General features: G+C 43.3%; 2 protein-coding genes across 4 annotated transcripts in view; both read right to left on the bottom strand.

Annotated features, from left to right (window-relative positions):
• Positions 1–680: 680 nt before the first annotated feature.
• Positions 681–55,797, bottom strand: ZNF652 (zinc finger protein 652). Of its 3 annotated transcripts, none has more exons than XM_083147328.1 (7): positions 55,451–55,797; positions 33,490–34,567; positions 32,320–32,346; positions 14,951–15,098; positions 6,044–6,159; positions 4,690–4,834; positions 681–3,625 (listed from the first exon to the last, which is right to left on the bottom strand). In XM_083147328.1, exons 2-7 carry the CDS (start codon positions 34,444–34,446, stop codon positions 3,105–3,107), a joined length of 1,914 nt encoding a protein of 637 aa, XP_083003454.1. In that variant the 5' UTR covers positions 34,447–34,567; positions 55,451–55,797; the 3' UTR covers positions 681–3,104. The 3 variants fall into 3 exon arrangements, with proteins under 3 accessions (XP_083003454.1, XP_083003453.1, XP_083003455.1); XM_083147327.1 differs by lacking the exon at positions 55,451–55,797 and adding an exon at positions 55,240–55,434; XM_083147329.1 differs by lacking the exons at positions 32,320–32,346; positions 55,451–55,797 and adding an exon at positions 55,240–55,433.
• A 6,718-nt stretch (positions 55,798–62,515) lies between these two features.
• Positions 62,516–72,089, bottom strand: part of PHB1 (prohibitin 1) — a 15,539-nt gene continuing 5,965 nt past the window's right edge. The window contains exons 5-7 of the mRNA XM_083147330.1: positions 70,617–70,733; positions 64,389–64,484; positions 62,516–63,291 (exon numbers count right to left, since the gene is read on the bottom strand). Of these exons, the coding sequence (XP_083003456.1) occupies positions 63,076–63,291; positions 64,389–64,484; positions 70,617–70,733 (429 nt within the window). The 3' untranslated portion in view covers positions 62,516–63,075. The remainder of the gene's footprint in view (positions 63,292–64,388; positions 64,485–70,616; positions 70,734–72,089) is intronic.

A 72,089-nucleotide genomic window follows, 5' to 3' on the forward strand; every position in this document is an offset into this window, starting at 1 on the left:
AAAATTTAACATTTCGATGGACAGAATGAACATTTTTATTAAGTGTTGATTTTTATGCTTTGTTAATATAATGGGTGGTATTCAATGCTGCCGACAAAGGGGTGTCTGCAGCGAGGGTGGCTTGTTTTTGGTGAGGATCGCCGAAAACAACCCACTCTCGCCGTTTAACCCAGACACCGGTCGCTCGGCCTATTCAATGATCCAGGGGACTCCTTGCTAGCAGAGGACGGCGAGGATTCCTCCAAACGGCGACGTTCGCCACTAATGCAGAGAGCCTTGCTGTTTTGACAGCCGCACTAACAGTTTCCACCTCGCTGGAAAAAAACAGCAAGGTGGAAATGGCGAGTGCAGGGGGTCAGTTGAATACTGGCCGACCAGCTGTGACACCGAGCTATCGGCACTGCTTGCCAGAGAGCATTGAATACCGCCCATAGCATTAATACATTGCATTGTACATGGATGCATATCTGTATAATTTGGTCTACCATCAGGTAGGTTACTTTACGAGAAAGCAAACCAAATTTGTATAGGACCATGACAATGACTGATATAGCAACACCAGCAATGAAGCTCATGAGAAGGATTTTCTTTAGCCGTTTCATTAATGGGAACAGTTTACCATTATATGAATCAATCCCATCAACACCTATAAAATAAGAAAATGAATCTATACCAGAGGCTGAATTTCAGAATTTGATCACTTTATAACATATTGTATAAAGAAATGTACTATTATATGGTTTGAAAAGATGCACATTATAAAGGTTCATAATATTATACCAGTACCCCATTTTAAGAAACACAGTAAATGTTAGGCACAGATCTGTACTTTATAAAGAACTAAGTATTTTGAAATTGCCCCTATGCCCCATTATTTATGGTTATATATAGCACCTTTAAAAGGAAATAATGTAGTGTTCCTAGGGACTGAAATTGTCCCTTTTAGTTTGACCACACGTTTAGCCAAGATACCAATAGTGCTTGAACCCCTCACATACAGTGCTAATGTACACATATAATGAAAAAAAAAGGGGGAGTATTTGAATTAAATACAGCAGTTGAGTAAATTGGAAAACACAAATCACAATAAATAACATTGTTTATTCCCTTCAGAAAACTAAATTTATTGGCTTGCATATGAACACCTGCACCTTTTACTAATGGCATGGCTTTTTTCAGTCAAGCCTTCTTTTGTGCTTTTCATCCTGATCTTATCATCATCCTAGTTAATTATTTTCATCGGCCCTGGGATTCACACAAAGCTGGCAGACACAGCTGAATCTCAGGGGATGAAACATGGCTGGAAAACACAGGTAAAAGCATCGCATTTAGTGTTAATACAAAAAAAATAAAAAAAAAAATCTGAAGGTGGTAGACCAAATTTATTCCAACGGATTTGGAGTTAGTTGGTCTTTAATTACCCATTGCTTTAAATGGAAATGTGAGCATTAGTGAATAATTATGGATTCTAACAAACAGTTGAATGTTTATATGAGTAACGTACTACCTGAAACCCTGCAGCCAAGCAACACGCCTATCATTTTTCTGGGGTAGTTTATTGTCAATAAAATGACTAAACAGGGCTAGTCGTAGACTATGCACATTTTTTTTTTACAAGCAAATTATTAAAAATTAAGCTCAGCTCCACTATTAAGCCCTTTATTAGCAATGTTGCAATATCGTCTGAAATCTAATATATTAGGATATAAATTCACATAATTCAGTTAATATCACCTCAAAAATGATCACACCTTGGATTTCTCGTCCTGCGTGACTCCATGTCAATTGCTCCACACCACTCATTCGTCACATGAAGTTCATATTATCTGGTGACCTATCAATTGTCCATTTATGTAATAGAAAGGGGACAGTCGATTCTCCTTTAAAGTGCTTGGTACTTTATAGTTTATAATTGTTTTTATTATTTAAAACACATTTTCTGAGTGGTCATTGAGACAGGTGGAAAGGAAGGCGTTTATTAGAAAATTGTTGAATTCAACATGGACTAAAAGGGAATAAACTTTAAATGTGCAGTTCCATTTTGCTCACCCAGCTGCAGTGTTAAATTTTTACCAATGCATGTGTTGGTAAATACTAGGGCATAATAATTTAAACACGAAGGCAAAACGTTCTGAAAACGTTGGAAGTGGACCACAGCTTTCTGGGTGTCAAATATCTTGTGGGTTTGGAAATGGAGTAAAGAAATAGCAACTGGGGACTGCACTTTTAAAGGCAAAAAAAAAGTCCTAAATGCACACCACTTTTACAAATCCGGGGCATAAGTTTTACCAAAGGACAGGAAAAAAAAAAAAATTAGGGAGCATTGTGAATAATTTTTTTCTGGATAGTTGTTTTGAAAATTAAAAAAAATGGGCACAAAGGGAAAAGCTAGACAAAATAAAATAAAAATTACACATCTTTGTTGAAGTACATCAGACTAGGTTCAACCTATACAAAAAAAAAATCCTCTAAAAATATTTTGGTAGTAAAATAATACGCATGGGAGCCGTCTAAACATTTTCTCAGACATAACGGCATACCTTCTTGGGGTTGTAACATGAAGAGTAAAGGGAGCAAAAAAAATAATTTTTTTAATGCTTTAAAGGACATTTTCAGTCTTAGACAATAGTATACAATAGGGACAGGAAATACCCTAAAGTTCCTTCTCTGCCTTTCCAGAGTAGTTTGGGATCCATCTGGGGCCATTCACCTTGCCCAGTTTTAAGTTATTTCTTAACTCGTTTTATGCCTGGTATGAAGACTGGGTCAGGCAACCTGCAGACTCTGGGTTAGCGCCGGTAAACCCCCTGCCATTCTGCAGTGCCACTTGTAGGCTGTTGGTATGGTCAGGACAACTTATGGGTGAACATAATGCTTGAGTAGTGATCATGAGTCAGCCACCCCATTGGGGCAACACTGCTCTACGCTACAGTCATTTCCCAAATCTGGGTCTTGATGCACTCCACTTTTGTGAACTTTTAATGCACTCTGCCAGTAACAAGGGCCTGTTGTGTAGTTCTTGCTTAGCCATATGCTGTTCAGTCCGATCTAAGTTGGGGCACCAACCCCATTAGGCTGGCACTTCCTGTAGTTTGCCATTGCCATTAATGATGCTGGCTAGCGCTGGTCTTCTCTGCCAGGTGTCGTAGGAAACTATCATCGGCCTGTCCACGGTGGTTCAATGCCTCGCTCTTAAACAGAGCTGGAGGTGGAGGCAGGTGTGGTACTGGCGGTACTGCCAAGTGATGCGGATGGGAGTGCGGATGTGGGTGCAGATGTAGGTGGGAGAATGGGTGTGGGATGGGCCGAGGTGGCAGAGCACTCAGGGCATTAAGGTTCAGGGGTGGCGTGGGACTGCTTGGTTGCACATGGGCTGTTTGGAGGTTAGTGACACCTTGTGATGGATTGTTAAGAGCAATCTGCAAGGCCGGGGGAACACCCACTGGACTGGTGACTCTAAAACACTTCTCCTTGTGTGCCTTCAACATGTTGGAGAAACGGAAGCGCATACCACAAACATCACATGGGTAAGGCTTCTCGCCCGTGTGGGTCCTGCGGTGACGTTTCATGTTTGGGCGACTGGTGAAGCTCTTGCCACAGATTTCACAGATAAAGGGTTTCTCTCCTATGAAGAGCAGAAAAGAAAAAACAGTTTATAAAATCGGTTTCAAAACATCTGTAAGTGCATAATACAGCAACCATTCCACTGAAACCAAACATTGACTGTGTATTTACTTTTGTAATTGATTGGGTGATAATTTAAGCAGAGGATTACGGATTAGGACAAAAGCTATTTTGTATATACAGATTGTTTACATCCATTAACTGGTTTACTGAAGACATACAGATGTGTCCATATGAATCCATCTTCCATGCGATACAAGTCGTGTGATACCCAACGCATAAACGCCATGGGCATCTTGTGACTGTCTCCACTGAATAGCATCTTATTTGCAAAACGGAGCGAGTACTACACACAAGCAGTGTCTGCTGATTAAAATATATGTGTCAGAGTCTCAGTGTGTGATTGCCACTGTATCTGAATAAGATATGGAACTTTGAAAAAAACGTAGCATTTTGTATGCAGATACAGCAGCAGACACACTGAATATAGGCATGTTGAATACCATTTTATTAGCAGAAACTCAGTTTCGCAAATAAGTTGCACCACTAGAAGGGCTGTTTAGCACAAAATGAGGCTAGATGTACATTGACACATCTGCACTACTACTCTAAACGTAAAACAATTAAGGTAAAACAGTAAAAATGCCAGATCATGACAACCTCAGCACAATCAATTTGCTTTTTAGCTAAAACCCCCAAACTTCTCCTGCGACATATACTAATGGTTTAGAGCAGGGCTGGCCAAACCAGTCCTCAAAATCTACCAACAGTTCATGTTTTCCATACCACCTGGCTGGTATACAGGTGTAGTAATTATGAACTTTCACATTTTTATACATTTTCAAACACGTGCTGCAATCATCTCTAACCAACACATTCTACAGTTCCCAAAGTGATATAGAAAACACGAACTGTTGGTAGATCTCGAGGCCCGGTTTGGCCACCCCTGGTTTACAGAATATTGTGACTGGTATCAAACAATGACAAAACCCTTGCTATCCTCTTCTTCACCACCTAACCTAAGCATACATTAGCAAACTCAGGTGATTGAGGGAACAATCTTACCAGTGTGTGTTTTCATGTGCTCATCAAAATACTGCTTCATGTTGAAGTCTTTTCCACACCACTGGCACATGAACTGCTTGTGTCCGATGTGGATGCTCATGTGTGAACGCAGCTGATACTTGTACTGAAACCGCTCATCACAGTTCTGCAGACAAAAAAAATATTTTAACCATGACAAATCAACAAGTCAAGATATCTAATAGCATATAGTCAAGATGGCATATAGCAAAGGCTGTATATTATTTTTTATTACTGAACTAAATAACTGGTGTCTTTTGGCTCCCACTAACGGTGCACAGCATTCTCTCACTATCTGCTTACCATGTAAGGAGGAGAAGGAAGCCAAAAATAAGCAGACCATATGACACTGTAGCCTGCTGTGCAGGAACACACTCCAGTGGAATATCAGGATAACAATGAATGATGTATATAACCCTCATGGGCCATAGCTAAATAATTCAATTTTGGAAATATATGACTGGAAAAAGCTATATCTAATATCTAATATTCTGTATATAATAGCAAGTTACAATACCAAGCACAATGTATTTAAACTGTTCGTGGTGGAACAACTATGTGTTTCTTTTGAAAACCATTAGATTACAAGATGTGACATCAGATACCCATACAGAGAATGGCATGGTCACACAGTAGTTAATGTTAATGCCTCAGAGTGCAGGGGTTGTGCATTGAGTTGGGGTCATCTTGGTGGAATTTGTAGGTACTCGCTTTGCTTGCTCTTCTGGGTATTCCTGTATACTATCACAGTATAAAGACATTACAGTAGTTGGCTTCTAACAAAAGTGGATATTCGCTTCCATCTGCTAATTAGTTATTTGAGACTAAACGCCAATGAGACCGGGTCAGAGTTGACTAAATCAATATTCTCTGGAAAGCGACGGTTAATATTTAATTATACACCTAAATAACATTGCTGCATTTATTATTTTATGTATCTGCATGAATATAGTTCGATGTAACCATAAATGGAAACATGCTTGTAAGTGACTGAAGCTGCCCACACACTAGAAAGATCTGCGATCTTAAGATGTGCGCATAAATTAACCTTTTGGACAAAAGATTTCAGGCAAGCGAGTATCTTTACCAAAGCTTTCTCTTAAGATCCCATGTGTGTTCCTATGGATCTTTTGATAAATCTTCTGATCTGTTATGCAGCATGTTAGATCAGAAGATTTAGCAAAAGATCCGCGGGAGTGCGCATCTGACCGATATCGGTCGATTTTTGGCCGATTATCGGTAAAAACCGACCGGTATATTGGTCGATTTGTCAGATATCGGCAAAAAAATTGTTCTAGCGTGTGGGCACCTTAAGGCTCACAAAGTCACACCTCACCTCACATCTGAAAGGCTTTTCTCCCGAATGTTGCAGAGAGTGAACCTTCAAGGACATACTTCTCTTGAATGATTTCCCACATGTCTCACAGGTGAATGGCATGTCTTTTGTGTGAGCTGTACAAAGAGAAAGGGGAAAAAAAAAAAAAAGTGTTGTAGAAAAAACCCACATGCACAAAAAAAGAAAAAAAAGAAACCATGTCATCTAAATATCTGGCTAGTGCTCCCGCTAGGCTGTTTTAGCCGGGCGCTGCACCCTGCCCGATTTTTAAAGGGCTAAATGCGCCTTGCCCCTCTAGCAGCGCCCCGCTAAAAGAGCCTGGTGCCTGCCCCGACTGTGTGCCCAGGCGCTTCCCCAGCAGCACAGCAACTTCGGCGGGCCTGCCCCCTTTAGTGACGGCAGCGGCCCGGGCGCACAGCTTTTGTGATGTCGACGGCCCGGAACCGTCCACAACTGTGACGTTGGCTGGCCCAGTCTTCCCCCCTTGCACTGCCCCCGTGCAGCAGCGCCCTGCCCGCACAAAATCCTAGAGTGAATACTACCTGGCCATGCAAGATGACCAAAAGGAAATCTGTTTGTTCAATGAAAGTATTTTTCATAATCAGCTTAACTGATTTACACTAATGACTAAAAATAGGTGGGCAAATTATTGCAACAATAATGGTCATCTTGTACCAAGGTGGAGTACTCACCAGTGAAATAAGGGTACTTTAGAAGTTATGTACTTTGCAACTTCAAATAAATATAACATGTACAAACATTAACTTGACATTTCATGTTGTAAAAACGATCAAGCGTTAACTCTACATTAAAGTCTACATCACCAAAAAAATAATAAATCCTTTATTAATTTACTCTAAAAAAAAAAATTAAAGTAATGGGTTAAAGCAAGCACTTAACACTGTAGGATACAATGTACTACTGAATAATTAATCCTCACACGAGTTAGAGCTCCGAAGAACTTTGAGTGATATATTTTACTTTCTCGTCTAGTGTGTACATAACATCGTTAACGAACCGAACCGCACTTCCACACATCATTAACATTCAATACTGACAAGGGAGGACCTTGTTAAAGAGGGCCTTGCTGCAGCATGGATACAGTTAACCCCTCGCCATCATCGGCAATTGTGTATGCACTTGCCGATGCCACAAGTCTCTCTGAAACTTAATTCAAAATGTAAACTTTTTGGTTCATCAAAGTGGTTTTTTAGCATGTCATTGAGTAGGCAAAATAAATTAACGATTTATTCTTGTGCCCACAAATGATCCTTAAATTAGAAAATGTAAGCTGTACTTTATATCAGTATATCAGTGGTTCTCAACCTTGGTCCTCAGGACCCCCCAACAGTGCATGCTTTCCAGGTCTGCACACAGAATCACAGGTGAAATAATTAGCTCCACCTGTGATCTTTTAAAATGAATCCGTGAATATTGAGTGCACCTGCCAGGTGACCTGGAAAACATGTACTTTTGGGGGGGTCCTGAGGACCAAGATTGAGAACCACTGCTTTATATAATTAAGAGATTTCACTCTGTGCTGAACATGAACCAAGCTCATTTCCTAAATAAGGTAAGTTAGATTATTAGAATGTTTTGGATGTCGGTGGGTATTTTAGAAGGTGTATTTTAAAAAAGCCTAATACTATTACAGCAAATATTATGTAACCTGATGTTTTGCATATACATTCAGAAAGCGAAAAATGCAGCTAAATTTATAGTCTAATTCAATGTTGGCAAGCCCTTAATCACGACTTTAAAAGCATGCATTTAGTATGTGTGTGTGTGCTATAAGAAATATCACCAGAAAATGTAATGTTCTAAGGCTTGCCTATACATGTACCGAGCAACTAACTGAAATATTACCATTCTAAGGAGGACATAAAAGTAACCATGCAGATAGCAATTTTAATTTCCTATCATGTAATCCCTACTATGTGGCACAAGCTGGCAAGGAATATATTAAAACTATGCTATGTCAGAAGATAACATCAATCCCAATATACTGAAGTTCTCCATCTAGTGGCTGAAACATATAATGCGAGCTGGAAAACCAGCGTTTTTTAGAATTAATACATGTTACATAATACCCAAAGTATGAAAAACTACTATACGAAAAAAAAGTGTATTCATACATAATTTACAAATGTATTTTAATATGAACATGCAAGAATTAGCTTAATAATTACTCTGCATACAACATTTCTAAACTATAATGTGATTAACTGTTCCAAATGGCCATTATGAAACTTAAAATCTGCTAATGCAAATAGTATTGAGCAAGATGGCATTCTATAGGATGGTGGATCCGTACTAGTTCTTGACCTCCATGTTTTTGGAACCCATCTAATAAATGAAGCACATCACAAACACAGCTACAACCAGGGACGTGCGGTGAGGTAAACGGCTAAGGAGTCCCTGGCAAGTACCAGAGCCAGATTTGCACACAATATATGAGCCATGGGGTACATGCCGGCAATATACACATGTGCAGCAGAATACACTGCTGGAGATTCGATGAGTTTTGCTATGAGATGTGCCGAAAAGGTAGCCAGGTAAGGCACTGCCTCACCTGCCATAGACTTTTTACTCCAGAGTTTTGACTATAAAAATTATTAGAATAATAAAAATAAGGAATTTGGTACTCACCGATAATTCCCTTTCTCCAAGGCAGCAGGGGACACTGCAGTCATAACGTGTGGGATAGCATGGTGTACTGGAGGAGTCGGCACTTTAAGAAAATTTGAATGTGGCTGGCTCCTCCCCCCTTCTATCCCCCCCCAGACCTCAGTCTTAAAAAACTGTGTCCGCGAGAGGAGATGATAGGGCAAGCAACCGACAGGAGGAGGATACTGTCACTCAGAGAAAACAGAGATTAGGCCAACACACATTGAAAAAACAGCAAATATGTATCAACAGACACACTTGTACATATAGAAACATAGAAAAGAAGAACTTTTAACAAACATACAATTGCATGTTCACCTTTTATGTTAAAGGTAAGTACAATTTCTGTATGGCAGGAAGACTAGCGCTGGGTGGGCGTGCAGTGTCCCCTGCTGCCTTGGAGAAAGGGAATTATCGGTGAGTACCAAATTCCTTATTTCTCCCTCGGCCAGCAGGGGACACTGCAGTCATAACGTGTGGGAATAATACCCAAGCACTACTCCCGGGTGGGAGAGCCCTGGGATTCCTGCAACACCGCCCTTCCAAAAGATGCCTCAGAAGTGGCAAAGGTGTCGAACCTGTAAAACCGAGCGAAGGTATTTGTACCAGCCCAAGTGGCCGCCCTACACACTTGTGCAAGGGAAACCCCCCTAGCCAGGGCCCAGGACGTACTTACCGACCTGGTGGAGTGGGCTGATATGGTAGCCGGTGCCTGTCTTTGAGCCTGCACATAGGCTTCCTTTATGGTCAGGCAAAGCCAGCGGGCCAGCGTTTGTTTCGAGGCTGGCCATCCTCTCTTTTCGGCTCCATACAGAATGAAAAGATTATCAGATTTTCGTACATCTGCCGTACGTTTCAGATAAATTCGTAAGGCCCGAACTACATCCAGCAACTTAGATTCTCCAGATAAGACTGGAATCACGATGGGTTCATTTACATGAAATGCCGAAACTACCTTTGGCAAAAAATCCTTTCGGGTCCTTAGCTCTGCTCTGTCTTTGTGGAGGATTAAGAAAGGAGCTCGGCAAGAAAGAGCCCCAAGCTCTGATACTCGGCGCGCCGAAGCTAAAGCCAGTAACATGACCGTCTTCCATGTGAGATATTTAATGTCTACCGAGGAAAGAGGTTCAAACAGGTCTGACTTAAGGAAGTTCAGTACCAGTGGGAGTTCCCATGGCTCTGTAGGTGATACAAACGGTGGTTGTATTCTCAGTACTCCTTTTAGGAATGTTTGCACCTCCGGGATGAGGGCTAACCTTCGATGGAAAAAGATAGAAAGGGCAGAGACCTGTACCTTTAACGAGCCCAACCGGAGACCGGAGTTTAAACCCACCTGTAAGAATTGTAGTAGTCTGGACAAATGAAATACAGCCCTTGGAAACTTCATGGACTCACACCAACGGATATAGGCCCGCCATATCCTATGATAGTGGGCCGATGTGACCCCCTTCCTGGCCTTTAACATGGTGGGAATAACCGAAGATGGGATTCCCCTCCTTTTTAGCAGATTGGCCTCAATAGCCAGGCCGTTAAATGCAGATGACCTAAGTTTTGGTAACCGAATGGTCCTTGTTGAAGTAGGTCTGGACGCATTGGGAGGCGCCAAGCGTCTACTGACAGGAGCTTGAGGTCGGAGTACCACGATCTCCTCGGCCAATCCGGTGCCACTAAGATGACGGTTGTGTCCTCCCTCTTTATCTTTTTGAGGACTCTTGGCAGAAGAGGAAACGGAGGGAAAATGTAGACAAGTCTGTATGGCCACCGAATGGACAAGGCGTCTACTGCCACCGCCGCTGGATCCAGTGACCTGGCGCAATAGAGAGGCAGCTGATGGTTCAGTCTGGAGGCCATCAGATCTATCTGCGGAGTCCCCCACCGGAGGGTGATCTGATGAAACACCTCCGGATGGAGGGCCCACTCCCCTGGGTGGAAATCTTGTCGACTGAGATAGTCCGCCTGCCAATTTTCCACCCCTGGGATGAAAACTGCCGAGAAATCTGTGGAATGAGCCTCTGCCCATTCTAAAATGGGTCGAACCTCTCTCATGGCGGCACGGCTCCTTGTGCCCCCTTGCCGATTTACATAGGCCACTGCTGTCATGTTGTCGGACTGAATCCTTATTGAACGTCCCCTGAGCAGGTCGTGTCCCTGCAACAGGGTGAGTCTGATGGCTCGCAACTCCAGGATGTTTATGGGGAGTTTGGATTCTTGGAGTGACCATCTTCCCTGAAACCTGTGGTTCAGGGCCACTGCTCCCCAGCCTCGGAGGCTGGCATCCGTCGTCACTATGGTCCACGTACAGGGTCTGAAACTGCGGCCCTGCAACAGATTCGGGGTATGGAGCCACCACCGAAGAGAGGTGCGGGCTTTTTGTGACAGGGTGATTCTCTTGTGGATCTGAAGGTGTGATCCCGACCACTGGGATAACAAATTCCCTTGGAACTCCCGTGAGTGGAAGCGGCCGTATGGTAGAGCCTCGAAGGAGGCCACCATCAACCCCAACAGGCGAGTACAAAGATGTGCAGAGACTCTGCGTAGAAGCAGGATCTGACGTACTCTCGACTGAAGGGTCCTGATTTTGTCCCTTGGAAGGAATACCCTTTCCTGGACTGTGTCCAGTATCAGACCTAGGAACTGAAGTCTTTGAGACGGGTTTAGTTGTGACTTTCTGAAGTTTACTATCCACCCGTTTTGTGTTAGGAAATTGCAGGTCAGAAGGGCATCTGCCTCTAACTTCTGTTGACATGGCGACTTTAAGAGGAGATCGTCTAAGTAAGGTATGATGGTCACTCCCTGTAGACGAAGAGCGGTGACCATACAGGCCAGCACCTTTGTAAAAACCCGCGGGGCGGATGAGAGGCCAAAGGGTAAACCTCTGAACTGGTAGTGACTGTCTTGGATGGCGAACCTGAGGAATCTCTGATGTGGTTCCCAAATGGGGATATGTAAGTATGCGTCTTTTATATCCAGGGAAAGAAGATATTCCCCTTTTTCCAAAGATGTCACTACTGAACGAATTGACTCCATTTTGAACTTGTGATAAAACACAAATTCGTTTAGGTTCTTTAAGTTGAGAATAGGACGGACGGAGCCGTCTGGTTTTGGCACGACGAAGATGCTTGAGTAATACCCGGTTCCCCGTTGATGAGGTGGAACTGGGATGATTACTTTTGAGAGAATGAGAGACTGGATGGAGCCGCAGAGAGCTGAGGCTGTTTCCACACAAGATGGAAGGCTTATTGGAAAGAATAAGGTTGGAGGTGGGGCCGTGAACTCCAGTTTGTAACCCTGAGTCACTATCTGGAGTACCCAGGCGTCTTTGCAGTGGGACTTCCAAGTGTCTGCAAACAACAACAGCCTGGCGCCCACCTCGGGATCCCCCAGGTGAGCAGGGAGACCGTCATGCCACCGGTTTTTCAGTGGCCTTCTGGTCTCTAAGGGAGGAAGTGGCTGAGGGTTGTGCTGTTCTAGCACCACGTCCTCGGCGGCCTCTGTAGGATGAGAAACCTCCCCTGGACCTACCTCTAAACCCTGCGTTACCTCGAAAGGACCGAAAAGTAGGAGACACAAATGGCCTTTTTGCAGCCGGAGCAGAAGAAGGAAGGAAAGGCGATTTTCCCCCCGTTGCCTGTGAGATCAGCCTATCTAGATCTGGACCAAAAAGCATGTCACCCGTGAAAGGAAGGCCTTCCACAGCCTTTTTGATCTCTGGTTCGGCCTGCCATGAACGCAGCCAAACAGAGCGTCTGGCCACCACTGCGGAGGCCGAGGCCTTAGCTCCTAAAACTGAAATATCAGAAGCCGCTTCGCCTATGTATGAAGAGGCGTCCCTGATGCACTCTGCCAAGGGAAGTAGTTCATCCCGCGGAGTGTTTTGTTCTAAACCAGTGACAAGGTCAGAGGCCCATTTTTCCATTGCTCTGGCTACCCAAGCAGATGCCAGAGCAGGGCGGAGCAGAACTCCTACATTCGAATAAATGTTCTTAAGGGAACTATCCAAGCGTCTATCCTGAGATTCTTTTAGGGACACTGCCCCAGGTATAGGGAGTGTGGTTTTCTTGGATAGGCGGGATAGAGACACATCCGGAGTGGGAGGGGTCTCCCATTTTTCTCTTGAGCTATCTGAGAAGGGGTAAAGGACCTTTAATCTCCTTGACATTTGAAATTTTCTGTCAGGAGATTTCCAGACTTTTAAAAGAGGGTCATCTAACTCCTCTGAGTCTGGGAAGGTTAGGGGGTGTTTTTGAACCCTACCAAAAATAGATACCTGAGGTGGTGCTGAGGTATCAGCAATCTGAAAAGTGTCCCGGATTTCTCTGATCAGGCCTTCCACTCCCTGCACCTCATCTTCTGGAAGGTCATCCCCAATAGGATCCTGAGCCAGATCTGGAGGAAATTCCCCCTCCTCTAAGGGGATACAGTTATCAGTGTCGTCTGCTAGGACTATAGCCGGCACTGCTCTTCTCTTCACTGGAGGTGAAGAGGGTCTAGTTTGGGAGTAGGAAGATACAGACTGTTTTAGGGAGTCAACCGACTGAATAAGGGATGAAGCCCATAGTGGCTCAGTAGTAGCAAGCTGCGACAGGTGAGAGTGAAAAACTTCCCTGTCCTTTCTGGAAGCCTCCATTTCAGCTGTGAAGTTAGAAAGGAGGGTCTGTAACACATCCCCAGAGTTCTGGGTGGTATCCTGAGGCCCAGGGGAACTAGGAGTAACAGCAACCTGCACCCTTGCAGCGGTCTGTATACGTGTATAGCAAGGGCCACAAAGGGAGACACCCTTAATGTGCTGCGTGTACTACTGCTTGCAGTCCTTGCAAGTGTACACTTTTTGTGCAGCCTTAGAGGAGGTAGCCCTTCCTGCCATATTTGTAGTACAGAAGACCCCCAGAGCAACTACCCCTGTTAATCAACACACACACACACACAGTCACAGGCGCTCTAAGCACAGGTAAGGCAGAGGCCTGAGAGAGAACAGGGAGAGAGGAGCCAAGCCTTCCCCCCGATTGTGTTGAACTGGGGATATTCCCCTGACTCACAGTACTGCTGAGGTCCCTGGGGATGCGCTGAAGCCCAAACAGGAGCCGGTACACCGGGACTGCAGGGTTGATGCTGCTTTACAGTAGCGGAGAGATGCTGCGCTCCGTGTAATGGCGTCGTCTGTTCAGGAGAAGCACGAGGGAAGCACCGCCCTCCTGACGCGTACGCTTCCCGCGCCCATCTGCTGGGCGGGAACCTGAAGCCAGCCGCGTCAGCGCTGCCGGCAACCATCAATGGCTGCGGCCGACTGACACTCTCCCCAGCCAGTGCGCTTCTGGCTGGCCCCCTTTCTTTGTGTCCTGGAAGCCGGGGGAACGTAGCCTTGGACCCGGACGCACGCCGCATGCAGCTGCGGCGGGTCCCCGGAGCGAAGCTCCGGTGGCTTGGGAAGCAGAGGAAACACTGCGTGCAGTGTCGACTGCTCCCTTCCAGGATTCTTCGTTGCAGGCAGACCGTCCTGTCTGCCTGTCTCTATTAATAAAAATAGTAGAAAATAAACAAAATTAAATAAAAAACCTAATCTCCCAAAGGAGACTACTGCCCAGGAGACCGACTCCTCCGGGCACTTTTTTAAGACTGAGGTCTGGGGGGGGATAGAAGGGGGGAGGAGCCAGCCACATTCAAATTTTCTTAAAGTGCCGACTCCTCCAGTACACCATGCTATCCCACACGTTATGACTGCAGTGTCCCCTGCTGGCCGAGGGAGAAATAAGATTTTCTTAATATTTTATTTGCATTTTTGACATATTATAAAAAGTCAAAACTCTGGCATATACGTTAGTATGACAGGAAAGTCTGTGCCTCACCCCACCTCACACCACTGGCTACAACACATGATGAGATACATCATAACTAGCATCATGGAGAACAGTAGATGTTGAGTCAGTAAGTACAGGGCTGGGCAACACCAGCCCTCCAGATGTTAATGAACTACACATCCCAGCATGCCTTGCATCAGTTTCAGCATGGCCACATAGCAAAACTAATGCAAAGCATCCTGGGATGTGTAGTTCACTAACATCTGGAGGGCCGGTGTTGCCCAGCTCTAATTAAGTAGGAGAGTTTCAAAAAAAGTGGGAATTTACAGTAAGAACAGAGTAGTGTTTCCGGTCTAACATCTGGAGGGCCGGTGTTGCCCAGCCCTGCACTAGGGGGTGCCAACGAGACAAGTCAACAAATGTAATGAACCTCTGTGTGACTTACCAACCAGATGCTTGCGGACATGCGCCATGGTGTAGAACTTCTTCTCACAGATCTCACATGAGAACTTCTTCTCAGCATATCCATGGACGATCTTAATGTGCTCATGGAGGGACCAGAGCTTTTTAAAGGTTTTGTTGCATGTGATACACTGTGAAGAAAAGCAGACAGGTCAGGTCAGCTCCTTTAGGTCCAGAAACTGAATAAAAGCAACAACAATTTTAAACCCTAGGATGAATTTGGATTAAGGGCAAGGCATTATACAAGGAACTTGGCAATTAATAAACACATTGATATGGAATGAATTGTTATGACACAGTTAGCCCTGTGTTATTTACATAGGTGACTGCAAGTTTACCATCAGGGCAAGCATACTGCTAGTCACTTAAATAGCTAAAATGACAACAGGACTGCAACCTACTAGAAAACAACATAATTCCTGTCTGGCAAATTAACTGCATCTCAGGTGTGTGGAGAATCCATTGGTTTCTTCAGCAAAAAATACAGATAAATGAAATATCCTGTGATATTCAATATACTGTACTGCGGTTGTACTATTCTGTAGAAAAATTCAGGTAGCAAAGCTATTAAGCTGGAAACCAAATAAAGCTGACAAAATAAATTGTGCACATAACTGAACACATGATGTCTTTCATTCAGAAATGTTTGATAGAGCACAAACCATCAAGTCTGAGTGTCAAACAGGGAGTATTTTGTAACTCCCTGGTCAGCTGCGCACCACCTCCCCATCACGTGACACTTACCACCAATAAAAAGGGTAAGATTGGATTTATTGGACAACTCATATTTATACCTTTTATGCTTTTTAATTGTTTCTTATGTTAATATTGGAGGTTTCATTTGCCATTAGATTTACTTGACTAATCTTACAATAACGGTTTATTTGATGCCATCACAGTGCGCAAGATTATTGGGGTAGATTCTATCAAATGCAATGTGCCTGCGTCTGATAATCCTGCACCTGGTACACCTTACCATTCCCATTAGGAGTCCACGTGGGTTGGGAAAGCATGAAAAAATCCCCAGAATGTAACCCCCCCAGTGTAGGGCCCATATCGATGCGCTGCCCGTGTGTCGCTAGCACCATGAGATGTAGTTCATGCCTGCAATAGTCAGATCGCTTAGCTAGACACCGCACATCACCTGTGTTTTGTGAAACGAGTGATCGCAAACAGCAATCTATGTAAACAGAACACTTTTTAGTACTCCCCTTGGGAAGTTTTGCACCAATCCCAGTGCATAGCCCTCCCTTCAAAATTATTTTGAAACTGATTTTGTGGAATGGTCTTCAAAAAATCTTCTTTCATATTCAGCCACAGAAAAAAAACAATTGAAGGCTAGATTTGGTGAATAAGGAGGTATTTCCACAAAGGACATTTGTTTACTGGCTAAAAACTCAGTGCTGTATGAGAAGATGCATTGGCCTGATGCAAGATCCATGGCAAAAAAGATTTTTCAGTACTTTCCTTTTTCTTTGTTGATGTCGCTCTGCTTCACTCTTGGCAGTCCACACTTTTGCGGATCATTTTTATGAATTGAACACGTTTTGTTTTTCAGTTCTGCAGGTTACTGACCATCCTGGTCTCTTCCTAGTGACACTTTCTCTTAACCAAGAAAGTCTTTCACCCACTTGTAAACTGTTGTATCATTTATCATTATCCCTGAAAACACCAAATATTATCACAGCTCCTTAACAAGTTACGCAAGTTGCGTAACTTACGTATTTTACGTAGCACAGCTCCTGAACAAGTTAGTTTACATAGCCAGCATAGTTGTGTATTGGTATTCTCAATACACCACTACGCAAACTACCGAATGGGCACCGTGATAATACACAAGTACCAATCTTACATATAAAGTAGTGTTCCCGCTAGGCTGTTTTAACAGCCTGCTGCCTGTCCCGCCAGGGTGCACCGGTGAAGCCCTTTCTCTCAAGCCTGTCAGTGATGTGTGGCCGGGTGGGGGAGCAGGGCGGGGCATTTTGGGACGTACTGCTGAGCCCGTCACTGCTGTGTGAACGGGCAGGGGAGCGGGCGGCGCAGCGTGGTCAGCATCAGAGGGAGTATGCTCCATGTGGAGCAGGGGAGGGAGCGGGGTGGTCTGCCGGACTGAAAGTCTGTCATCTTTCACACTTACCGATGATGGCTGAAAAAACAGCCATCAGCGGTAGATGTGCTGGTAAAACCAGCAGACAGCAGAGTTTGCTAGCGATGATGCGGGAGCACTCATCATCGCTAGCAGTTCATCACTGAGGCATACACACTGGTCGACTTTCAGAGCAAAATTGCTCAAAAAGCATGTGTGTATAGGCCTTAAGACTGATGAGTGACTCCACTTTCCAAACTATTTATGAATATTGGACTGAATATCAGTCTTATATTTGGTTTGTCATCCCAGAACCTTTTCTCCTCCACCCAGATGAGAGTGCCAGCCAAATGAAGTATATGTATGTGTGTGTGTGTGTGAGAGTGTGGATATATACACATACATACAGTATATATATATATATATATATATTCCAGTAGAGAGACCGCACTCGCACTATATAGCACAACAGTGGGGTGCCCAACAAAGGGTAAATCTACCCACAATATAGTCCTTCTCCAAATCTCATGACCCAAGGTGTGGGGCACTCGCCAGTACAACACCAGTTCATATGCGTGTTCTCAGTCAAATAGTTTTCATTTACTTCAAGTAGTCAAATGGGTCAATTCATGTACAGTGATTAAATCCAACCATGCCCCAACGTTTTGGTCCTCAAGCAATGGACCTTTATCAAGGAGCCTAGATTGCAAAACATGCAAACAACAACTTAATAGATGCGCTTGAATATACACAAATAAACATGCATCAGAGCAAATAAAACTTACTTCGTGTTTGGTGGAAAATTGATTGAGTCAGCTGTGTGATGCAGTAAACCTCATCCTGGAGGAGATTAGCCTGCACAAGGGTCTGCCCAGGTCTGGCTTAAATACCCCCTCACTGTATCTGGTGCCTCCACGTTTGGCGCCGTTTACCCGGCGTCAGCGTGGTCCTGACATGCTGTGTCAGTGTGGAACGCAATTTGGAACGCACAGCAGCCGGATCCTCCGGAGCAGTGTGTCCCTAACAGTGGTGTGTCGTATGGCAACCTGCATGGATCATATGCGCAATATAGCATGTGTTTATATGGACTAATGGGTGAAACATGAGTAGGTTTAGCTGGACCTGATCGATTCATTAGAGATTTGCCATAGTCAAATTTGGGGAATGGTATGAATGTATAGAGCTGATTAGCCAATGAGGTATGCTAAATAAAAAAAAATAAAAAAAAAACAGGCAGATCTGATAAATCAATCTATCATTACACTCAGACAATGATTGTGTATTACTTGTCTAAGAAGATGGTGTCAGTGTCTATATTAATCGGAACAGATCGCTAGATTCTGTGCTGTTACACTGGGTATATATACACTGTGTATATTTATATATATTTTTTTAAATTATATTTCATTTTTATATATTTTTTTTGAATTTTATTTATACTTAGTAATTATATTACTGGAAAAAAACCCGACTGGGGATATTTACATTACTATTATATGGAAGATATATATTTAATATATTTCCATTTCTAATGCGGTCTACTTCCTTCGATTTTACTGGGTTATTCTCTCTGTGTTTCGTGCCACTTTAAGGTGTAAATTAATGTGGTAAATGAATATCGGAGCCCTTAGACTGAATGAAAAAGAGCTTGTGTGTCTGTGACTTCGTCAGGGGGTGTGACTAAGTCCGTAGCTGTGACGAAACTCATTGGGCGTGGTTACTGGTTCCCGACGTGGTGACGTCCTGGTCTGGTCCATGCAAAAGTCTGTGGAAGCTCCCCGCTGGCTGCTGTGTACCCTCTGCGCTCCGCCTGCAACTGATCACTGCCTGTGGTTATCATCGGCGCCTGGTCCTGCTATACCGCCTGGTCCACACGGCAAGCTTTCAACTTTTAACCCTATGTATGTCAGCATATATTCAAGTAAAATTGTATTATTTATTGCTGACTGGTGCGCTTCATTTCCTTTTTTCTTTACACACACACACAATCAATTTATCATCATTGGCATGAAAACGTCCTTAAGAATTGACATTCTCTTTGAGGAACCGCATGAATGAAGTCTCTTACTTTAGGAATATTGTCAGAGGATTGTTCTCATTTCCTTTTTCTTGTTCTCATTAAGGCCCCTGGGGGCCAATGTACCCAATTGGTATATCCAACGGCTCTCCAGTTTTTTAAAAAGGAGTCCACGGTCACCTCCTCTCGGTGGAGGGGGGACCCAATCAATTAAGCGACATCTCAGGCTGGAAATCTGATGGCCTGTTGCCAAGAAATGGCGAGGGATAGGGAGGTCGGCCTTGCCCGTCTGTGTTGCTGCTCTAATTGAATTTCGATGATTGGCCATGCGTTCACGAAATTTTTGCGTGGTCATGCCCACGTAGGCTAAGCCGCAAGGGCAATTTAATAGATAAATCACATGATCCATTAAACAATTGAGGCGGTGTCATATCCTAATGGCCTTGCCAGAATGAGGGTGTGGATAGGTAGTGCCCGAGGTGCACTTGAAGCTTCCTGGTCGTTTAGAATGTAGCCAAGTTGAGTTTTTGTCAACATTAGGGTTGGCTGTAGGCCTCATTAATAGCAGTTTCAAATTGGGTCCCTTTTTATACGCCATTTATTGTGCGATCATGTAGTTGTAAATTCAACGAGGGATCAGGTGTCACAATTGGCCAGTTTTTCTTTAGACTCCTTTGAATCTTAGTGGAGGCATGATTAAAAATGTTGACGTAGATCATCCTAGGAGTTTCTCTTGGTGTTAGAGTAGGCAAAGTCGTGTTCCTTGCCACCATATTGGTTCTGGCCTTATGTAAGCACCTCTTCAACGTTGTTGGGGGATAATCCCTTCTGAGTGAATCGCTCTATCATTTCAATGATTTGCTGTTCCATCTTAGTTGTATCAGTATTGTTTCTTAGTACTTGCATATATTGGGAAATGGGCAAATGTTCATTCAATGTGGGAGGATGTTGGCTAATTGTTGATAAGAGTATTGCGGTCGGTGGGTTTCCGGAATAGGCATGTGTGGAGAGTACCCTCCGAGATTGAAACATTGATGTCCAGAAAAAGTCAATAGAATTTTTGGAAATAAGATGGGTAAATTTGATAGGGCCGTCCAATTGGTTCAATGAGGTCACATCTCATTGAATTCATCAGATGTACCCGACTTTGGTCAGGTACATCTGATGAATTCAACGAGAGGGTATTATTATAATAATAATAATAATAATAATAATAATAATAATAATAATAATAGAGGTTGGTTTCTCCTAGTAGTAATAGAACTAGTAGATAAACTTCTTCTTAGCGAAGACTTAGATTCCTAAGAAAAACTTTTCTGGTAGCAATGGGAATATGCATATTTTACATAACCATCAAATAAGCAATTAAACCAATATAGGACAAAGACGAAGACATGGGTAAAGACACAGTGGTTAAAACATGTAGGGTAGAAGGTGGGGGAACAACTGTATTTCTTATGTTACATGGTAATGGTCTTATCTCATGAGCTGGAGAATCTAAAGCTAAATAGCGGTAGATAAATTGAATACGTTAGAACTTGGGGGTGTGGCTTCTGAGGTTGAAGATGTGCATTCTGTATACAAAGTCGTCTCAATCTTGTTGAAAGTTCATAGAATTGAGTCTTGTATCGAAGTGTCAAGATCAGCTATAAAGGGGGCCCAAGTTTTGTAAAAGGAGGCGAGACTAGTGTGAGGTGAAGATAAGGCTGTCTTCCTATCGAAGTATATTAGTTGAAGAAGTTTCTGTTGAAACCCCGAGAGAGATGGGGAGGTATGGGATAGCCAATGCATTAGTATTCTCTTTTTCGCTACTGTTACTATAATAGTTGCGAGTTTAAAAATGTGATACTTGTTAGGACCAAGATTCCAATTTGTGAAATCAGCCAATATGCATGCTGCCGGATCAGTGATGATGCTGATGTGAAATAGACGTTTAAGGTAGTTTATGATTTTACACCAGAAACGGCATACATGTGGGCATTCCTATAGGCAATGGATCAGAGAGGCAGATGCAGAGTGGCATTTTGGGCATTCAGCTGAGAGAGAGGGGTTGAAGTGCGCATATTGCGCAGGAGACACATAGGTTTGGTAAAGTGTTTTCATATGCACTTCTTGAAGGTAGGATGATTAAAGTGCTTTCATAGTGGATATGAATTGGGATTGCATTTGGGTCTGCGTGGAGGGAGAAGGGAACTCTTTGCTCCACTGATCTTTCATAGTCATCGATCGTCTCTCAGAGGTTCCATCTAGTAATAACGAGTATAGCATAGACAAACGATAGGTCTTTGTTTCACATAGATTTAACATTTGCTGTAAAGGATATCTTAATTGGGTGGAGGGGTGTGAGAGGACTGTCAGCCAGAGAAGAAAGGTAGTGTCTAACCTGAAGGTACATGAAAAAATTGCGACTTGGAATGTTGAATCTTTCTTGTAAGGTAGCAAATTGTAATAATTTTCCTCCGGGATCAAAGACTTTCGATGAGCTAGTTAGTCCCTTGTCTCTCCAGTGTCGAAATGTGGTATTAGAGAAGGGGAAATGCTGGGTTACCCCACAGTGGCATCCGGGCTGAGTAAAGTGGGTTTCTGCCTAACTTACGGTTTATTGATCGCCAAGTAAGATCTAAACCTCTAAATAATAAATTGTGTTTTATCGAGGTGGGTATGAGTCTAGGGGGGTGTGTGTAGTAAGGCTGCGGGGTAATATGGGTGAAATTGACTGTGGTATCAGTGTAATTGGATGTATGTTGCATCCAGTCAGCCACATATCTAAACATAATTGAGGCAGAGTACAAGGCAAAATCTGGAAGCCCTGCCCCACCTAAAAGTCGGGGGGCTGTTCATTTAGAAAAAGCAATTTTGGTCTTTTTACCATTCCACAGAAATTATGTAATAGCTTTTTGTAACTTCCCTAGATCACGTGGAGTAAATTTGAGTGGTAGTTTTTGCATAATGTAAAATATTTTTAGAAAAATACTTTGAATAATTGCTATTCGGCCTAGAAGAGAGAGATCGGTAGAGGATGTCCAGCCTTCCATTAGATCAACAATCTTTGGTGAGGAATTTATAATCAAGATTGAGTAAGGAGATCGAGCGGTAAGAACCAGGTAAGGTCAGGTCTCTCCCTGGTTTGGGAAGGACTTTGAGCGTGGCAGTGTTAAAGTGAGGGGGAATGGATAATGAGGTCAGTATAGAGCTTAGAGCTTTAACTAGGGTCGGGCCTACTTGGGGGAGTAAAATTTTGAAGAAATCTGGGCCTGGAGCTTTGTCCGATTTATCCGAGTGTTGTATGGTGCGTTCTATTTCGTCAAGTGTAATAGGTGTTTTAAGCGAAGCGGCAGCAGTGGGGGTTAGCTTAGGGTATTGAAGAGTATCCCAAAAATTGTCTAATAGGAAGGCTGGAAATTGGGGGCAGTTGGAATAGAGGGGGATCAGAGTACAAGGCACCATAAAATGGTCGGAGGACATGGCTATTTCAGCATCTGAAGTGGTAATAGAATCTGTGGATGTGCGGAGTGGGTGAACTATCGCTGGAGGGTTGGTACAGATGGAGCTCATCACATCTTTGCAGGGGCTGGCGTATCAAACGCCAGCCCCCGCCATCCCGCCAGGGTGCTCGCGCGCCCATGGCAACGGAGCCTGCCTCCGGTCCCCGCCACCTCCCCCGCCGCAAGTACCCCTTGCTGACTCCCTAACCCTGCCCGTGCCCCTGAAGCGGAGGCGGGCTGGGACATGCAGCATCCCCGCCGAGAGACTGGGACGCACGCACGTCCCAGTTCAGTGTAGCCCCAGTCTGCCGGCGCTCGCCAGCGGGGAGGGTCTGGCGAGCCCCAGCCAAGGATGGCAGGGGCCACATCTGTACCTTTGAAAGAAGTTGTCTGGTTTTGTTACCAAATTTATGAAAATGGTAGTTCACTGAAAACACATGTACTCTTCAAATTGTGTTTTTGCCTGAATGAAAGGAGTTTTTGTGGCATACCTGGGAGCCGATTTATATTGTTGGAAGATAGTAGTTAAAGTAGATTGAAGTGATAAGTAGTGGGATGCAAATTTATGTTTGGAGTAGGCCAGTGGTTCCCAACCCTGGTCCTCAAGTACCCCCAACAGTGCATGTTTTCCAGGTCTCCCAGCAGGTGCACTCATTATTCAGTCACATTTTAAAGATCCACAGGTAGAGCTGATTATTTTGCCTGTGATTCTGTATGGAGACCTGGAAAACGTGCCCTGTTGGGGGTACTTGAGGACTAGGGTTGGGAACCACTGGAGTAGGCAACGAAGACAATGGCTCCTCTAAGGACTGTTTTTGCAGTCATCCAGTACAACATCGGATCATCATCCAGATCAGCTTCATCATGGAGTGCAAAGTCTTACCATGCCGACTAACTGTTTTCTGAAATCACGTGATTTGGCTAGATATGAAGGAAATCTCCACAGTTTGTGGGCAGGGGGTGTCACCTAAAGTGAGCGATATTGTAATGAGGGCATGGTCGGAAATGGCAATAGGTTCAATTGTGGTGTCTGAAATAGAGAGGAAAAGTGAGCAGGAGGTAGTCTATTCTGGATAGTGTGGACTGAGCTGCTGACAGGCACGTGTATTCTTTTTCCGTGGGATGATGGGAACGCCAGATGTCTAGGAGTTGGGAGTTGTTCAGCAAATAAGGGTACACCCAGTCTGGGCAGGGAAATAGGTGTGGGTGTAATGGAGGAACGGTCTAATGTAACAGACTAAATTAAATTAAAGTCCACACCTATAATAATAGGGATATCTAGATAAGGGGTGAATAGTGCTATTAATGTCTGAAATAATTTTTTGGAGTAAATATTGGGTGCGTAGATCTTTCCCAGCAGAATGGATTTCCCTTTCATTTTTTTTTTATATATGATGCTACATATCAGCCTTCTGGGTCCGTAAGTGGGGTTATCACTTCATGGGGAATGGATCGTTTAATGAGAATAACTCCAAAGCCTGAGGTGTGGTCAAAGGGACTAGACCCAGCATTACTAGATTTGCAACCTCATCAGCAATTAGGTGGGTTTCTTGGAGAAGAGCTTTGTCCAAGTTGTGTCTGTTTAAATATAGAAGTACCTTTCTTCTCTAGGATGGAGAGTTGAAGCCTCCCAATTATTACCTAAGACATCGCTAATATAAGAAGATCAGGTATATTCTAACCTCTCTATAAGCAAAATAAGAATACAGGGGTTAGGGTGAGGAAAAGGGGGGGGGGGGGGAAAGAGACAAAAACAAGACTAGGACACAACAGATATACAACAAAACAATACTTATATCTAGGCATTTGTGAAATATAAGTAGATCTGTAGCTAATGCCTACATCCGGGGAAGAAATCACTGGGATGTAACCAGAGTTAAAATCTACTACAGGAACATGGGGGAGGGAGGTCCACCGTCCTCCGTGAAGTTAACGGTTGTATATGAGGAAAGGGCAAAAACAGAGGATTTGGTATATAAAAAAAAAAAAACATATCCTAACATGGTAATTACTTATACATATATAATTCTAGTTTAGAAGGACATTTGTGTGGCGGGTATGCAGAAAAATAATGCTAGATTTGAGAGGGGGTGATGAGAGGATAAGGCAGGAGAAATGTTCTGGCAGTTCTCTGTATTTGAGGTAAAATTGTCACAAAAGAAGGATGACGTAGAGTCAGCTAAAGTGAGTATCCAGCTTTAGTGAGCACAGGAGCTGTATCAAATGGCGATTTTATAGATCCAAGGAGGGCAGGATTGGGAGTGCTCTGGGATAAAACGAAAAACAGGAAGGGTATCCAGTACAGGAATGGTGTGAAGGAATTAGCTACTTGAGGCATTAACGACTGCCCTGGTGTGATGAGTTATGGAGCAGTAGAGCGGCTGGGATCGCTGATGTCATCTGGAGGTGCCCGTGTCATATCTCAGAGGTAGGCTTCAGCGTCTGTTGGGGAAAGGAAGTCCTTATAAGAAGAACCATCGTAAATTCAAAGACGGGCTAGGTAAAGCAAGCAAAACTTGCGGCCCTCTGAGACCAACATTGAGCAAATAGGGGAAAACGCTTTCCGGGCCCTAGTCAGTTCCACAGAGTAGTCCTGGAAAATAAATAATTTAGTGCCTTCCCAGTTAAGGTCTTTAACACGTCTGGACGCCGATCAAAACGCCATCTTGTGTAAATAATTCAGGCACCTAAATAACGTGACACAGGGCCTAGGTTTATTTGGGGTGAGTACAGGACTCACTCCAGGACTTACTCATTTGGTGTAGTACAGGACTCACACCAGGTCTCGGCATTCTTGGGTAATTTCCAATAGATCTGTGTTCCTGACAAAATGTGCCAATGCTGGTCCTTTAATGGATTCAGGTAACCCCACCAGCCTGATATTGTTCCTCCTCGAATTATTTTCTATTTCGTCCAACTTATTCTAAATCTGATAATTGTCTGAAGTAAGCTCTTTAACACTGTGCTTCAAGTCAGAAACATAATGCTGCACGGTACCAAGCTGAATTTCTGCCACTGACACCCTGTGTGTTAGGGATTTCAGCTGCGCTGTTATATCAGACACTGCCTGCGTGAGGAGGGGAGCCATGGTGGATTTTATGGCTTCCATCACCTCTCCATACGTGACTGGGGCGTCCGGGGACCGGCATACCTGGTGATGTGTGTCTGGGTGTTCTGCATCCACCTTCGTGTGCCGTGGAATCTGCACTGGCCCCATGATCCGGCACCATGTTTTCAGCTGAGCAACGTTTCTCCTAGCGGAGGGCTGGCGGTCCTTGTGTCCCGGTCGGAGGTAACTAATCTGTCCATCAGGTGCTGGGGAGTGCAGGGGGTCTGCCCTTTTGTAATTAGAGCCTAATTGTAGCCTTTAGAAGGTTCCGTTCACGGAGGGTTTGGCGGAGCTCCGGGCTCAGTGTGCTAGCCCATGTAACCCGGAACTGAAAGTCAGGTGAATGGAATAAGTCATGTATGTAAGGATAAATATTGCACATCAGCTGCCCTGATCATAAAGAGAGTACAAAAAAAAAAATATATATATATATATAATATATATATATATATATACATATATATACATATACATACACATATATACATATACATACACATATACATACACACATACATACACACACCAATTAACCTATTTTCTCAGCGCAAACTTAAAGATAAATTGTTTTTAAACGCAATCATGAGGTTTTATGCAAGAGGCAATACAGCACTGTTAACAGTGGAACATTATATTATGAGTTTATAGCTAAACAGGTGTTTTAGCATACTATAAAAAAAAAAAAAAAAGGGTACTTGTTTCCTAGCAGGGCACACACTAAGCAAATTGCTTACTGTGCTATTCTGCGTAGGAAAATCGCATCGCATGGGTCATTTTAGTGCCGTGCGATGCTATTTTTAAATGTAATTTATTCACTGCTCTGTATGCCCCAGGGGATCGCATCGCACCTCCCGCTATCCACGCCACCACCTTTTCATACCCCCATTATCCACGTCGGCGTGGAGTTGATTTTATATAGTGTGGTGAGCGCAGAAAGCCACGAGCCCGAAGCGCGGCGAGCCCCGTGAGGGGACGCGGAATACATGTAAATGCTTCGGGCTCGGTGGCTCGCTGCGGTCACCACACTATATAAAATCACCTCCACGCCGACGTGGATATGAAAATGTCGGAGGAAGCATTACCGCCGCCGCTCGCCACGCTTCGGGGTGGCGTGGATAGTGGGGCGGTGCATAAAACATCATTGTATGCCATACAATGATATTATTGTATAGCTAATGTAATGGCATCACACACCCTATAAAATCGCATGCGATTTTGCGGGAGGTGCGATGCGATCCGATCCCCTGGGGCATACAGAGCAGTGAATAAATAACATAACATAAAAAAAAAAAATATATATCGAATCGCATGGCACTAAAATGGCCCGACGCAATTTCACTAATTTAAAGAACGTAGGAAATCTGGGCACCCTGCTAGGAAACAAGTACCAACAAAAGTTCCTTGGGGCTAGATGCAGGCTCTGGAGAGAGATTCCAGTGAGTCTGGACAGTATTTATAAAGCAGCTATCATTTAAAAGGCAAACCCAGTTTGGTTTTGTACATTAGGCACACAAGTCCACAGTGCTTCCATTATACACAAAATACACCACCACAGTATAAATCAATGCAGGAAAGGTATTAATACCTTTAACTTTTTGTTGACAATTTAAATACATTGCATCATAAATGCTGTATAAAAGCCAGTAAATATCCAGGGCGACCACAAACCAGATCCCAAAACCCAGATATTTTTGACCTAAATTAGTGACCTGGTCTGTAAATACTGCACTGGCAGTTTCAGATCATCCTCATCTGACCTGCTCGGCCCATTTCTGGATGACCGACACTGCTACATCACCTGCTAGGAGGGGAAGTGTCATCATTATGTGCCCTCCTCCTGAGCCGCCTGACTGTTTCCCACTGGCAGCCCACCCGGCACGCACACCGTGCCCAGGATCAGCTCGGCTGCCTGTCTGCTGGAATTGTAAGGTGTCCAACCGATCTGACGGCTCCTGCCGCAGCCCAGTTTCCCCCAAATGCCGGCGTTAATAAAAAGACTAGGCATTCACCCAGGCCATCACCACTCCCATTGTTATCGCAGAGCCGCACCAACCTGACGAAGAGTCGAACTAAAGAAGCCTGGCAGAAGAAGGCAGGCATCAAGGCCACACTGCCACACTGAGTGAGAGACCCTGGCAAAGTCTGACACTGTCTAGTGAGTGACTGTTCAGAGCTTTGCTGAATCATAATTTAAAGTAATCAGTAATGTAAACTAGTAGTAATACAATTATAGTTAGCCAAGGAGATTATGTGGGCAGTGGGTGACATTATGTAATTCACCCACATTATCTCCTTGGCTAATTATAATTGTATTACTAGGTTAATACATGTAGGGGCACTTCAATTATGTCTGGCTCCTACACTCATCCTGGCCTCTAGATTTTATTTATTTTTTAATTGTCAAGCCCTGAATTAAGGTGCCCCTACACGGTACAATTATTGTATACAATTTGGACTACCGGTAGATCACATCGGATTGAATTGCATAGATTTTGCACCTTTACATGCACAGTCTATTTAGTCAAGTGATAGCGATGCCGCGCATTGGTATCACATGAGGCTGAACAATTTTGACTAAGTTGCTATGCAATAGCCAAAATTGCACCATGTGTACAAAGCTTTAGTTTCGCAGAGAAGGCCATAAACAAACATGACCATATTTGATAACTACACTCATGAGAAAGGTTTATATTCAAAAGATGTCTGGTACAGGAAGATCACAAAGTAGTGGTTCATTTTTTGTTGAATTATTATGTACACTGAACCTTACAGAGAATCTTGTTTTGTACATCTGCATGATAAATGTTGTCAGAAAAGTATTGAAAATTAAGTTTTTGCCCAAAGATAGACTGAAACATGGCGGCTAAAATGATAGGTCAACAAACAGCAGTATGCCTAATAGAGTAATGGCCCCCAAACATCAGGCTGCCCATATCCCTGATTTGCAGACAGCAATCATCTGCGTTCCGTTGGTGAAATTTGTGTATCTGGATTATATGTTGTTGGGATCGAGGAATCAGTTTTTTTAACATGTTAAGTGCCAGATCTGGCTTTGAGGGGTTGGGACATTGCCCTAATACAGCGGTTATGTATGGGGGCCATTATGCCACCATCTTTGAAGGTCATTTTCCAGCAGTCAGAGATATAGGTTTCATTATGAAGAGACAATATCGACATTCAAGTAAACCTGCTATTAATGTTACCTTTTTTCAGAATGTCGACATTGTGAACCTAATTGCATTGTTATTATCAACCTAACATGTCAACATGTTATCAGTTCACATATTAACTGGAACTCAATTCCCCAAATGGCAGTTTATAAATAGATGGTGGATTGTGAGATTGTATAAAAGGGGTATACACACGTAGAGATCTGGGCTAAGCAATTTTGCTATGCACCCCCATTGTCACCGCCACCCCCAGTATCAACGCCAACCCGTAGCGTGGCGAGCGCGGCGGTACGCGTCCTCTGACCTTTTCATAGTCCCACTATCCACATTGGCGTGGAGTTGATTGTATATAGTGTGGCGAGTCCAGCGAGCACAGAGAGGGGACGTGGAATACAAATACAAAGTAATCCGTGTCCACTCGCCACGCTTCAGGCTCGGTGGCTCGCCACACTATCTGAAATCAACTCCACGCTGACGTGGATAGTGGGGTTATGAAAAGGTCGGAGGACACGTACCGCTGCGATCTCCACGCTTGGGGTTGGCGTTGATAGTGGGGGTGCATTTAACATTGTAAGCACCCATCAGGGTGCTTGTACAATAAATAAAAAAAATGGACTCGCACGCGATTGTATAAGATGTACTACAATCAGAATCGGGGCGCCGTGCTAGGAAGCACACAAAAATATAAATATATATATATATATATATATATATATATATATATATATATATATATATATATATATATATATATATATATATATATATATATACACACACACACACACACACACACACACATATATATACACATACATATACACACACACACACACGTCTTGATAAAGGGCTAACCGCCCGACAAATTGATACAAACTACCTGTGTCTTTATTCATCTATATATACTGCCGCCTTGCAGTTTTAAAATAAAATCATATGTGTAGATACTATGAAAACCAACTGCATAGATATAATCGCTAATTCTCAGACTATAAGTACCCAGACCAAACTTCTCAGGAATGTTAACTTATTGTTAATGTCAAGGAGATCCATACTGCACAATGGATATCTGGATCTGTTCACAATTTGGCCACGCACAAGTGGAGTAAGGGGGTGTACACACTGTGAGATTTTGCCAGGAGATTTGGACTAGATAATTAAAATCTCTTAGAAGGTTAGTCAAAATCGCCCAGTTTTTCTCCAGCTTAAGGTCCAAAAACACTGAGCGATTGTCCTGTGGGTGAACGACTTTCCATAGCAGGATGCTATGGAAAGCCGTCCACCCCATCATTCATCTGCTGGTAATACCAGCAGATGAGCGTTGGCCATGATGCGGGAGCGCACATCAGCGCCCACAGCTGGCCCGTACACACTGGGTGGCTTTTGAGTTCAAATGACAAAAATGAGCTGCTTTCAGCTCAAAGTCACCCAGTGTATAGAAGACTTAAGATACTGACGCTAAGGCAGTATCGCCTAGCATAGATAGACTGGGCAGGCAAGGCATAGACCATAAGACTATTAGAAAAAAAATCACTTACACAATCTCCGGTGCATCTAGGCAAAATCTCTTGTGCATCTAGTCAAAATTGCTTAGTCAAAATTGCCTATTTAGCCAATATCTCACCATGTGTACGGGGTTTAGCAGACAAATCTGTGAGTTCAGAGGTAAATAAGGAACTGCAGGGTGCCATAGGACATTTAATGTGGCGAGTCAACGGCAAACTACATTTACGGAGGATTTCAAATTAGTGTCTATAGCATCTATGTGTTGAGGATCTGGCGGCTATTGGCACACCTGTAGCAAATAAAGAAAAATAATTCCTACAAGGGGCACTCAAGGCTGACTTATATTGGCTTGTTCAGCAGTTTTTAGTGTTGGTTTTAGTGTCCCTAGAAAATTGTGTTAAAATTTAACTTTTATTTGTCTAATATTAAAAAGCTGCGAAATATGTTAAAATAATCGTGAAGTGCAAACAAAGTGATCAATTAAAATAGAGCGGACCGTTCTGTGTGTGTGTATTATTATAGTTCTATGACTCTCTTGCAACTGTGTAGCAGTTTTTGTAAGTGGTGTGTCCAGATGACAAACACCACCACAATGGTATTATATGGCACTAATTATCTGAGAGATTTCTCTATTGCAACTTTATGTTTGGGTTGCAGCTCTACGACTTGATTTTTTGCAACTGTGTTGCTTTAAATAGTTACAAATGTGCCTAACAACTGTTGGGGGAACACGAGTGTGTTACCTCAAACCAGTTAAATAAATGTGGTGTTTTATTAGCCAATTAACTCGGTAAGCAATATTCCACATGTAATTTATCTGTTGGATTTATTGCAACAGATATTACATGAGCCGGTTGAAGGATTGCTGAACACATACACAGTATCTCAGTACATCTAGAGATGCTGAACAGCTGTTTGATTTGCCAGGTGTACAATAATACTCGGCGGTATCTCGCCCGATTAGTGCAATTACAATTGTAGGTATCTTTAATGATATATACTGCAATGACCCGCCACTCTTAGTTCATTATGCAGGGGATACTGCCGGCGGCTTTAGTAGCACAATGCAATAATGATTACAGGCTTAATGCCAATAATGCCCGTTGGTATCTCGCCTGGTTTACACAGTTCTAATATGCGTGTATAGGATAAACAGCGCTGCCCCGCCAATCTTGATTCATTATGTGGGGAATGCTGTACGCCCGGCGGCTTCGGTAACAATGCAATAATGCTATAGATTGTCATCCAAGTAGATCTTTGTTTGGTCCAACTGCATGTTGATCAAACCTGGGAAAGCAGGAGCTGGAAAACACCTAGGGCACGCCACCAGACATGAAAACACACAAAATAAAAGGCTTTTCAGGACTCAAACATAGATCCACTCAGACACTCTGTAAAAATAGTCATGTGATGTAGTCGTCATATAGCCACATAAATCAGTCCTAATTAACTACTGATGGAAACATTGGAAGCCATTATGGACCCACATTTTATTGAATCACAATATGTAAGTGCACAATTTGATTTTGGCAAAAATAATAAAAGTGAAAAACATTGGGGGAAAAAAAAAAAATAAGCAAATGGCTTCTAGATGGTCCCACACAATCAAGTTAATATAAAAGTCAAAACCTTACAGTATATGCAAAACCTGAAATGTTTTCGAAAAAGTTAACCCTTTATAAAAGTAAAAAATAAGTGGATGCCAGAAACCTGTGACATAACTTATTTTAATGAGAAGCCCAAAATTATGTATAAAATCTATACATTTGATTGGAGGTTACTGTACTATGTTTTAAGAAAATGTATTTGCCATTGACGTTTCAGTTTTATTTAGTAAAGTTGGTGTTCTAAACACAAGTTTTGTCGTTGGTCCTACTGTGGACTTCAGGCTAAAACATGGTTTCTCCATCAAAAGAACAATAAACAAATAAATGTCCTGGGGGACCCATCATGGCTGCCTCCAGATGCTATTTACTCACCATCTTTGGGACCAGATTACAGGAACCCTGTTTGAAGGAAAGAAGTTTTACATATGCGGTCTTAGGAATGACCAAGATAAAAAAAACATAACTGAACTTTTGTTGACTGTTTTCCGTTAAGTGATCAAAGTAAACACACAATAATGTATTATGATTTGTGACCATGTTCATAGAAGATTCTGTTTGGAAGATCCCCTAAAGTCCACCTAAAAGCACGGCCACACAACTGTTACTATATCTTATTTAAGTGTAATATCAACAGTAGAGGTAGGGCTCAAAGTAAACTGTATAGCACATGTCTTCAACCTGTGGCCCTCAAGATGTTGTAGAACTACATGTCCCAGCATTCCCTGACAGTTTTGGCATGCTCTCATAGGAAAAAATGTGGCAATGCATGTTGGAACATGTAGTTTCACAACATCTGGAGGGCCACAGGTTGAAGACCCATGTTGTATAGTAACTAAAAGTAAATATTGTTATATTGGACAAATAAATGCAAAAGCATAATAAATGTAAAAAATAAAATTTTAGAAACCAGAAAATCAAAATATGTATTTAATTTATTTCCTGAACGTAACAGCTACAGTTTAGCAAGGATAGCAGAAAATCAGTATCTGTTGTGCACACAGTGCAGGCAGCTATTTGTAGAAGATTAATCCAATTTCAATAAGGATTCAGCCTACCAATTCAGTCTGATCGACTAGGAACCACTAACATAACTTGGATCCAAATGAATCATATCTTGAATAGAAAAAATTAGGAGAAACTAATAACCAATCCATTTTTTCTAGCACATAATGTAAAATGCCAATTAAAAGCTCATTGGTTGGTACTTTATCTCTCTCCAAGATTTGACTTCTACACTGTATCATGAATTAACCATACTGAATGTCTGCCTGCCCTGAGAACGTAAGAGGAATGCCAAAGCTTAAGGGTGCTCTCTATGCAGATGCCAAGTAACTGAGATCTTAATGGTCTATTGTGCATTTCAGGTGCTGCTCATGTCTGTTACTGTATATATTCTTTATTTCTGATGTTTCAAGTCCTGTAATTCATAACAACTGGCAAGTCAAACAGAAGTGTGAATGAGCCATAAAGCATTAGCGAAAGACATTTCATAACTCTCATGTTGTATAATGTAACAGAAATAGCATCTGATGTTACACATACCTGAATGTTCTTTTCACAGTCTGTCTGAAGATGTAGAGATAACTCACTCTCCAGGACAAACTTCTTGCCACACTTATCACAAATTTGCATCCGCCGATGCGTAACGTTCATATGTTTTTCCAAATACCATCGTGTGTTAAAAACCCGGGGACATTTGTCACAGGTAAGAGTCTCCTTCTCCTCAACCTTTCCCTTGTCAGTAGGAGATTTAGGTTCTTTGGGAGTCTTCTTCTTGCGCTTGGGAGCCTCACTTTTAACTTGTTCATTATTGGGGTTGGCAAGTGTAGTTCCATCACTTGCCAACATTTTGGAGTTTTCAGTTTTTTGGTCCTGGTTTACATGTTCCATATTGGTCTGATTGCCAATAGTTTGGGAATCATTTTCTTCATCATCATGGCTATCCTGCTCATCCTCTCCAGATTCACCTCCCTCATCATCACTACTGGTTTTCATATGGGAGGACTCCTTGGCTACACCTTTATCGGCTTTGGAGACATTTAAGGTTTGGTTATTAAGGTTCACTTCCACAATTATCTGTTCTCTTTTGTAATTCACATCATCCTCATCTTCTTCCTCATCCTCGTCATCATCATCTTCATCATCGTCATCATCCTCTGATTCTCCAGAATTCTGTCGCTCTCCTTTAACAGGTCGAACCTCATTGGCTGGCTTATTGTCCCTAAAAAACGTCTGCTGTTCTTGTTCAAGGAGATGTGGCTTCCCTACTTTAGTGTCCATCATAACTGAATAAGGTCCACCCGTCTCTCTTTTAAATTGCTTATTTGACAGATCAAGTTCTTGATTCGTACTATGATAAAATGACGTTGGAATGCCAACTCGCAATGGGTCATCAAGTCCCATCCCAGAAATATCTGAAGGGCGACCATCCAGCATTTTTTGGCAGGAGTTGGCTGTCTGACCCATTGGGTCAGGCTGAAGGTTTGAAGGACGCAACATTTCTAAATGTTTAGAGTCACTGCAAAGTATATGGAAAGATGTTAATAAGACACTTTTCTTGAATGCTGTATTTTAGGAATCCAGGTTTAATCTAGACCTTACGGTCCGTGGAAAGCCTTGCCTGCAAAAACAAAAGCAAATAATTAGCTAAAATAACTAATTCCTTATTAAATAGATGTTTACTATTAAAAAAAAAAAAAAAAACTTAATTCAATTATCCTCAACCTGTCGATTTGGAAGCAGTGAACTGGAGCAGCTTGGTAAACACTAGTCAAACTAGTCAAGTGCTCAATACGGTGGGTATTCATAAAGGATAAACAGAACATTTCTGCCACTTACGTGTAAGTGGCAGCAATGCTAACATATGCTAAATGCAGCAGGAGGTATAGCTTGACACCTCCATACATGAACCTTTACTGTGCTCGGTGACCAACTGCTGCAACTCCATCAGAAGGCAGAGACCGTCCCTCTGCATTCCCACAAAACAGAGACAACACACCGCCCCATCGCAGCTCCCTCCCTGACCCCACATGGCTGCAGACTGTCAATCAACCGACACCTGCAGCCTTACTACTTCCAATGATGCAGGATCCTTACAGCACATGCACAATGTACCAAACATTAGCTTTTACCATTTGAGCTGTTTTCAGCTCAAGATCCACCCATTGTGCATGGGCTGGAAATGAGCGGTGAGTGCTGATGCCAGTTTTTACCATCATCGGTATGCATACAAGCTGGCCAAAAACGCCTAGTGTTTATGCACCTTATTTGGCAGAAGGAACATCAAAGCCAATTATATTACCCAATGGAATTTCTATATATTTTAGATAACATGTTGTAGAACTGTGCATCTGTGCTGTATGACACAAGAGATAGGGTACATAAAGTGATTTAGGTTAAAGGCAGGTAGTCTTACCAATAAATTAACCAATATTTTCTATACATTTTTAATCAGACAGCTTGCAATAAGTATCAATGAACATGATTAGGCTGCATTTATAAAGCTTGTAACAAGCTTATTTCTCACATTCCACCTCAAATAGTGTATTCTATCCTGCCTTTCACAGAAGCAGTTTTTCGACTGATTTATGCAGCCATAGAACTGCAGAACTGAAGCAACAGTGGGGGGAAGGGCCCTTGGGCTTAACGGCCTGTGAAATAGCTGATTATTAAGAGAAATATAATCACAAAAGGAGAAGCCATTCTTTACAGAAACCCAATATCAGTCCATGGAGACAAATCACATGGGAAAAAATGGGCCAATCAAAGCAACAGCAAGTATCCCTCTTGTCTGGCAAGAATAGATTATAAATTCAGCTTTATGAACAAGGCAAGCTAATGTTGTGGATGCAGTCCCACTGGTACAGCTAATAACAGAGACATAGCATAAAAGGGCCAGTGTCAGAGAGTCACAGAGAACGGAAATGTCAGCACCATGGCAAAACACCTGCAAAATGGAGAAATTATTTTAGACATGTCTAACAGGTTTTTGGTGTCATTTAAAATACCTAATTTTATCTGTATATTAAGGGGGTGTTCAATGTCGGGCGCTGTTTCTGACCGGGGAAACAGCGCTCGCTGCCTATTCAATGCTGCCGACAGCACTGAAGGCGTATTTAGACAAAACAAGTCGGTTCTATTTTGTAGGAAACGGCCATGGACTGTTGAATTCACAGGCCGTTTCTCGACAATCCAGGGCCGTTTTTCCCAACATTCCCCCTTTTCAATACTTAACAGCTGAAACATTGAATTACACCTGTTCAGAATGTGATGAGCTGGGCAAAAACGGCGAAGGATTCCGACGTTCTGACAGTCAAAATCCAGGATTGAACACAGCCTTAAATAGTAAATTAAAGCAGTAACTGGTGCACCGAGCTTCAGAGTTAATTAGCATTCTGGACATATATTTTGATATTGGAAAATGTAATACGTAATAGGTTATGTTCCACACTACATGCATGATGAAAATGCCCTTAAAAATAATGTACAAGATTTCCCAAGAAACATAATTCAATTGTTTTCCGGGCATCCAAATGTAATGGGCATTTGGATGCCCAGAACAATTCAATTGATCCTTTACCCAGGGTACTAGTACCATATGTTCATGCCCAGAAGTCATAGGTTTAACAATGCAAAGAAGCAAAACCCATCTAAAGAACTGCTTTGTTGCCCAAAAATCTTTTTAGGCATATAAAGTACAATTTCAGCTCTGGAGGCTGTGGTTTAAGGAGTCACCCCTTCCCCAAGGCTATTTATGCTTGAATGGAGCAACAATTGAATTTCTCTGTTTGACTGAATCACCCCAATAGAGCCAGATACATGCTCATTAGAAATGCAATACAAGTAGTTCATGTTGCCAATGTTGCTCCCAAATGCCCACAGCATCCGAAAAAGACCGATGTCTCCATTTGACACCAAGGCTTCTCGTTAAACAAAAAATAATGCAAACATGAGTCCCTGCAACCATTCTGTGTATCCAATGCTTTTAAGAACATCTATAGCTCTAGTGGACACAAATGTGTTCTGTGAGATTTTGCTATAAAAGTTTCTTGTCAGGAGACTGACCAGCAAGCAGCAGTTCTAAAGAAAACCAAAACATGTAAATCTCTAATCAGCTGAAAGGAACTCAGGGGTGAATTTATTAAGCTTGGAGAAGTGTTATCTATCCCCATAAAGAACGTTATGAGCAAGGTGATAATGGTTCAGCCAATCAGCTACAATATGTAAATTGACAGGTAAGAGCTGATTGGCTGAACCATTATCACCTTGCTCATAACGTTCTTTATGGGGATAGATAACACTTCTCCAAGCTTCATAAATTCACCCCTCAGTGCATACAAGCAAGCTAGAGTGGTCAGCTAGCCCAGTTTGTGGTTCAATAAAACCCAGGAATAAAGTAAGAAATATGACCTAAATCCTCATAATTTTTTTAATTATTGATCATAACAGAGGTGGTTTGAACATTCAAGAAATTGCATATTTCCTGCAATATTTTCGCCAGTATCCTCCTCTTGGGTCAAACACGTTTCGTGTGTCCTGCGCACTTTTTCAAGGATGATTTAATGTCCCAACTGTGTGGGGTTTAAAAAAAAACAAAAAAAACTTTACACCAACAGAAGCATCGCCCACCGGAGTCAATTCTGGGCTATTGCAGAGACAGCGATACCGGTAACCACCAACTTATTTCATTTCTCTTCCCCAAAGGGGCGTAAACAGTACCAACCACTAATTGGTTTTCTTACAGGTACCACTCTAGTCATAACTGTTTTTAATATCCATAACAAAAGAAATCACTTAATATTAATGTTTTAGCGCTCTTTATAAAAGCTCTAAACTATCGATTCCCATAAGAGCTGCTTTAAAAACCTAGCGCGGAGCCACCAAACCCACTTAGTAACTAAAATAAACAGGAATTACACTAATTGTATGCAGAAGCGCACCCCTGAATGCACAGTGCACCAAACCTGATCATCAGGAGGTATAGCAGCAAAAAGTTACAGCTAAAGATTGGAAAAACATTAAATGGACAGAAAAATCTATGTATCAACATTGAGTTTGTAGGGTCAGAATTTGGTCCATGCGGATGTTAGTGGAATGGTGATGGGAATGCATTTGTAACACACACTATGCAGCTTACTACTTTTAGGTCCTGGGTATTGCCAACCAAGTACATCTCCTCCTTATGGACACAGCCTACCTTTGTCCAATTGCTACTTCCAGCAAGAACAACATGTGTCAAAAATCACACACACACAATTTTAATCTGGTTCCACAAACATGACAAACAGAGCTGTGTTCTCCACGGCCTGCACAGGCAGCAGACCTCAATGCAATAATGTACATTTGGTGTGTGGTGGAAAAGGGTACAGTTACGTAAGGGGTTATAGAAGTGGAGCTTCCACATATTTATTTAGAACCTTTTAGAATAGAATTGCTAGTCTAATTGGTTGCTATAGGCAACATATCAATTTTCATAAACTCAGTTTAGTAAATATATGCCACTGTGTGCAACCCTCATGTAACAATCTATAAAGAAATGTTTCTAGAACCTTGTTGAGTCCATGAAATTTGCCCAGCACAAGAGACTTAAAACTAGTGAAATATGCCTTTGTTTTACATTATGTATAAACCAGTAGTCAATAAAAATAGAAGTGTTTAGATTGTTGTCCGTTATGCCATGGCACTAAACCACTGTAATACCCCATTCAGACCTGCAACCCGGCAATTACCCAGCATTTTGAGTGCTTCTCTGCGAGAAAAAAAAAAAAGAGAGAGAACAAAGATTGATAAATGAGATTTCAGTGGTATACTCATGGAAAGTGATTATAGGAAAGTCCTTTACTATTCCCAAAAATACATATGTTGCTTTTCAAGAGCATGTCACAAACTACTTTACAAACAGAACATCTGTGTTTTTAAAAGTGAAAAGAGGTACTTGCATTTCATCTTGACAAATTTAAGTTCATACCATGTAGAAAAATTGTGCACAACCTTCAATGTGATCCAATCAATTCACATAACAGTGTGAAGCATTTGAGCGAGGGGTTATTGTTACATACCAAGGCAAGCATGTATGAGTTTTCCATCTTATTTACAATAGTTGCACAATTGTTTTTTCTTACACAACAACATGCTGATAAGGATGGGCCTGGCTCTCTGAAATATGGTCCTGCTGTGGCTTTAGAACCGCTGCAAGATGTGTGAATTTTATTACATTAAGTCCAATGCATGAGTGCTTGCTATAAAATATAGGATTACATCATTTAAAACTACAATCAAAAAAGGTCTAATTCTGTTCCTCAAAAATTGAAAACCCATGGAAAGGCAGTATATATAACCTTATACATTTTAAATATAAGTGAATTCAAATGCGTAGAGGAAATTTACTTGGTTTCTCACAACAGAATATATATTACAAGTTGCAAAGCACGGGCAAATGGGGATATTTGTAGGGTTTGCCTACATACATAATATTTTCTGTGTTGTGTGCAGTAAAGGATTAGGTTCATAGCCACTAACATCAGCAATCACAACACGCCCAAAAAGAAGGGGTACGGCCACTACAAAGTGGGTCAGGGATGCAAGATATTGCAGATTTCAATAATATAAACGGTAGAGGACATGGGGTTCAAGAAAAAAACAAAACTGTGGTCAGATCCGGGAGCCCACCAAAGACAGGTGTATACTGGTCACACCATGGGCATGGTGAGCAGTTAAACTTAAAACAATAGGCAAAAGTTCAAGTATTGCTGATTAAACAACCAAACCCGAGCAACGCCGGCTTTCCCGGCTAGTTTGATATAAATTAAGATAAAGAATTTGAGCAAGACAATAGGTTTAAAAACAGCTGCAAACCATGTATGGTTCCTTCTACCCCATACTATACCAATGTAGGATAAGATTTTTTTTTTTTTTACCTTGACTAAGAAAGGGAGGTGATGCAGAAGTGGATTGGTAAAGACTGGTCAGCACATTATGGAGGAAATTCAATTAAAGGCAAGGGGGATCTACAGGAATAAGTACCCAGGATTTAAAACAACGTGATTTTGCTACGTGAATAAACGTTGTATGTATGCGCAGTGTCTAGTTACATTAAAAAGGGAGAGCTTGAGGAAAAGCCAGCACCTATGCCCCCATCAGTGATTCCAATGGCTGGGACATGTGCCAGTAATGCCCCCAATAGGGACACTGGCAGGGCTGCACCACCTCACTGGAAGACCACTCCCTGTTATTGTACGTAAAAGGCTCGGTCTCCATACCCCATGCGTAGTACATCTCAGCAGGAACATTAATAGAGAATAACACTATTACTAGCCCCAAGGCAATACTTACAATGGAATTCTGCTCGCACCTCGGGTGGTTTCAAACCAAAATCCATTAGCCGTTTGTTTACCGCGTGGGCAATTAAATAGTGGAAAGAAATGGAGGTCATTATAGCACAAAGTTCTAATATTTTCCTGATCAATGTAAAGGAGGCTCAGGCTAGTTTTGTGTGTGTTTTGGGGTGCACAGGAATGGCAGTCACATGGGCGGTAGTATGAAAAAATTCCCCAAACTGAAATGCTGCTGTATTAGTATGCTGGGTTAGTTCTTAATCCAACACACCTATTCACATACCCGAAGTAGAGGAACAATTTGTCTCTAAATTGCATCGCATACGTTTTGTACGCGATGCAATGAGATGAAATGCAATATAGTACAAAAAGTATGTGCAGTACATTTGGGGCTGTGCGAGCATTGCATCCATTAAATTGTACCGTGTATGGGCACCTTTACAGTTATTAATAGATAAACTGATTTTCAAGAAAAAGGTGCATCAGTTAATGCCAATAAAAAGGATACTTGCACAAGAAAATATAATAACCACCACACAAACTAAAATTATAATCCTCCTCCAATTTTGTCCATTTATTGTATATTTCCTATATTCACATACAATGGGTGCTAGCCTATTATCCACAATGATAGAGATAGATATATATTATATAGGGTTGTTATGATAGGGTTGTGGATATAATAACCAGCCCAGTTCTATCCATACAGTAACAAGGTAGCAATAAAAATTACATGATACCCCACAAGTGGCTTCGTAATCTAGATAGTAGCACTAGAGACAAACTGAGAAGCCTAGAGCATAAATATACGTCGACCGTCATAATGCACCATGCAGACAGTGATGAAATGTCGACATGGATCCACGTTAGAATTTCTCTATATCATCTCTGGTGGTCGAATGCTGACTTACCAGCTTCGTGCAGCTGAAGTGGCATCTTTCAGTTCCCAATGGCCACATGACTGTCACTTCACAGATCATAACTTTTGCCATTAGAAATGTTCGCATTGGCAATTATCCCAAGAATTTTATATAGCCCATAATTAAATGTTCAAAAATTTTTCTTAATTCTTGCATGTGACTTCCAAATTATACATAATAATAAAAATGCATAAAACAACTGGTCCTGACTCCCAACTTCAGAAATAAGTCCAGGTCTGGAATTACCCCAATTCCACACATAACCAGGCAGATTTAAATCGTCTGCATAGCATCTTTATTACACTAATTCACTAAAGCAAAAAACAATGTATTACAGGGGGGGGGGCAGCCTACAACCATATAAGCAATATTTTAAAAATCATGATTAATGTTTGTTAATGTGCTGGTGTTATTGTGAAAAACTAACCTTCAGGACCATACACACTGGCCGACAACACCCTGAGGTGCCCCTGTACTACAAATAATAGTATCAGAATGGCACTCGCTGGTCCTCACATGCTGTGGGCGGTTAGTAAGGTAATCAAGGCTCCAGGTGATTAGATGATGATCTGTTGATAAATCAACAGCTGCAAACACCACCAAGTACACAGAAGGTCTATCACTGCCAGACTTAGGACCTTATTCTGGTCCTTTCACTCCCCTGCGTATTCGCACAGGGGGGCGATGTTTTGTGACTGCGCATGGGCATATACTTTTATGCAGCCGTTTTTTTGCTGTCCCGTACACACCTAGCAGTGCGGGCGGGGAGGCGTGTGGGGATGGCAACATGCTGCGACAATGAGAATGACCAGCATTTCATGGGCATTCCCATGAAAACGTTGGGCACTCCTATTGAAATGGGCCAATGACACAGGTGCGGGGGGAGGTCAGCTGATGTTAGCAGATGTCAGCTGCCCACCCACTTCCCTCACAGGGCGCTGGTAGATGTGAAGCACCAGAGAGGTGTCTCAGATCTGTGAGTGCCGTAGATATCATTCAATGGTTGGAGACCATCGAATGATTTCCGCCCCGCATGCAAGCTGCGAATGGATGTTTATGCAAAACATCTATTCGCATGTGTGCAGGGAAACTCAGCATGAGAAGGGGGGCTGGCAGCTGTGCAGGTGGAGTTTGGTGGACTCGCAAAGCTTTTCAAAGTCAACCAGAATAAGGTCCTTGAGCTACATGTTGTGTACATGAACCAACACTATTTTGTACATATATAAAAAAAAAAAAAAAACAGCTGGCTTTGTTTAGAATCCTTCTATTCCAAACCATCTATGTTTCCTCCAAGTGAAAATACACTTGAAAAGCTACTCCCACCTCTATTGATCCAACAAAAGAATCCATATTTACTCATTTATTGTTAGAGATGTCAAATGGAAATGACGGAACCCTTCAGAAATGCACATAAGAACGCATATGTAGAAGTGAGGTAAAATTATAGGGTACTTGTGTATTATCACGGCGCCCGCGAAATCGGCCACAAATTGGATGTGATATAGCGGCCGATTTTCCGCTACTTTCTGCCGATTTTCCTGCTATTCCATCCTTGCACACCCCCACTACCCAAGTCAGGCCGAAGTGTCATCCCAACCTGTTCATACCCCCACTATCGCCGTGGAGTTGATTTTACAAAGCGTGGTGAGCGCAGCGAGCCACCGAGCCCCGCGAGGGGACACTGAAAATGTTCCCGAAGCGTGGCGAGCGCAGCGAGCCCCGTGAGGGGACACTGATTACTTGATTTGCATTCCGCATCCGCTCGCCACGCTTTATAAAGTAAACTCCACGCCGTCGTGGATCATGGGGGTATGAACAGGTCGGGAGGACGCGTCCGCTCGCCACGCTTCGGGCTGACTTGGATAGTGGAGGTGTGCAAGGATGGAATAGCATGCAAGTCTGCTGCTAAATCGCATTGCAGATCGAATCGGCCACAACCGGCCGCTAAATTGTATGCGATATCGTGTGCGATTTAGTTTAAAATCGGGCACCGTGATAATACACAAGTACCAATTATAGTTAACCAAAAGCATGGGTAATGTACTGGGAACCTTTTTTTGGTACTTGTGTACTATCACGGCGCCCATCGCATCGCAGACCATATCGCATGTGATGCGATATTGGCCGATGTTGTACAATGGCATACAATGCCATACAATTCGATGGGATGCAATTATAAATTGTATAAGCACCCTAATGGGTACTTACAATGCTTAAATGCACCCCCACGCCACCCCCCCCAGTATAAATGTGAACCTGAAGCGTGGCGAGCGCAGCGAGCCCGCGGTACGTGTCCTATGACCTTTTCATACCCCCACTATACACAACGGCGTGGAGTTGATGTTATAAAGTGTGGCGAGCGCAGCGAGCCACCGAGCCCAGAGTGTGACGAGCGCAGCGAGCCCCGCGGATACCTTCACAGGTATCCGGGTCCCCTCGCCACACTTTATAAAATCAACTCCACGCCGACATGGATAGTGGGGGTATGAAAAGGTTGTAGGACGCGTACCGCCACCGCTCGCCACGCTTTGGGTTCACGTTTATGCTGGGGGGGGGGGGGTGCATTTAAGCATTGTAAGCACCCATTAGGGTGCTTAAAAGCACACATTAGGGTGCTTATACAATTTAATAGCGTTAAAATTGCATTGCATGCCATAGGGATTAAAAAAAAAATCGGGCGACTAATTATCGGGGCGCCGTGCTAGTACACAAGTACCCTTTTTTTTTATTATTAAAGAAGTGCAAACACGATAATCACTGTGAAAATATTATATAGCCGCCCTAATTGTTGTGGTTAGAATATAGATGTGTACGTACATCAACTCAGAAATATAGAAAAACTAGCCCCAAATCCCTACTTAACGCATATTTCTGATCTCACCTCAGGTGAATGTTACTAGAAAGCCACTTCAAGTAGGGCTTTCGGGGCTATTCATGAACTTACAGCTGCATCACACCTGGGAGCTGCAGCCTAAGGCAGTTAAGGCTGGGAATTATCTCAGGAAAAGATGGCAGATGCTCTAGCTAAATACCCCAGTCAAAACAATCATCCTCAAACAAATATAAAATCATTGAGGACCAGATTCATTTACTCGACTTAGCCCAGTGGTAGCCAACCCTAGCCTACGAGAGCTACCAACAGTTCACATTTTCCAGACAACCTAGCTGCTGCACAGCTGCACTCAATCACTGACACATTTTAAAAGATACACAGATGGAGCTAATTAGCTCACTTGTGATTCTGTGAGGAGACCTGCAAAACATGCACTGTTGGTAGCTCTCGAGGACTAGGGTTGGCTACCCCAGACTTAGCCAATGGTTAATTACCAAGGCTCAGTGAAATCAAGACAAATGTAGTAGTATAGCCACTACAAGGTGGTTACTGTGATATCTGGATATATAGGATAATGGCAATACATTTCAATCCAAATGGCAACATTTGCTAGGTTCCAAAGAATGTCACCATGCATATAAGACCATCAACCACACTAGATTTTTCCTTCTCCTACCTGAACTACAGTACCAGTTTTCTTATATCTTCCACGTGAATTACAAAGTTACTAAAAGCCGTATTAAACTTCCCAAAGACATTAAACATCATACAGCTTATGGGCAGCATTTTTGTTTTGAGCATAACGTGTAACAAAAATCAGAAGACTACTTACAAATCAGAAGAAGTGGCATGAACCTCTTCGGTAAGAGCAAGATAATTCCAAACAAATTCATAGGCAATGTGAAATCCCTGGGAAAAATGTAAATACTGAGAGCCTCAGAGAAATATACTCAACAAAGCGATGCTGTTATGGCCTAATGTAGTGGTTCCCAAACTTTTATGTATCGAGGCACCCTAGAGAATTTTTTTCATGGCACACCTAAACCAAAAGTCTCTTATTGACATATTTTCAACAAACACATGAAGTAATTTGTGGTTATGGGGGAAATTTACTAAAGGAAATTTGTAAATAAATAGGTGTATTTGTATCCAGAAATACACTTATTTTTGACATTTACTATCCCGAAAATATGCTAATTTGTATTAATGTGCTATCAATACGAATAGCCGTATTTTCGGGATAGTAAATGTCAAAAATAAGTGTATTTCTGGATACAAATACACCTATTTTTTTTTTACAAATTTCCTTTAGTAAATTTCCCCCTATATGTCATTCTTATGTTCAATTACTTGGTATGGGACAGGGTACTCTCCAGCGGTTTGAGAACCAATGGCCTAATGGATATTGTCAAATATCCATCTTGATTTATTAAACCCCATACAAACTAAACAAGAAAAAACAAGAATTTGGTACTTACCGATAATTCCTTTTCTCCGAGTTCACAGGGGACACTGCAAAGTCTGCTTACGCTGGGTAGTTTGAGTGATGGTTGGAGTCGGCACTTTAAATTTATTTGACGTGTGACAGGCTCCTCCCCTCTATCCCCCCTCCTAACTCCAGTCTTGAAAAAACTGTGCCGGAGAGGAGAGAGAGAAAAGACCAGAAAACCCCCAGAAAGAGGAAAATAGAGACCAGGAAGAATCAGACACATACTCCTGCCATCGCCAGCCACACTGCAACTTACCCAATGTCTCTGCGCTGGGTGGGCGCTCAGTGTCCCCTGTGAACTCGGAGAAAAGGAATTATCGGTAAGTACCAAATTCTTGTTTTCTCCTTCCTTCACAGGGGACACTGCAAAGTCTGCTTACGCTGGGGACGTCCCAAAGCTACCCCCACGGGTGGGAGAGCGCTGAGAACATTGCAGAACCGCCCGACCAAAACTGGATGCTGCGGTTGCAAAAGTATCAAATCTGTAAAACTGGATAAACGTCTGAGAGCTGGACCACGTGGCCGCCCTACACAGCTGCGTCATAGAAACGCCCCTGGCCGCCGCCCAAGAAGGGCCAACAGATCTTGTAGAATGAGCTGAAATAGTCAAAGGGGCCCTAGTTTGTGAAAACACATAGGCCTGCTTAATTGTGAGACATATCCAACGAGCCAACGTCTGCTTTGACGCTGGCCAGCCTCTTTTATTGGCATCATACAAAACAAATAGAGCATCAGACTTCCGAATGTCCCTTGTTCTATCCACGTAAACCCTCAAGGCCTTGACTACATCCAAAGAACTGGACTCTCCCGTCAATCTGGGAACCACAATGGGTTGGTTCATATGATAGGCTGACACCACCTTCGGAAGAAAATCTAACCTCGTCCTGAGCTCCGCCCTGTCCTCATGAAATATGAGAAAAGGCGGCCGACACGAAAGAGCACTAAGGTCTGACACCCTTCTTGCAGAAGCCAAAGCCAGCAGCAAGATAGTTTTCCAAGTCAGCAACCGAAGATCAATTGATTCCAGCGGCTCAAATGTGTCGGACTGAAGAAACGACAGCACTAAAGGTAAATCCCACGGTTCCGTCGGAGTCCTTCCCGGTGGTTGTATACGGAGAACCCCTTTTAAGAATGTCTGGACTTCCGGCAACAAAGCCAGTCTTCTATGGAAAAACACAGATAATGCTGAAATCTGCACCTTTAACGATCCAAGCCGCAGACCCGCCGAAAAACCCGCTTGCAGGAAACGTAGCAGGCGCGCCAGACAGAACACCGTTGTGGGCAAACGCTTCTGTTCGCACCACCGAACGTATGCCTTCCAAATCCTATAATAGTGCAACGAAGTAACCTCCTTCCGTGCCCTGAGCATCGTAGGGATTACTTCCTCCGGAATCCCCCTTCTCTTTAGTAGGGTGGTCTCAACAGCCACGCCGTCAAACGTAGCCGCCCTAAATCGGGGTAAGTGAACGGCCCTTGAAGCAGAAGATCTTCCCGAAGAGGAAGCCGCCAAGGCTCGTCCGCCAACAGACGTTGCAGATCCGTGTACCAGGAACGCCTGGGCCAATCCGGGGCCACCAGTATTACCGTTGTCCCCTCCCTCTTGATCCGTTTGAGTAGCCTCGGAATGAGAGGAAACGGCGGGAACAGGTAAACCAGTTCGTAATTCCACGGCGCTGACAGGGCATCCACTGCCACCGCCGCTGGATCCCTTGTGCGTGCACAATAAAGTGGAACCTTGTGGTTTAGCCTGGAGGCCATCAGATCGACCTGAGGTACTTCCCAACGCTGTGTGATCTGAAGGAACACCTCTGGGTGCAGAGCCCACTCTCCCGGGTGGAGATCCTGGCGACTGAGGTAGTCCGCCTCCCAATTCTCCACCCCGGGGATGAAGATGGCCGAAAAAGCCAACGCATGACGCTCCGCCCACTGCAGAATTGGAGTCACCTCCTGCATGGCCCTTCTGCTCTTTGTCCCTCCTTGGTTCCGAATATATGCTACTGCCGTAGCATTGTCGGATTGAATCCTTACAGCCCGTCCTTTGAGGATCGGCGTCGCCTGTACCAGAGCCAGACGAATAGCCCGCAGCTCCAAGATGTTGATCGACATCCTTGCTTCCTGTGCGGACCACCTGCCCTGAAATTGGTGATTCAGAACGACCGCCCCCCAGCCCCTGAGGCTGGCGTCGGTTGTGAGGATGGTCCAATCCTGCACAGTGAAGCTGCGACCTTCCAGCAGGTGCGTCGTGTTGAGCCACCAAAGAAGAGATAGCCTTGTTTGAGGATTCAGTGTTATCCGCTTGCGCAAATGCAAGTGGGACCCTGACCATTGACGAAGAAGGTCTAACTGGAAAGTTCGAGAATGAAAACGTCCGAAAGCAATCGCTTCGAAAGAAGCTACCATCTTTCCCAAAAGACGTATGCATACATGTGCCGTCAGCTGATGGTCCTGAAGAACTCTCCTGACTAAATCCTGAAGGGACTGAATCTTTTCCAGAGGGAGGAACACCCTGTTCTGAACCGTATCCAGGATTAGACCCAGAAAAATCAAGCGTTGAGACGGGATCAACTGAGATTTTTTGTAGTTCAAAATCCAGCCATGCTGAACCAGAAACTGGCATGTCATCAGTGCATCCCTCCTGAGCTGGTCCGCGGACGATGCCTTTATCAATAGATCGTCCAGGTACGGAATCACGGTTATGCCTCGTAACCGGAGCGCCTCCACCATACAGGCCATTATCTTTGTAAAGACCCGCGGGGCCGATGCAAGGCCAAAAGGTAGGGCTTGAAATTGATAATGCTGATGCTGCATCGCAAATCTGAGATACTTCTGATCCTGCTCCCAAATTGGGACATGCAGATATGCATCCTTTACGTCGAGTGAAACTAAAAATTCTAGTGGCTCCAGACTTGCAATGACTGTTCGGATAGACTCCATCTTGAACTTCTGATACAGGATGTAATTGTTGAGCCCCTTCAAGTTTAGAATCGGTCTTAACGATCCGTCCGGTTTTGGCACGACAAAAAGATTTGAATAGAACCCCTGACCGCGTTGGCCTGGCGGCACCGGAATAATGACCCTGGACAGAAGTAAAGTCTGAATAGCCTTCTGAATCCCATCTTGCTTTGCTGCCTCTACCGGTAGACCGGAAGTAAAGAATCTTCTGGGCGGAGGGGAGACGAATTCCAAGGCATACCCTCGGATCATAATAGACCGAACCCAATTGTCCGTGCAAGTCTGAAGCCACTGTTCTCGAAAAGAAAGCAGTCGTCCTCCCACTCTGGGATCCCCCAGGTGGGCCGGAAACCCGTCATGCCACGGGCTTGTCTGCGGGTTTGTTTTCTGGACGACGAGAGGTTGCTGTGGAAGACAACGCAAAGGAAGACATGGTCCTGCCTCTTCCTCTGCCCGCCGCTGCAGCTGCTCCCCTGGGCTTTCCCCTAAACCTAGAGGAGCCCCGAAAGGACCGAAAGGACGGCCCAGCAAAAGGCCTCTTAGGGGGAGTCGGAGCTGACGGCAAGAAAGTGGACTTCCCCCCCGTGGCCTGGGCTATGAGCTTATCCAGCTCCTGCCCAAACAACACCTCACCTGAAAAAGGTAAAGCCTCCACCGCCTTTTTTATCTCGGCTTCGGCCTGCCACGACCTCAGCCACAAAGTACGTCTGGCTGAGATAGAAGAAGCAGAAATTCTGGCTGCCATCTCCGCCGAATCTCTAGCCGCTTCCCCCAGGTACACCGCCGATTCCCTTATGTGCTCTGCCAAAGGAATCAATTCCGCTCTAGGGCGACCTGATTGAAGCCCCTTTACCAACTCCTCTGCCCATACTTCCACTGCCCTGTTCACCCACGAACTGACCAGTGCTGGCCGAATTAAGACTCCAGCATTAGTGTAAATGGACTTCAGAGTTGTCTCCAACCTACGGTCAGAGGGCTCCTTCAAAGCCACTGCTGTAGGGACAGGTAACGTAGTCTTCTTGGATAACCGGGAGACCGACGTATCAGCTGGAGGCGGGGTTTCCCACTGCACACGACTTTCCTGAGGAAACGGGTAGTAAACATTAAACCGTTTAGACATTTGAAATTTCTTATCTGGCGTCTTCCATGCCTTAAGCAATGGTGCTTCCAGTTCCTCAGAGAAAGGAAAAGTAACCGCCGCCTTCTTCCTTCTGCTGAACAAAGACACTTGGGCCGGCGGATTCTCCTCTTCAATATCAAGAGTAATCCTAACCGCCGAAATCTAACCGCCGAAATCAAAGCCTCTATACCCTGAAGATCGTCAGATGACTGAGGCTCATCAGGATCCCGAACCTCCGCCACCTGCATGTCAGGGTCTATGGTGTGCGAAACATCCCCCTCCTCAGGAGCAGCCTCAAAAAAGACCTCCTCCTCGTCCTCTGAATCATGCAGCAAAACAGGCATAGTGCGCTTTTTCGCTGCCCCTGGCAGGGGGGGCAAAGAACTTGCCGGCGCCTGAACAGTTTTAACCAAAGAGTCCACCGAATGAACCAGCGCCCTGGCCCAGGAAGGCTCCGCAGAGGACACCGAAGACAGGTGGTTATAGAATACCTCCCTATCCCTACGGGACTCTGCTAGTTCCGCTGCAATTGCTGACATAATGGAACTCATGTCAGTAGCAGCAGACGCCTCAGGCTGCGGCACAGGCACAGGAGAAGCTCCTGGCCCCTTGTAACAGGGCTCACATAAATGTACACCCTTAACATGCTGGGTAAACTTGGCTTCACAGCGTTTGCAGACAAACAGCTTGTGTGAGCCCTTAGAAGCAGTAGCCTTGGAGGACATTGCGCAGCCCACACACACACACAGAGTATTATAGGAAGACCACCAACAGCCCCCCAACAACACCCTAAAGGCAGATAGGGGAGAGGAGCCACCAATCCCACAATGAGCCCAGACCCCACCGCACTGTGTTACCAACACACTCCCTCCCACAGAACAGCAGCACTTACAGCACCGTTGAGCGGAGGGACAAACGCTGTGGACCTGGAAGCTGACAGCGTTCCGGAGCCCTGAAGCCTGCCTCGTGGGGTAGAGAACGCCGACTGTGCGCTCCAGCCTCTTCCGGTATTTTATATCCGGGACGGCTGTCCACGCGCGAGCAGCGCGTCATCAAAAGCAGCTTCTGCCGGTCAGAGCGTCACGCTGACCGGCGCCACACCGCGCCGTAGCGCTATCTTCTGCCTGGTCCCCCTGGTCGCGTGGCAGTGACCTCGGGCACCGAGGCAAACCGCGTGCGGCTGCGACGGTACCCCCCCGGCGCGGTGGCAGCCCGGTGGTCCGGGTCACAGAGGAACCCCGCATGCGGCGTCGACCGGACCCCCAGGGGGACTCCCACGGAGCAGCGCAGACAGCGGCACACTGTCTGCCTGTTGTCAAAATAAAAATACACAAAAAAAAATAAAAATAAAATAAAATAATCTCCTAAGGAGACCTGTGTCCGGGGACCGACTCCTCCGGCACTTTTTTTAAGACTGGAGTTAGGAGGGGGGATAGAGGGGAGGAGCCTGTCACACGTCAAATAAATTTAAAGTGCCGACTCCAACCATCACTCAAACTACCCAGCGTAAGCAGACTTTGCAGTGTCCCCTGTGAAGGAGAAACAGATATCGCCCATCTTTTACTTTTTAGTCATTGTGTACACTCAATATCATTAACGATGCACGCCCCCGCACATCTGTTCAATATAGACAAGGGAGTAAATCGTTAATGGAGGTCCCCACTCCCCCCTGCCGACATTGCTCACCCCCATCGGCGACCATTTATGCAATTGCTGATGTGGGCCCGTGACCCCTCGAATATCACCGGGTACACACAATGCCTAGTATGTACCCAGCATTAGTATAACCTTTAGACATCTGCATTTATAGGAGTATCAGTAAATGTTTAAGTGTAATCCATAAAAAAAGTAGCCAATCATCATGTTTTACTTTGCAAATAATGGATTTAACCCTCCTACACTTGAGTGGGGTCACAGTGACACTTTCCCTCTGTTTAAAGTGCAGCATGTAAACACTCCAATTGAAATACCACCCCCCCCCCCCCTCCTTTCAGTAAAATGGGAAGATATTATATGGACACTTATCACTGATGGGGACTGATGCAGAGTTGGAGGCAAGTTAGTTGTAATTACTCCCACATAGTGAGCACCAAGAAAAATAGTGAAAATTCACCTGTGTGCAACCACACCACCCTTATCCATGTATGGTTTCATATCACTCAACTCGATCAGTGCGCACTTACACTAGCTCTGCACATGATGCACGAGATACACCTGAAACCTTTGTAGCTCCTCATACGCATAATTCTGCATACCGTGCAATTGAAATGGCATGCCCTCACTGAACTATTTATGTATGCCCTGTTACCACCCAATTATGTTTCTTCAGTCGCAAGCAAAGATTGTACTGAATGCGCACGACTCTGCACCGCCCATAGTTGCATGCACTCGGCACAAAGCCAGCCGAGAGAAAACACCCAGGAAACATTGCAAAACTTACTAGTGTTCTGCACAGCATCAGCCACAAAGGATTTCAAATCATTCACAATAGAGCTTTTTGGCAGTTGCCCAAAGTGCTCAGTATCATACTTCAATGGAAAGCCAATATAATATTAAGGCCCGGAACATACACACTTGGGCAACTTTGATCTGAAAGCAGCTCAGTTTTGTCTTTTGAGCCTCTTTTAGCAAAAAACACGCCCAGTGTGTACAGGTCAACGGTGAGCGCTCCCACATCATCGCCAGCAGCACAGCAGATGGGTGTCGGGGTGGATGGCTTTCCATAGTGTCCTGCTATGGAAAGTCATCCACCCACAGGAAAATCGCTAAACTCTCAGTGTATATGCACTGAGCAATTTTCAGCCCAGTGATTTCCCCATTATCGCTGTCCATACATGCTGGACAAAAGCACCCAGTGTGTATATACCTTTACTGTAATTTGTGAAATGTAGAAACACTGTTACTCCACAACTGCAATGCTATAAAAATTATTTGTGTAGTAAAGGCCCATACACACTGGGCGACTGAGCTGAAAGCCGCTCAAAACAGCCTGTTTGAGCGGCTTTCAGCTCAAAGCCGCCCAGTGTGTATGCCCCAGCGATGAGCGCTGCTGCGCACTCCCGCATCATCGCTGGGAAAGCCGTTCATCTGCCGTTTATACCAGCAGATGAGCAGCGTTGAGGGCGGCTTTGCATAGCTCTGCGCTATGCAATGCCGCCCCCTCCGTCGGCGCCGGGCAGGGGGAAAGCCACTCAGTCTGTATGCACTGAGCAGCTTTCCCCGCAGCAATGATTGACATCATACACGCTGGGCATAGTCGGGGAAATCTTTGTCTGTGTGCGTGGACATGTGGTAGGGAATATAGAGTGTAAGCTCCACTGGGGCAGGGACTGATGTGAATGTTCCAATATTCTCTGTAAAGCGCTGCGGAATGTGTATGCGCTATATAAGAAACTGGAATTAAATAAATAAAAGCATCTGTGACATGACCCTTATAGCTCCTGTTTATAGGAATATGTCCACTATGTAGGTCAACTGAGTAGAGACATTGTGTTATATGGATAAATACAAATATCTCAATTAAAGGGGGAAAAAAAAAAGTTCCTTGAATGAATGCTAGGGCATTTACACTGCATTGGTGAACCTGTTACATCAGTGGTGGGGAACCTCAGGCCCGGGGGCCGTATGCGACCCCCGTAGCCGGTCTTAGTGCCCTCCTACCCACCCGGCGGCTTTGCCGGGAGTCAAGTACAGGGGACTTCTTGCGAGAGGTCGGTAGTTCTTGTGAGATTCCTCTTAATCAGCAGCAACTGGAGACTGTCAGTCCTATTCAGCGGCAGCCGCCGGAGCGTGGGACGGCTGCAACAGGACAATTTGTAAGATAAATTTTTATATATGGCCCCCGAAGGATTTTTCCACCATACAATTGGCCCTTGGCACAAAAAAGGCTCCCCACCCCTGTGTTACATATTATATAACTTTTCCTAAATCAGTTTCCACATTTTGTATACACAAATGTCTTTCCTACTGAGCACTCAGATTTTAATAAAAACAGTAGTGCACATTTAAAAAACACAAAGGGAGTAAAACATTTTAGAACAGATTGATCATTTTGCATTTCTTCTTAATTAAAATTACATTTTTTTTGTTTAGCAACATGCTATAAAAGTCACAATACTGCCTAACAAGTGAGCGTGACAACGTCAGTGTCAGGCAACAGGGTCATCGTGAATTCTGGAAAAAGCATATCCAAGAGATAAAACCCCCCAAAAAAAAAAGTTTTCTTCAGCAAACATGCCTGAAGGAAAAACAATAAAAGTTCAGGCATGATGGTTACCTGGTACTTATATACCAGCATTATAAACATGAATGGCAATACAGAACTACACTTATCTATTTTGCTGTGAGTCTTTACATAACCTTCACCAATCCATATGCCTATATAGTCTAATACTATGAACAATAACACTTTCAATTTATAAACTATAAGATGAAGTGGCATCTGTGGTAGTCCACATACTTTGCATACAGAACATACAGACCATTTCATAAACAGCAATAAAGGCCCCCATACACTGGTGCTATATGGCCTGTTTTCATGTGATTGTGATGCATTGCTCGACAGATCTCATGAAAACTGACACATCGCAGGTGGTTTTGTAGCAATTGTGATGCCAGGTGCACCTCACATCTCAATTGCAGAATTCACTGGCTGCCATAAATATTTCTTGTATATACCCTGCTAGGATCGCATGAGATACATTGTATGCAGTCCTTTTGCGTACAATGGATCATATGCGATCCTATCCCCCGGGAAGGTCCCATCCACATTGCAAGCAAAACGCATGCAACCAGTTGCTGAGATACATCTCACCAGTGTATGAGCACCATACATTGCGTGACATTATAAGGAGTATAATTAAACAAGGTAAAGGACAATGAGAAAAGGAGTGTCATAATATGATCAAAAAATGTAAATATTAAGTTGCAAATATCACCATTAAATGTCTTTATACCTTCATCAGTCTTGGTTTAGTACAGCTAAAATCTATTATTTAAAATAACAACCATAAAAATCTGCATAAACACTAAATGGGAAGGTCATACTATCATAAACAAAAATAACACATTGAGTGTGAATAAACGTGTTGTGTTAACTAAGCGTTAACTATAAAGTGAGCGGTTATTATATATGTATTTTCTTGGCGGTATGCTTAAAATACCTGTATTTAGAATGCATACTGACACACCTGCATTTGGGGTAAAAGTGGGGCACTTTAACCAGTGCAGCAAGCTAATTAGCACAGACTAAGGGTACAGTATGTAACGACCCCTTTTACACGTCTATAGTGACAGTCCATAAGCACAGGGTGGGGTAGAGTATACTCCTTGTCTGTTCTAGGTGATGGAAGTGATGGCTGAGAGCAGGTAAAGCATTGCCCCTCCCTAGGCCTGGGCCTCCATAGGCTATGCCTACCACCCTGTCTATTCCAGAGATGGCACCCCATGAATATTACATAATGCAGAGCCCCGTAGTAGTGAGGCCTGCAGAGAACAATATAATTTGCCTTATTGCGGCCTAGAAGCCCCAGGCCTTGCCTAAGCAATGGATATGTGGCCACTAGCACCCCCTGACAGGGCCTCGGCCTATATTCCTCATCATAAACAGTGTCTGGGCTTCCCGCCCGGGTAACGCTCTTACTCACCCTCCCACCCGGGGTGTCTCGGTCCATGGCTCCCGGGAAGCTTCCTTCCTGTCCTCGGCCTCCTCCTCCGCCGCTCACGTCACTACACCGAGCACCCCCCTCCGTGCGCGCCCCCGGTGCCGCGCAGCTACGTGGCCGCTGCCCGCTCCGTGCCGGGTGCGCGCTTGCCTGGGCTCAGCACCCGCGAGCGAGAACACGCATGCGCACTTACCGGGCAGCCAGGGTCGTCGCGCAGTGCGCATGAAAGAACGTTACCAGACCAAAGCGTGAACGTCGCGTTCAGCAGGCCGCACATGCGTAGTACATGCCGGTGACCGAATACACACAACCATTACACATAGCGCCGCGTTATAGGTTTCCTGGGTCGGATGAACGGGTTCAGGTTTGTGCAACCACTAGGCAGAAGGAAAGCAGTTATCTGCTTGTCTGCGCTTTCAGGCGGAGTGCTCAGGCCTTACGTGCATAGCACACTGCGATGCATGTGCTTCAATAAAATGGCCGCTGCATTAGACCTGCTTTTGCATCAGATTTTAGCGGCACTCGATGACCGATGTGTAATTTTGTAAACACACCCATAACAAGGTGCTGGTAGTACTGAGCATGCTCAGACGGAGTGAGAGGAGGAAATAGGTCAGTAGCAGTAGGGCTTTGTTGGAATATGTAAGCGCACAGGGCGCGTGCGTGACCAGTAGGCGGAGCTGCGGCGCCCGGAGGAGGAGTCAGAGATCCCAATGCCTGGCCTCTCGCTCAGCTGTTACTATAGAGCAGGGGTGGCTAACCAATCAGAGGCAATAAGCCAAAACATATGTTATGGTAAGACAAAGAGCCGATATCCTGCACAGAATGGGAGTGTGCTATCTCACACAAGGCCACACCCTATTTTTAAATAGGTTGTGGCCATGCCCCAGTGTTATTATTATTTATTTGTAACCCTCTGTGGGTTGTATGTAAGGGAAAAATGTATCAACTCTGTTGATTTGTTTGTCATGCTCATGTGACAGTGAGGAACTTTCTGGATCCCTCACTGGGGATGCAGCTGTCACTCAAGGCTGTGTCGCATGGACAAACTGTTGGAAAAACTGGCAGTAACAGTTCACCCCGAGCTGGGCAGCTGATCAGTTTCTGGGGGAGAAAAACGCTGTCATTGCCAGCCAGAGACAGACTGCTGTTCGCTCCTTCGATGACTGACCCTTCAGAGCCATAATACTACAGCTGTAAACATTAGAGTGGGCATATATGAAGTAGCAGACAACCTCCCAAACCCTCAATAACCTACTGTGGTTGGCAGCGGGTAGCTGGGTCTGCACAAAGCCTTCCCATTCTACTGGATTGGAGCCTGTCTAGTCGGCTGTGGACAGGCTGATTGCTGTTGCTGTCACTGATTGCAGGAAGTGAGATCCGCCACCTCCCTCCAATCTCTGCTCCGCCTAACATAGGCGCCGGCGCCACCCACACTGTCGCTGGGGAGCACTGGGAGCTCCTGAGGTTGCCAAGAGACCCACTCCTTTCCACAAGCTGATGCCACTGATATCATTACCTGCTTATGAGGATTGACAGCAGCTTAGCTCGGTCCACAGCTAATTACAGCTCAGAGAAAGAAAGCGACAGCGCCCAAGTGGAGTGACAAAGGGAAGCTTCACAGGCAGTCTGCTTCAAAACGTACAGCCTATATTAAAGCATCCTGACAGCATAGGTTCATCAACGCTGCAAGAAGGGTGAGAAATAACAGTGCGGAAACAAGTACTTTACACTGGTCTTGTGTGTCCATCAATATCTCGGCTAACAGCCAGAATTAAGTTACTTTGTATATAGAAGAGCAGACTTTAAAGAGAACAAGAAAAGGTTGATTGGATTGGATACTTTTTATACAGTATACACATTAGTATCCAAGTCTAATACTTTTCAGCACTTCCATCTAGAGTTTCACAGAAAGGCAAACTAAACAGCATATTTATATCAGCTGAATATACAATGGGCCCCAACGCGCGCCAACTAAAATATTAATACAATGCATTGTATTGGTTTCTACTTTTAACTGGCCAGTTAATTGCTATTATAGCGAATGTAATTTTTTTGTACTGCATGCGTAAGTTTATGTATAGCGTTTTAAGGATAGATTAGAGATATATTTGAGTTGATTGATATCTTTATATTGAAGGTACTATAACAACTGTTCTGTTTACTATTTGTAATTTAATACAATTGCTGACATGTACAATAAATTTACCTACCATAATTGGGTCCTCTAGTCCATATGCTGATGCAGGGATCCTGATATAAAGAAAAGCAGGGGTTAGAATAGTAGTGAGGAGCATCTGGCTCCGCACTATCATATCAATCAACCATCTACACTATATAAATACGTAGGTTTCCCAAGCCACCTACATTGTAAATTGACTTGGGTGGAGGCACTAGCATACCTATAATTAACCTTTCCAGGATAGGGGAGGGTTACATATTTATTAACAGTTTCTTATATAGCACATACCTATTCCGCAGCGCTTTACAGAGTATAGTTGCTCATTCACATCAGTCCCTGCCCCAATGCAGCTTACAATCTATATTCTCTACCACATGTACACACACAGACATTCTAGGGTTAATTTTTGTTGGAAGCCAATTGACCTACCAGTATATTTTTGGATTGTGGGAGGAAACCCACGCAAACACGAGGAGAATATACAAACTCCGCACACTTAGAGCAATGATGGGAAGTGAACCCATGAACTCAGCACTGTGAGGCAGTAATGCTAACCATTACACCATCCGTGCTGCCCTTTGGAATGACATTTGTAGGAGCAAGACTATGTCTCAAAACTTAGTTTTTACTTAGGCTGGAGTGAGACAAGCACATTGAAAATGCACAATTTCTGTAATCTTAACAATGTAAAAAACCTCATTAGCCTTTCACTTTCCTGCAACTTTTATATTAATGGGATTTTTTGACAATGAGAAGCTACTGTAAGAACTGATCGGTTTTGGTTTCACTTATTTCAGTGTTAAAAAATAATGACTCATAAAGTTAAGTAGACAACCCCCCACACCCGCTCTGCTATGCAGCCACAGACCTGCTGTGATGTCCAGCCGCCACACACGCTCTACCGTCTGGCCACTGCACCCAGCCTATCACCCCGTCGCAGTCTCTGTTCCCGCTTACTGACACAGGGGACAGCATGTGCTTCCCACGACATGACGTCATATCACATCAAGCACAAGCAAAGTAGTGCACAGTCAGAGGAGGCATCCAGCAGTCATATTTTATTGTGTCTTATGCACAAAGGGGCAGACTGATCCACATGGGCACCTTCCTCCTGGTATCAGGTTCCAGAATGTGCACTTTAATTATACATATCTTACTATACTGCACTGGACTGTGGTGTATTTATTAAATTGCTGTTTTTGGTACATTAACATGCATATACCAACTGTATTTATTTATAGAGAGATATTGCTAGTTACGTACCCCTATCAATACTATTTTGTTGGATACTAACCAAAGACTGTGGATTTATTATACGCCTTTTGCCTTGCTTGTGCATGAGCCCTTCCAATTTTCCCTCCACCCCTACCCCTACGTGTAGACGTGCATTGATGGGGTCAGGCTCGGACAGATGTTACATTATACACCGACTGCACTTTTGGCTTCATGTCTCTGTTCCTGTCCAATTTGGTAAAAGTTAAAAACATGGAGTACACTAATGTCACAAACGCACATTATAGCCTAACAAGTAAACTGACCAGAATGAAGTTATACCAAGTTTGTTGGATAAAATAATTCATTTTGGATGGTTTGTATTAATACAGAAATATTAAGTTTAAAAAAATAAAAATCAATAAATGCTACAGGTGGCAACCATATTGTTAATATGAAATCATAAAGTTAAACATGTCACTGGTGTAGCTCCTGTATTATTACCATATTCTGGATAATGACCCTCTCCAAATGATGTCTGATGAAGTTGCACACCCATAACCCAGTGAAACATATTAAGCCTTGAGATTGCTGACACATGGACTTGAACTGTTTTATTCTAGACTCTTAAACTCTCCTTTTGATTAAAGCGGGCAGAAGTTGGCTTCCTTGTGGAGCATCGCTCCAGCCCATACACCTGCCTAAATAGACATTCATTGTCGACCTAATATACAACACCATGAGAAGAAAACCACATTACCTAACACCTTGTGGTTCGCCGCAGCACTGCACATGGCTCTTAACCCGTATTACCACAACTATGCCCTGGCAGACTAAGAAGAGGGCACTAACCGCTCTTTTAGACGTGGCTTTTAAGAGTTATTTATTTTGTTTCTTATAAAGCGCAGCAGAAGAGTTAAAATGATACTTGTTTTGTGTGACAGCTATACTGTAATGGTGTGTACACACGATGAGATTCCCTTGCTATTTGATTTAAGATTAGAGTGCTATGCAGTCTTTGCTATCTCTGCACTTTTTACATACAATTCATACAATCTGCATTAAATTTGCACTATATAGTCACTGCTGCCCTGTTTATCTGGGTTTTGATTTGTGCTGTCACGGGAGCACGCGTCGGGATTGCAAGGTAAAACACCTGTGCGATCTGCATGCAATTTTGACTATATAGTCAAAATCTATGTCAAATCGCACCGTGTGTACACAGCATTAGTTTAATACAAGGGTGTACGGTCACTATTTTTCAATTGATATTTTTCTGTATTTTAATCGTCCAGTTAACAGAACATAAAAAAAAAAAATACTAGAACAGTTACACCTTACATACATTTTGACAATTTATGATCATAGGCCCATTTACCAAAGATATGTTTGATACAGCTTTTATCTTACATATTGCTGTTGGAAATATTTTAAACAGAGGCCTTCTAAAATGGTGTTTAGTATTGAACTGGATATTTCCAGTTATTACAAGTCATGGCTGTAAAATAATCTTTACTGTACATAATTTATAGGAATTATTAAAATAACCTTTTACTTTACGTGGTGTTTTAGTGATCTCATCCAAGATATTATGGGGGGGGGGGGGGGGGGGGGGGGGGATTTAAAACGCAGAGATAAACTTAACATTTCGAGTACATCTCCCACGGTAGGAAGTCTGTGGATAGGTCATTGAGCACATTTACAGAATGGGTCCTGTGTGCTCACACACAGTAACCCCAAGCTGTAGCCTGGCTGACATGCTACCGGTGTTTCAAAAAGGTGGAACTGAACAGCAATCGCAAATTGTTAGCCCTATTCTCAGGGAGTGGTTTTGGAGAGATTTCTTGGTCCTAGCAGCATGAACAGCCTGGCCATTATGTGTACCATGAGTGTTAGAGCAATCCGATTCTGCATCTTCTGACAACAACTAGGACTGTAAAATTTCTGCACATACCATTCTATTATGTGGAAAACAACCCTCAAATTTATAAATATAAAAAAAAAAAAAAAGGTACTTGTTTCCTAGCACGGCCCCATCTTGTTGATTGCATGCCTTAACTTTAAGGCACTTAAGGCATACAATCAACGCGATGGACCCGATTTTCTGTCAATCACCAGCTAATTTGCTGTTGAAAGAGAAAATAGTGTTGATCGCGTCCATCGCGGCCTTTAATAAGGGGCCGCGATGCGACCAACGCGATTTTTCCATAGACTTTAATGTTAAATTATTTTTAAAGTGAAAATCGGGTTGATCGCGTCGGTCACGGGCCATTATAATGGCCCGCGATGCGATCAACGCGATTTTACATAGGTGACAATGTGAAATGGGCCAATATGGCCCATTTCACATTGAATATAGTTGTAATGTATGTTTAATGCCCCCGTCATTATTAACGCCACCCCGCTATTGACGCCAACCCGAAGCGTGGCAAGCGCAGCGAGCCCACGAGGGGCGGCGGTACACGTCCTACAACCTTTTAATACTTATACTTTCATACTTTCACACGTCGGCGTGGAGTTGCTTTTATTCCTGCTCGCCACACTTTATAAAATCAACTCCAAGCCAACGTGGATAGTGGGGGTATGAAAAGGTCGGAGGACGCGTACCGCCGCCCCTCGCGGGCTTGCTGCGCTCGCCACGCTTCGGGTTGGCGTCAATAGCGGGGTGGCGTTAACAATGGGGGGAGGGGGCATGGTATTAAAATGGGGGGGTTTTGGGGCTTTTTACATTGAAATCAATGTAAAATCGGGTCTCAGGGACCATTTTACATTGATTCCTAAGTAAAAATCGGGTCGATCGCATCGCATGCGATTTGGTTGGCATGCGATCGACGCGATTTTTCCGACCCGATGGATACAATCAAAATCGGTAACGCTGTGCTAGGAAACAAGTACCAAAAAAAATTCTCCACAGATAGAACAGTTTCTAAAAAGTAATCACTGACAACCAATACCTACTGTAGGATATAAGGCAATGCTCTTATGGTAGTGGTTCCCAAACTGAGCAGTGGCACACTGGATTGGTGGATCAGGACCAATTCAAATAATTTATGATCAATGTAATAGGCAACACAAGTGCTAGTGGCTTCCAAGCATAAAATATGTGGATAAACAGAAGCAAATACTGTCCCTCACCTCATAACTGATTATAAGGATAACATAGAACACAATTTATTTAATATTTTTTTCAATAAAATAAACTTTTGTCCTAGGGGTGCCACTAAAAAACATTTACTCATTTTAGGCGAGGCTTGAGATGTGCTGAAAGAGCATCTCCATAGAACATTGTGACCATGCTTTAACAACTGTACAGATCAGTGGTTCCAAAGGTCGGTCCTCAAAGCAACCTTTAGTTCATCTCACCAGCAGTGTTCCCTCTAAGCTGTGCGCGCGCGCACACACACAACTCGTCGAGCATGCGCACAGACATTACAACAGAGCGCACAAAGCAGCAGTGGTCCCTTTTTGCAGTTGGGGACTCAATTAATGTGTGTTTCACCCATTAACTACATTGTGCGCTGGGTTTTCAATTTTTAAATGTTAAGTATAATTTTGAAGTAAAGTTAACACAAATGCTGAACGTAATTTTCCAGTTATATATAAGTGACGCACAAAAATTAAAATTTCCTTCCAAAGTTGCACAGCCAAAATCTTTAGCCGCACACAGCCTTCGTAAAATTAGAGGGAACATTGCTCACCAGTCTCCTTAAAGTTTTAAAAAGGAGCCATGACAATTATATTGTCCAGCAAAAACACTACCCGACTAACTACTCTCTTCTATTTTGTACTGTACCAAGTTTTCACGAATCTCTAAATTGTAAACATCAGTGATTAACATTGAAATGAAAGTGCACACACTTCAGGTAAATTATAATTTTTTTTTTTAATGAAAAGCCTTATATGTAGGAAGTCAAAGAGCCAAAAGACAGCCTTGGAAAAGGAGAACCCTATACAACAGGAACAACATGGCTAGTTTAGATTCTCGGGAATTGCATTAAAAACAGTGGACAGAGAGAGAGATTACCTATCCTTCAATTACAGTCAATGCCTTATCAATGCTAAGTGACCCCAAGGCAGGAAGAAACTTGTATAGTTCTAGATATAGAACATGTTTCTCATGTTATGAAAGTGCTTGTAGTCAGTCTTGTACACACTAATTACTACATATAATGTGAAATGTTCTAACACTGGAGCAATCTAATTGCTGGGAATGGTCTAACGCACATTCCATTATTAGGGCATTCTGCTTCCACATGAAATTTGATGTGTATTCTATATCACTTAGCTCATTAATGTAACTAAACTGTAATTAGCCCACTTTAGTATAGAGTTACCACTGTCAGAATAAAGCCCACTGCTCCCTGCATTATGAAGTCCTTACTTGGGATAAGGAGTAACAAATTATTAACATATTAGAATGCTTTCTACATTTGTGGCAATTGTAGTAATGTGGACTGTCCTGAAGGCAAGTAGGTGACATTACGGGATCGGGACAATTGGTATGTAATATCTTCAGCAGCTTCCAGTTTGCGCAGTTCAATTAAACCATCCCCAACATCTGCTAGGGATACTGCAATCAATTCTGCTGCTTTAGAGTCTCCTTCAGCAGATATGACAGCAGCTTTTTTCTGTTGCTCAGCCTGTAAACAAGGGATTAGAAATTTTTTTAGAGTGGTGGCAGAAGAATAATAAAAATAATGCACTATTTCTATCTAGACTCGTACCTTGGCCAGTACAACCAGTCACACAATGTATTTCTCAGGCTCAGTCAAAAGAAAATATATAAAAGGTTTCAAAAATGAATAAGGTACTTGTTTCCTAGCACGGCGCCCATCGCATACCATACTTAGTATTCATGTTAAATTAACAGGAGTGCTTGTACAATGAAATATCGCATAGCATTGCATGCCAGCAAATGTAAAGCGATACGATTTTTAATTGTACAAGCACCCTGATGGGTGCTTACAATGTTAAATGCACCCCCATTGTCAATGCCACCCCCACTATCAACACCAACCCGAATCGTGGCGAGCGCATCGATCCCGCGCGGGGCGGCGGTATGCGTCCTCCGACCTTTTCATACCCCCACTATCCACGTCGGCGTGGAGTTGATTTTAGAGATAGTGTGGCGAGCGCAGCGCGCCACCGAGCCGGAAGCGGACGCGGAACAAGAGCCCGAAACGTGGCGAGTGTAGCAAGCCCGCGAGGGGACGCGGAATGCATGTAAAGTAATCCATGTGAGCTCGCCACGCTTCGGGCTCCGTGGCTCGCCACACTATCTAAATTCAACTCCACGCAGACGTGGATAGTGGGGGTATGAAAAGGTCGGAGGACGCGTACCACTCTTCGGGTTGGCGTTGCCAATGGGGGTGCATTAAACATTGACAGCACATATCGGGGTGCTTGTACAATTAAAAATCGCATGCCGCTATATTGCAAGAGATGCGATTGTATAAGATGTTCTACGATCAAAATATTGGGCACCGTGCTAGGAAACAAGTACCACGAATAACTATATAGCAAGACACAATTATGCAGTTAAGTGCTACTAGCCTTAAAGATAAAACCCAATTTAGGCTGGCTGCAAGATACCATAAATAGATATATGCAAGATACCATAAATTAATATTCTATTGTAGTTGTTGATGTTTAACTGCCAGGAAAGATTCTTTAACTTCTCAGAAGAGCATCTAACTGGATATACTTATAACCAACTCCAAATAATCTGCCACTTTACCTTCTCCACAATAAACCTGGCTCTCTCGGCTTCCTGCTGGGCTACTTGCTTGGCTTCAACAGCTTCTGTGAATTCCTTACCAAAGGTCAAGTGCGTCTGCAGAGAAAAGAAACACATGAACAGTAGTTCTCCATTTCCAAACAGTCATTCGTTCTCTTTAAAATAATTTAAAATACAAATAATTTCAAAGTCCTCACGCTTAACCATTTTCAGTATCAGGGGGAGCATTTCATGCAGACCTCTGGTACTGCGATGGGTTCTAATTTAGCGCCAGGGTTTGCTAACCTGTGTATGGCAGAATATGAGGAAGTCCACATTTTGCAGAGGTATGCTAAGGAAATAGTACACTATAAAAGATTTATCAATGATTTATTTTTGATTTGGAGGGGAACAAAGGAGTCTTTTTTCAAGATGGTGGAAGAGCTAAACTCGATAGAGAGTCCTGTTAGGTTTACTGCTAATGTAGACCCAGGAAAAATAGACTTTCTTGATGTTATTATTATTAACAAGCATTCCCATCTGGAGTACACTCTCTACAGAAAGCCCACCGATAGGAACGCCCTGTTATGGGCGAGTAGTCACCATCCGGAGAAGCTAAAGTCGAATTTACCAGTCTCTCAGTTCCTTAGGGTACTGCGCAATAATTCTGAACCTTCCCAAGCGGAAGTACAGGAATGTAAGGACCGCTTCAAGGAGAGAGGCTATAAGAATGGAGACATCAATCGCAGTCTGGCTAAAGCCAGAAGAATCCATGCGAGCCCAGACGCCCTTAGTAAAACCAGCACAAATAAAGAGAGATTGACGCTGGTAATGAAGTGCGACAGTGGGTACAATAAGGTCACCAGTTCTATCAAGAAACACTGGCCGATGCTGGCAACAGATCCTGTCTTCAAAGTGGTAGCAGGGGCTCCTCCACTGATCGGGGCTAAGAGGGGTCAGAACCTTAAAAATACATCCTCATGCGCCCAAATATGCGCCATGCCCGAGGAGGAGATAATTGGCTGAAGAAAAACACGGGCTGCTTCAGATGCACGACCTGCAGGTCCCTAATCACAGGAAGTACGTTTTGCCACCCCCACTCTGGAAGGAAAATGCAAATACAGCATCATTTGGTCTGTACCATGGACCATGTTGTCTACATTTTGAAGTGTCCATGTGGGCTTATATATGTGGGCAAAACAATACGGACTTTCAGGAAGAGGATGAATCAGCACCGATCTTCAATCCGACTTGCCTATGCCACGTCTACAACAGACAAGCCAGTGGCAGCTCACTTCCTCAAGTTGAGACACCAGGTGTCAGTTATGACATATATGATTATCGATTGGGTGCCCCCCCTGGATAGAGGGGGAGACCGGGGACTCTTACTCCTGAGGAAGGAGGCTAAGTGGATTATGAGATTGGACACTATTGCTCCGAAAAGGACTTAATGATATCAACCCTCTGAGTGTTTTAGTAATAGTGTACTGCTTCATAATGAGTTTTTTGTGACTGTTGCGTCTGGTAATACACACAATGTAACTTTTAATGTATATGTTTGTCTTTAGTCTGTTTGGGTGCCCTATTATGTGGACCTTGTATAGCCTATAGCAGAAGGAAAGTGATTGCTGGTGATACACTGGCTAATCTGCATAGATAGATTTAAAGGTTATTCAGTTTTGTTGAGCCAGTGACATTGGTACCTATAGGGTTAAAGCTATATACCTTTGATCATCTGTTGAGAGTAATATCCATATAGGCTGCTGGTGAATACATAGAATATGTTTCAACATAGACAATATACTTTTGTGAGTGGAGCGCAAAAAGCAATGGCTGTGCGTTCCAACCTAATGAGCTCTGTATGGTGTGATGCAGGTTGTTAGACCTGTCCCACAGATATGAGGTGCCCCTATAGTAGATGCGAGATGCGGTGGAACGCATTTCAAGATGGTCGTGCGTTCCACACGATTCGGCTGCAGTGATAACATTAAATAGGAGCGGAAGTGACGCGGCTATGAGCAATTCCGCTTGAACACTTCCGCCCATTGGAACGCACGCCGGGGGGTTACACTGTTCATGGGGACTTTACTGCGTACAGCAGGTAAAGTATGCAATTTTTCTACGAGCGGTATCATTGGTCTCTATTTGTTTGACATATACCCATATGTTTTCTATCCGTAAGGCAGTAAAGCCCTTATTTGTGAGCAAAGCAGGTGATTTTGCACTGATTGGGGGAGTGGTTAATGAGTCTTGCTGTCTGCTATTTAAGGTCCACATGGGGCTGGGGGTAGTTGCACACAGGAGAAAGCAGGAAGGGGGTCTTGAGAAAGGTCCTGCTCTGGACCGAAACGTCGACCTGTACCCACTGTTATACTGAGGTGATTTATATTAGTAAATAAGCTTCAAGCAAGACCGGTGAGTGTCTCCATTTTTTGCTCTATGTAAATTTGGGAGTACCTGGACTCTGGGACTTTCTGGCAGATGGCACCCCGGCAGATGATGATTTATTTGGAGAGTGCTATCCTAACAATATGGACATATTTTAAATTAGGGAGATTTTTTAAGCTCGGTAAAGTGATAAAGTGCCTAGAATTTTATCACCAGCCAATTAGCTCCTAACCATCAAGTTACAGGCTGGGTTTGAAATATGACAGTGGAATCCATGTGTACACACGGTGAGATTCCCTTGCTATTTGATTTAAGACTCGACTGCTATACAATCTTTGCTAACTCTGTACTATCAAAATACAATTCATGCTATCTGCATTTGATTTGCACTATATAGTCATTGCTGCCCTGTCTATTTGGGTTTTGATTTGTGCAGTCACGGGAGCGCGCATGGGGAAATCGCAAAGTAAAAAACCTGTGCGATCTGCATATGATTATGACTATATATTCAAAATCTCATGCTGGATTGTACCGTGTGTACACAGCATGAGGAGCTGATTGGATGGTAATTAAGTACCAGACACTATGGGCAGTATTCAATGAGAAAAATGACGACGTGCAGCGAATCCTGTTTAGGATTCGCTGCACATTCGCCACTGCCCGCCGCGTTCCGGAGCCTCGCCGGCTCCAGTATTCAACGAGTCAGGGGCTCGCTGCCCCTGACCGGCGAATTTTAACTCCTGCGGCGGAAGCCGCAGGGAGCCTGAGGACAGCGGCAGGCAGGGAGATGGAAGTCTCCCTGGCTGCCCCAGAAGTTTGTGGGGGGGTGGGGGGGGGGGGGGGGGGGGGGGGCGGCAGGTGGGCTCCCCGGGTGCCAGGCAGGACAGGCTGCCCCCCCGGGAGAGCCTGCAGGGAAGAAGATATTCACTGGACCCGATCGTGCATATGTAATGATCGGGTGCAGTGAATATATGAATATCTAATGAGCGGCTCTGCTCCGGCCCCCTGCTGGCCGCTCGTGTAAAAAAAAAAAAATTATATATATATTTTTTTTTTTTATTAAATACATATTCATGTGCTTACAGCACATGAATAAAAATAGCATGCCCCATCTTAGAATAAAATTCCTGATTTTTTGACACCAAATGTAAAAAACAAAACACTTTATTTTAAAAGTTCACATTCCACTTCACCATAAAAAGATAGCGATTGCTACTCGGTGAAGCATGGCGAAAAAAACCTTGAAATGTATTCGCCATCTGGTCATTGAATAGGGTGATGCACCGTTTTAGTCAAAAATTTGCCTTACAGCACAAAATCGCCATAAAAACATGGGGAATCAGCCTTATTGAATACTGCCATATCACTTCACTGGGCTTAATAAATCTGCCCCTATGTGGCAAAGGATTTTGGAACACTTATGTTATCATAAAATATAAGTCTACATACAGTTAACCTATACAGATGAAATATTGTATCAGATCTAGAGATGGGGAGAACAAAAAAAAAAAAAAATGTAAAATTTTATATCACAGATACAATTACATACAGATATAGATACAGATATGTGTGTGTGTTTGTGTGTGTGTGTGCGCAAGTAAAAAATCTTTAACTGAAATTCATGACGCCAAAAGGTCCTTTGCTACACTATTTCACAATTGCACCACATGGTCCTTCTGCTACAGAAGGAGAGGGGCAGATGTATTAAGCCTTAACGAAAGAATGGCAGTTGTGAGTAGATTGGCTGGACATTTATCAGTCTTTATAACCCTTGTGTTTATTTCTTTTTAAGGCTTGCCCATCTGCTACATCTTTATAAGGAAAGGGATTACTGCCATTTTGTATAGAGCAGTGGTTCCCAAACTGGGTGCCCAAGCACGACACTTGGCAGGTGCCCTGGGTTGGTGGTCCAGTACCATATTAATTAAATTAGGGGCCTGATAGAGTTGATTGCAAAAGCCAAATCTTTCTCAAATGGGCAAAACCAAGTTGGACAGCAGGTGAGGCAAATGTAACGTGCAGAGAGGGTTAGATTTAGGTGATAACTAATAATCAAAACCAATCTTGTTCTGCTTCCAATCATAAAATATGTGGACATACAGAAGAAAATCCTGTTTATAACTGACCCTTGGGATAGGGGTCAGTTAAAAACACAATTTACTTAAACGTAATAATTTTTTGTGAATATCTCAGCAAAAAAAAAAAAAAAAAAAAATTGGCATAAGGTGCTGTAAGAAAAAATTTTTTTGATTCACTAGGGAGCCATGATTAAAAAAAAAAGGGAGTATACAGCAGTATTTTCTACAAAGCATTCTAATGTTTATTTATTGCAGGACCAAAATGACTTCATGCAGCGTATGAATGACATTGTCACTGATTTACTGTATATACCGCACAATCAGGAAAGTGTATTTTAGGCCTTTAAGTAAAAATGCAAGCAACGGAGCAAAACCACATTGCACTGTAGGTGTACCATGTGCTAGATTTAGGTGGGGTGTGTTGAAACATATCTAAACTGCAGTTACAAAATAGAGTGATCTAACATTTGTGGGCTACATGCAAAAGCAGCGAATATATACCCTGCATGGAAAAAAAATAAAATGTAATCCTCCCAAGTCTAAAGGTGCGTACACACGGGGGGAGATATATTGCTAGCAATACATTGCTGAGCAATACATTGCTCAGTGTCTCCTTTTCATCAGCGACCAGAGATGGTCACTGATGAAAGGAACCTCTGCCGGGGGAGCCGCAGAGTTAATCAGCTGGTCGCAGGAGCGATTAGAATGGGGCTGAAAACGGGAGCGTGCACCTGGCACACTCCCATCACTGGCAATATGGTCGCCTGCGACTATATTTCCAGCGATTTCAGCCCCTATCGCCCCCGTGTGTACACAGCTGAAATCTCTCTCTCTGCACGTTAAATCTGCCCCACCTGCAGTGCAGCTTGTTTTGCCCCATTGCTTGCTTTTTTTGATTAACTTTACAAAACATGATTCAGGCTCTTTGTCTCTAGATATGTGGAAGCAGTTATATGGTTCATTTAATGTATTAATATTATTGTTCATTTGTCAACACAAGTGTTCCGCAGCGCCTGACAATACATAAAGGACCAGAAACAAGAAAACAACTTACAGTACAATGTAAATTAGGACAATTACATGGTAAATAAAGAGCGTTGAGCAGAGGACATGACACTGAAGTCATTATTAGGGTGGCATAAATGAATAGTCCACTTTAGAGCAAACCCCACTGTAAAGCAAATCAAATAGATCAGCTTAAATTGGGAGATGGCTGCTGCAAAGGTCCTAGCTATGTAAGACTCAATCCATTCTAGATCTATTAAAGAATTCTGGACATAGTACTTGGAATAGGCTTAGGAGTATCCTTAAAGAGAAATAAGAAACAAATAGGGCTGAGGTTACTTAAAAGAAAATGAGAAAAGGTAGACTGCTGTCAAATATTTCTATATTGGAATAGATCTATGCAAGCAGCAGTAACGAACTTCAGCTTCTGGTACCTATTGACAGGGAGTAAACATAGAGGGTGAGATTTAATAGGATGAGAGATTCAGAAAGTGAGAGATTTGGGAAGAAAATTCCAGTTTTTTTAAAGCGGCAATCATTTACACTGCAAAACCTGTTTGATTTTGGAGTGTAAATGATTGCCGCTTTAAAAAAACTGGAGATTTCTTCCCAAATCTCTCACTTTCTGAATCTCTCATCCTTTTAAATCTCACCCATAGTATTGAGGTTTAATGGAATCCTAACTCAGACAAGCATGATTATCCAGGGGCTGCACAATGCTTGTTAACTAATCAGTCCACATTGAACTTGTCATACACAGACTAAGGTGAGAACTTACCAGCGACACATCATCCAGGATAAGCCCAAACGTGGTTGCTCTTTCTGTTAGGTCCTCACTGACCTGCCTGGAAACCAGCTCTCTTTGAGTGATCAGCTCCTCTGCATCAAATCGGGCCTGTCAAATATACACGCAGAAGTAGGAATGATTTCATTACTGCATACTAGATTAGACTTAAGTTTCAAAAGACAAAAAGAGGTCAGCACTGCACCTTACAAAACAGAAGCGCTTAGATATATCTATCTATCTATCTTGCTCTATCTTTGTATAACACACGAAGATCAGTCCAAAAAAAAAAAAAAAAGCTTGCTGCCCATCTGGCACAACCAGGTCTTGGCCTTCAGAAGCCATTACATGTCATCCCAGAATGTATTTTAGGAGCTCGATTTATGAAACCGTACTTTTGAAGGCTGCCAATTATTTAATACAGCATTCAAAGAAAATACTGTTAAGTCAATGTAGAAGTTTTGCCGGTACTTATGTATTATCTGGGCTCCCATGTTAAATGCACCCCATTTTTTCATACCCCTACTATCCAACTACACATGGAGTTGATTTTATATAGTGTGGCAAGCGCAGCGAGCCACCGTGCCCGAAGCGTGGCGAGCGCAGTGAGCCCCGCGGTCTCATAAGAAAAACGGGAGCCCAGATATTACATAAGTACCGTTTTGCCCCTATACAATGACTGGACACAACTCCACAGACATAAAATAAGAACATCACAAAGCAAATGAGTTACCAGAAAGTGAAGAAAAAATAAATAAAAATGAAAAATAAAATATCTATATAGACCAACGAAGGTGTAGCACTCATAGCTAATATACTAAGACCACAAAGAAGCCAAGTAGCAACAACGTTTCAATTTATAAAATGTTCATGTTTTGTAACCTGATAATTTTTATAAATTGAAACGTTGTTGCTACTTGGCTTCTTTGTGGTCTTAGTATATTAGCTATGAGTGCTACACCTTCGTTGGTCTCGATTTTATTACAGTGAAGACACCGCCTCCTGCAGTATTGTTTACAGGGAGTGCCAAACCCCTGCTGAAAAAAAAAAAAAAATTATATATATATATATATATATATATATATATATATACACACACATACACATACATAGATAGATACATACACACACACACCACCACCCCCCCCCCCCCTCTAGAATTGCTTTAATAATGAATTGGAAAGGTGGTCGCAATTAACACTCTGCCCCCTACTAGTGGGGCCTCCACGATCAAATACACCCACAAATAGTGTTGCAAGGCCCAAAAGTAGTCAGTGGTTATTCCTGTCTCTACTTCGTGAAAGATTTAAAATGTTACATTTTACATTCAATTACTGTACAAAAAATGTGTAACATATCTATGAGCATCTAGTTTCATGCATCAAGTAATTGCTTCGCTTATTTTCTTAGGACATGGAAAAATGTTGTGAACGAATAGCAAACAGTAAGAATTTCAATTTAGATAAT

This window comes from Crinia signifera, chromosome 6 (genome assembly GCF_055691185.1).
Source record: "Crinia signifera chromosome 6, ASM5569118v1, whole genome shotgun sequence".
Taxonomy (NCBI): domain Eukaryota; kingdom Metazoa; phylum Chordata; class Amphibia; order Anura; family Myobatrachidae; genus Crinia; species Crinia signifera.

What these genes read in the sequence shown, in the direction of transcription:
- ZNF652 (XM_083147328.1), bottom strand. Translation starts at nt 34,446, where the DNA reads ATGTTGCGTCCTTCAAACCTTCAGCCTGACCCAATGGGTCAGACAGCC. An exon ending in TGTCCGCAAGCATCTGGTTG is followed by an intron (nt 6,160 to 14,950) that starts GTAAGTCACACA and finishes CTCTTTGTACAG; the next exon opens with CTCACACAAAAGACATGCCA. An exon ending in GCACATGAAAACACACACTG is followed by an intron (nt 3,626 to 4,689) that starts GTAAGATTGTTC and finishes TGCTCTTCATAG; the next exon opens with GAGAGAAACCCTTTATCTGT.